The sequence below is a fragment of the Phyllobates terribilis genome, unplaced genomic scaffold (genome assembly GCF_046119375.1).
Source record: "Phyllobates terribilis strain yellow unplaced genomic scaffold, ASM4611937v1 Scaffold_2__4_contigs__length_985480577, whole genome shotgun sequence".
In the NCBI taxonomy this organism is placed as follows: domain Eukaryota; kingdom Metazoa; phylum Chordata; class Amphibia; order Anura; family Dendrobatidae; genus Phyllobates; species Phyllobates terribilis.
Window position 1 is genome coordinate 1,330,124 of NW_027362762.1, and position 60,948 is coordinate 1,391,071.

General features: G+C 50.8%; 1 pseudogene; it reads right to left on the bottom strand.

The window, feature by feature from the left end:
- Window positions 1-18,036: 18,036 nt before the first annotated feature.
- Window positions 18,037-59,300, bottom strand: LOC141242533 (sialidase-3-like; annotated as a pseudogene).
- Window positions 59,301-60,948: the final 1,648 nt, after the last annotated feature.

The following is a 60,948-nucleotide window of genomic DNA, read 5'->3' on the forward strand; positions in this document are numbered from 1 at the left end:
TGTACTGTGCACCCCCCCCCTGTACTGGACCAGACCTCAACCTGTACTGTGCAACTGTAGCACCCTGAGGATTCGGCTGCTACAGGAGTATTGCACCTCAACCCAGAGGTGTGATATTCCACTCCCGGGTAAGGAAGGAGTGTGGAACTGAGCTCAGATAGACTGCATGCACTACATACATCCCATTCCAGAGGAGCAGGCCGACGGCACTCCCACTTAGAAATGTGCAGGTGCGACCGAGCCTGTTCCTGGCTGGAGTGGGAGGGGGGAGGAACATCCCATGTAGTGTAGGGGCAGATAGGGGGAGCAGTCTGGGTAGTGTTAGGAGCTCATTGGGTGCTGGTCACCTGAGCTCACACATAGAGGGTGTATATAAGGTGGGCACCATCAAAGATCAGGGTCAGACGCAGAGGACAAGTCAGATGCAGAGAGTCAGAAGGAGAGAACAAGTCTTCTGCAGAGGAAGTCAGCCTGCAGCAAGGGAGCAGAGCAGACCTGAGCCTGAAGAGTGAGAGAGTGGAGTACAGAAAGACCCAGAGGGGGACAAAGAAGGGACCCAAGAACCCAAATCAGATCACCGGGTGAGGAGTCAGCAGAAGGGTACCGGAACCCAAGCTGGTGGGGGTAAAGACATTCCCCAGCCAGAGACCGGAGACCGTGGGCAGTGTCTGTCACGGTCACCCACTACATTCACCCTGAAGGCACACCACACGGAGGGTCAGGGAACCTGAGGCCAAAGGTTGCCCAACAGAAGGCCCGAGGGAGCTGGATTTAGGTGAATCACTGGTGGGGACGGCTGAAGAGAGGACAGAGAGAGAGAGCTCAGGGCCACGCTCCGGACTTGTTTGGGGGTTGGCCGGATCCAGGACCTGGTGGTCGCAGCACGGCTCGGGTGGTCACTTGGAGCTAGAGTGACCCGTATAACAACTGCAGTAAGTAAAGACCCTTAACTGCACAACCCGAGTCTGTCATCATTACCGGCTGCACCGCACCACCACAACCCCCATCCTCTGCGCCTGTCCCCTCTGAGGCTATACCCTTCCCGTTGGGGGTTATCCCACCAAGCTGCGCACCCACCATCAGCCTCAGCGGACCCAGCAGCAGCGGCGGCCACAGTGACCGCATCACAACGGGTGGCGTAGTCGACAAAACGAACTTTAATAACATCAGTAAAGACTGCCACATAACACTGAGCTTGACGCCCTGGGCACGGGGCCGGGTCACAGCCGCTCGGAGACTACAACCCCCCATCTGATCCGGTGCCGGGTATTCCCCTCAAAAAGGAATATGTCCCAGGGGGCGCGTCAACTTTGGCGTAGTCGGCAGGATTACGTGCCCGCAACACCCGGGTACTGCGTGCCTGAAGAAAAGTGCAAGTTTACCTCAGAAAGAAGTCTCCCGCCGGTTCCGGAGGGTCCACGCCATCGGACTCCATCACCAGTCGTTTCCCGCCGATTGTCCGCCATTTCCAGCTTGTTCCCGCCATCTGCCGAGTTTCCCGCCACTGGGAAGCGATTCCCGCCAAAACCGCAGATTTCCCGCCTTGGAAGAGCAGCGGACGCCATTATGGGCGTGCCAAAGGAGAGCAAGAGGCAACCTCCCATCGTGGGCCGGGACAGAAAATGGCGCCAAAAGTGGAAACCGCCCCCACCAACAGAGACTGTGATGCTGGAGGTGTCTGTCAGCGTGAAAGAACTCCCCCTGGAGCTGACAGTCACCGAGTTGCCCCGGGACCGCCCTCGAAGTGGGAGGAGACGAAAGAAAGGAGAGAAGATGGGTGTCGCCTGGAGCAGTGTAGAACGAGCGCACCCGGAGGCAAGAGGTCTAATGAGGAGTAGCGGAGAAGCTCACCCGGAGTTGAGGAGAGAAAGAGTGGACCCGGGAATGGAGCGGCAGCAGAGCAGCACCGGCCCGCTGGCCAGGAGCCTGCTGGAGGAAGAAGGAGGAGAGCAGAGCAGCACCGGCCCGCTGGCCAGGAGCCTGCCGGAAGCAGAGCAGAGCAGCACCGACCCGATGGTCAGGAGCCTGCTGGAGTCAACAACCCCGCTAGGCTTAGCGGAGATCCTGGCGCAGCTTCCCCGAGATCGGGAGTGCGCGCGGAGTGCCCTGGAGGGCCTCGCGGGAAGGATGGCCCGAGTGCAGAGGGAGATCCTGGCGGAGTGGGGCCGGGAGATGGCCCAGCAAGCTGGAACCTGTCCACCTAATCCGCTCCCTTGGAAGAAGACATCGACTGCCTCTGCGGATGACGCGGGAGGACCCAAGGCCGGAGACGGCGCAGAAGAGGGAGCGAGACGCATGGCAGCAGGTAAGGGGGATGCCTATACCCCATACCGGAAGACCGCTTACCTGCCCCAGCTCCCCGTCGCAGAGCCCGAAGGTCCCCCGGCCGTACCCGAGACCGCCATGACACCGCCACCGACTAGGCCCCGACCGGAAGCCGCCGTCGCGACCCCGATGACGTCACGCATCGTGACCCGGAGCGTGGCGCCGGAAGAGGAGCCTCCGGCCTGGTCACAGGGCCTAGCATTTCCGGGCGCCGCATCCAAAGCAGAGCCATCTACCTCCGCGGAGCCTCCGGCCTGGTCGCAAGGCCAGGTAACCCAGGGCGCCGCCGTCCTAACGGTGCCCTTCACCTTCCAGGTGCCCCAGGCCTGGCCGCAAGGCCTGGGCAACCCGGGCGCCACCACCACCGCGCCCGCGCCCGTAATACCTAGGGTGCCACATCTGGGAGAGGACCCCTTCAGCCAGCTAACGTGGCCGGACGGTCGGCCTTTCATCTGGCCCGAAGGATTCTTGGAGCTGGAGCGGCAGAAGCAACTAGGTCCCCTGTGTGAGCCCCTAATCCCGGCTCCGAAGCCCGTGACTCGGGTCTCGCCTCCACTCGAGGAAGCCCAGTTCGTGTGGGACCCCACGGGAGAAGATTTGATGGGGTTCACCGGAGAGACTCGGGCAGCTGCAGCAGCGCGCACAGAGTGTTGCCGTCAACAGCTGGCAGAGTTCAAGAGAGAGCGGGAGGAGAGGCAGGCCAAAGAGCAATGGGCCCAGACCCGCAGCGCGGAGCAAAAGAGTCGGACCAGAAGGGACCCCCGTGCAGCAGATCGTCCCCGTACCATCGGGACGGTAATAAAGTTTAATGCGCAGCATGGGTGGGGCTTCATAAGGGACCGGAACACCATGGGTGACGTCTTCGTTACACGACGGGACGTCGAGTCCCACCTGCCAGAGGGTCACAAAGGCCGTGACCTCTACGTCGGTGACGAGGTAACGTTCACCCGGCACAAGTGTGCCAAGGGACCTTACGCCCTCCACGTGCATCGCTTGACGGAGGAGGAGTTGCGGTGCGAGGAGGAGGAGCAAGAGGACCCGGACGGGTCTGAAGAAACCACCAGCCGTAAGATAAGAGCAGGAGGCAGACGCCGTTGAGTGCGGCAGAGCAGGAGACTGTATATAGTTGCCTGTCGGGGCACAGTGAATCGGAACTGAAACTGAAACTGGAACTGTTGTTGCTGCTAAAATAGTCCCCGTTGGGACCAGCGAACTGTTACCTGTAACCCTTTCCATACCAGGCTGAGGACTGTGAGCAGCCATCCCTTTCCCTTTACCTGGCCGGGGACTGAGAACGGCCAAAATTCCCCTGTACATAGTTGCGCTTGCTAAAGCGCCCCCTACCGGTTTTATTTGGGAAACTGTTTTACAAAAGACTGTCGCACTCTACCTGGTCACGAGTTGCACGGTGACCAGAGGAACAGAAGAGAGAAAGAGACGACGAGAATGTTGTTTACCTGAAAAAGTTTATATATATATTTATATAGTATTTCGTATAATATTTAATATGTTTTACATGTTTATAAAAATGTTGTATGTTTTGGTGTTTTTTTGTCTTTGCAGCCCGAGGACGTGCTGTGATTTACCAGGGGGGAATGTAGCACCCTGAGGATTCGGCTGCTACAGGAGTATTGCACCTCAACCCAGAGGTGTGATATTCCACTCCCGGGTAAGGAAGGAGTGTGGAACTGAGCTCAGATAGACTGCATGCACTACATACATCCCATTCCAGAGGAGCAGGCCGACGGCACTCCCACTTAGAAATGTGCAGGTGCGACCGAGCCTGTTCCTGGCTGGAGTGGGAGGGGGGAGGAACATCCCATGTAGTGTAGGGGCAGATAGGGGGAGCAGTCTGGGTAGTGTTAGGAGCTCATTGGGTGCTGGTCACCTGAGCTCACACATAGAGGGTGTATATAAGGTGGGCACCATCAAAGATCAGGGTCAGACGCAGAGGACAAGTCAGATGCAGAGAGTCAGAAGGAGAGAACAAGTCTTCTGCAGAGGAAGTCAGCCTGCAGCAAGGGAGCAGAGCAGACCTGAGCCTGAAGAGTGAGAGAGTGGAGTACAGAAAGACCCAGAGGGGGACAAAGAAGGGACCCAAGAACCCAAATCAGATCACCGGGTGAGGAGTCAGCAGAAGGGTACCGGAACCCAAGCTGGTGGGGGTAAAGACATTCCCCAGCCAGAGACCGGAGACCGTGGGCAGTGTCTGTCACGGTCACCCACTACATTCACCCTGAAGGCACACCACACGGAGGGTCAGGGAACCTGAGGCCAAAGGTTGCCCAACAGAAGGCCCGAGGGAGCTGGATTTAGGTGAATCACTGGTGGGGACGGCTGAAGAGAGGACAGAGAGAGAGAGCTCAGGGCCACGCTCCGGACTTGTTTGGGGGTTGGCCGGATCCAGGACCTGGTGGTCGCAGCACGGCTCGGGTGGTCACTTGGAGCTAGAGTGACCCGTATAACAACTGCAGTAAGTAAAGACCCTTAACTGCACAACCCGAGTCTGTCATCATTACCGGCTGCACCGCACCACCACAACCCCCATCCTCTGCGCCTGTCCCCTCTGAGGCTATACCCTTCCCGTTGGGGGTTATCCCACCAAGCTGCGCACCCACCATCAGCCTCAGCGGACCCAGCAGCAGCGGCGGCCACAGTGACCGCATCACAACGGGTGGCGTAGTCGACAAAACGAACTTTAATAACATCAGTAAAGACTGCCACATAACACTGAGCTTGACGCCCTGGGCACGGGGCCGGGTCACAGCCGCTCGGAGACTACAACCCCCCATCTGATCCGGTGCCGGGTATTCCCCTCAAAAAGGAATATGTCCCAGGGGGCGCGTCACAACACCCCCCCCCTGTACTGGACCAGACCTCCCCCTGTACTGTGCACCCCCCCCCCTGTACTGGACAAGACCTCCCCCTGTTCTGTGCACCCTCCCCCCTCCCTGTACTGGACCAGACCTCCCCCTGTACTGTGCACCCCCCTGTACTGGACCAGACCTCCCCCTGTACTGTGCACCCCCCCCCCTGTACTGGACCAGACCTCCCCCTGTACTGTGCACCCCCCTGACCCCCCTGTACTGTGCACCCCCCTGTACTGGACCAGACCTCCTCCTGTACTGTGCACCCCCTGTACTGGACAAGACCTCCCCCTATACTGTGCACCCCCCCCCCTGTACTGGACCAGACCTCCCCCTGTACTGTGCACCCCCCCCCCTGTACTGGACCAGACCTCCCCCTGTACTGTGCACCCCCCCCCCCTCCCCTGTACTGTACCAGACCTCCCCCTGTACTGTGCACCCCCCCCTCCCTGTACTGGACCAGACCTCCCCCTGTACTGTGCACCCCCCCCCTGTACTGGACCAGACCTCCCCCTGTACTGTGCAACACCCCCCCCCCTGTACTGGACCAGACCTCCCCCTGTACTGTGCATTCCCCCCCCTGTACTGGACCAGACCTCCTCCTGTACTGTGCACCACCCTGTACTGTGAACAGACCTCCTCCTGTACTGTGCACCCCCCTGTACTGGACAAGACCCCCCCCTGTACTGTGCACCCCCCCCCCCCCCCATACTGGACCAGACCTCCCCCTGCACTGTGCACCCCACCCCTGTACTGGACCAGACCTCCCACACCTCCCCCTGTACTGGACCAGACCTCCTCCTGTACTGGACCAGACCTCCCTCTGTACTGTGCTCCCCCCTGTACTGTGAACAGACCTCCCCCTGTACTGGACCAGTCATCCTCCTGTTCTGTTCACCCCCCTGTACTGGACCAGACCTCCTCCTGTACTGTGCACCCCCCCTGTACTGTGAACACACCTCCCCCTGTACTGTGCACCCCCCTGTACTGGACCAGACCTCCTCCTGTACTGTGAAACCCCCCTGTACTGTGAACACACCTCCCCCTGTACTGGACCAGACCTCCTCCTGTACTGTGCACCCCCCTGTACTGGACCAGCCCTCCCCCTGTACTGTGCACTCCCCTGACTCCCCTGTACTGTGCACCCCCCTGTACTGGACCAGACCTCCTCCTGTACTGTACACCCCCCTGTACTGGACAAGACCTCCACCTGTACTGTGCACTCCCCCCCCCCTGTACTGGACCAGACCTCCCCCTGTACTGTGCACCCCCCTGTACTGGACAAGACCTCCCCCTGTACTGTTCACCCCCCTGTACTGGGCCAGACCTCCTCCTGTACTGTGCACCCCCCTGTACTGGACAAGACCTCCCCCTGTACTGTGCACCCCCCCCCTGTACTGGACCAGACCTCCCCCTGTACTGTGCACCCCCCTGTACTAGACAAGACCTCCCCCTGTACTGTGCACCCCCCCCCTGTACTGGACCAGACCTCCCCCTGTACTGTGCACCCCCCCCCCTGTACTGGACCACACCTCCCCCTGTACTGTGCACCCCCCCCCTGTACTGGACCAGACCTCCCCCTGTACTGTGCAACACCCCCCCCCTGTACTGGACCAGACCTCCCCCTGTACTGTGCACCCCCCCCCTGTACTGGACAAGACCTCCCCCTGTTCTGTGCACCCTCCCCCCTCCCTGTACTGGACCAGACCTCCCCCTGTACTGTGCACCCCCCTGTACTGGACCAGACCTCCCCCTGTACTGTGCACCCCCCCCTGTACTGGACCAGACCTCCCCCTGTACTGTGCACCCCCCTGACCCCCCTGTACTGTGCACCCCCCTGTACTGGACCAGACCTCCTCCTGTACTGTGCACCCCCTGTACTGGACAAGACCTCCCCCTATACTGTGCACCCCCCCCCCTGTACTGGACCAGACCTCCCCCTGTACTGTGCACCCCCCCCCCTGTACTGGACCAGACCTCCCCCTGTACTGTGCACCCCCCCCCCTCCCCTGTACTGTACCAGACCTCCCCCTGTACTGTGCACCCCCCCCTCCCTGTACTGGACCAGACCTCCCCCTGTACTGTGCACCCCCCCCCCCTGTACTGGACCAGACCTCCCCCTGTACTGTGCAACACCCCCCCCCCCTGTACTGGACCAGACCTCCCCCTGTACTGTGCATTCCCCCCCCTGTACTGGACCAGACCTCCTCCTGTACTGTGCACCACCCTGTACTGTGAACAGACCTCCTCCTGTACTGTGCACCCCCCTGTACTGGACAAGACCCCCCCCTGTACTGTGCACCCCCCCCCCCCCATACTGGACCAGACCTCCCCCTGCACTGTGCACCCCACCCCTGTACTGGACCAGACCTCCCACACCTCCCCCTGTACTGGACCAGACCTCCTCCTGTACTGGACCAGACCTCCCTCTGTACTGTGCTCCCCCCTGTACTGTGAACAGACCTCCCCCTGTACTGGACCAGTCATCCTCCTGTTCTGTTCACCCCCCTGTACTGGACCAGACCTCCTCCTGTACTGTGCACCCCCCCTGTACTGTGAACACACCTCCCCCTGTACTGTGCACCCCCCTGTACTGGACCAGACCTCCTCCTGTACTGTGAAACCCCCCTGTACTGTGAACACACCCCCCCCTGTACTGGACCAGACCTCCTCCCGTATTGTGCAACCCCCCTCTACTGTGAACACACCTCCCCCTGTACTGGACCAGACCTCCTCCTGTACTGGACCAGACCTCCTCCTGTACTGTGCACCCCCCTGTACGGGACAAGACCTCCCCCTGTACTGTGCACCCCCCCCTGTACTGGATCAGACCTCCCCCTGTACTGTGCACCCCCCCCCCCCCCTGTACTGTACCAGACCTCCCCCTGTACTGTGCACCCCCCCCTGTACTGGACCAGACCTCCCTCTGTACTGTGAACAGACCTCCTCCTGTACTGTGCACCCCCCTGTACTGTGAACAGACCTCCTCCTGTACTGTGCACCCGACTGTACTGGACAAGACCCCCCCCCCCGTACTGGACCAGACCTCCCCCTGCACTGTGCACCCCACCCCTGTACTGGACCAGACCTCCCACACCTCCCCCTGTACTGCAAAAGACCTCCTCCTGTACTGGACCAGACCTCCCTCTGTACTGTGCACCCCCCTGTACTGGACCAGACCTCCCCCTGTTCTGTGCACCCCCCTGTACTGGACCAGACCTCCTCCTGTACTGTGCACCCCCCCCTGTACTGGACCAGACCTCCCCATGTACTGTGCACCCCCCTGTACTGGACCAGACCTCCCTCTGTACTGTGCACCCCCTGTACTGTGAACAGACCTCCCCCTGTACTGGACCAGTCATCCTCCTGTTCTGTGCACCCCCCTGTACTGGACCAGACCTCCTCCTGTACTGTGCACCCCCCCTGTACTGTGAACACACCTCCCCCTTTACTGTGCACCCCCCTGTACTGGACCAGACCTCCTCCTGTACTGTGCAACCCCCCTGTACTGTGAACACACCTCCCCCTGTACTGGACCAGACCTCCTCCTGTACTGTGCAACCCCCCTCTACTGTGAACACACCTCCCCCTGTACTGGACCAGACCTCCTCCTGTACTGGACCAGACCTCCCCCTGTACTGTGCACCCCCCTGTACTGGACCAGACCTCCTCCTGTACTGTGCACCCCCCTGTACTGGACCAGACCTCCCCCTGTACTGGACAAGACCTCCCCCTGTACTGTGCACCCCCCCCCCCCTGTACTGGACCAGACCTCCCTCTGTTCTGTGCACCCCCCTGTACTGGACCAGACCTCCTCCTGTACTGGACCAGACCACCTCCTGTTCTGTGCACCCCCTGTACTGGACCAGACCTCCTCCTGTACTGGACCTGACCTCCCCCTGTACTGTGCACCCCCCTAATCACTGGAATTCTAACACAAAGTAGAAGTCATTGTACTTTACATTGTCTCAGCTTTATTAGCTCCCTGGTTCATCCTTTTAACAGTCACTGCAGTGATTTAAAGGGGCAGCACATTGTAGATAAAGGAAAAGTTTCATCATTTACAAAAATCTGTAGACTGTGCGGTGTCACATGCACTGAGGTAATGGAAACATAGGGCACTGAAGGGAACAGAAAAGTCTGGAGGAGGACAGAGGAGTCTGGAGGAGGACAAAGAAGTCTGAAAGCGACAGGAGAGTCTAAAGGAGAACAGTGGGGTCTGGAGAGGAATAGAAGAGTTTGGAGGGGAACATAAGAGTGTGGAGGGGAACAGAGGAGTGTGGAGGGGAACAGAGGAGTCTGGAGGGGAACAGTGGGGTCTGGAGAAGAAGAGGGGGGTCTTGAGAGGAACAGAGGAGTCTGGAGGGGAACAGAGGGGTATGGAGAAGAACACAAGTGTATGGAGGAGAACAGAGGAGTCTGGAGAGGACATAGGAGTCTGGAGGAGAAAGAGGAGTCTAGAGGAGACAGAGGAGTCTGAAGGGGATAGAGGAGTCTGGAGAGGAGCAGAGGAGTCTGGAGGACAGCAGAGGAGTCTGGAGAGCACAGGAGTCTGGAGGGGACAGAGGAGTCTGGAGGAGAACAGAAGAGTCTGGAGGAGAACAGAGGGGTCTGGAGGAGAACAGAAGAGTCTGGAGGGGAACAGAAGAGTATGGAGGGGAACAGAGGGGTCTGGAGAGGAACAGAGGAGTCTGGAGGGGACACAGGAGTCTGGAGGGGACACAGGAGTCTGGAGGGGAAGAGAGAAGTTTGGAGAAGAACAGAGGAGTCTGGAGGAGAAGAGAGGAGTCTGGAGGAGAAGACAGGAGTCTGGAGGAGAAGAGAGGAGTCTGGAGGAGAAGAGAGGAGTCTGGAGGGGAACAGAGCAGTCTGGAGGGGAACAGAAGTGTCTGGAGGGGAACAGAAGAGTCTGGAGGGGAACAGAAGAGTCTGGAGGGGAACAGAAGAGTCTGGAGGGCGACAGAGGAGTCTGGAGGAGGACAGAGAAGTTTGGAGGGGAAGAGAGAAGTTTGGAGGGGAACAGAGGAGTCTGGAGTGCAACAGAGGAGTCTGGAAAGCAACAGAGGAGTCTGGAGGGCAACAGAGGAGTCTGGAGAAGACAGGAGTCTGGAGAAGACAGAGGAGTCTGGAGGAGAAGAGAGGCGTCTGGAGAGGAACAGAGGAGTCTGGAGGGCAACAGAGGAGTCTGGAGGGCAACAGAGAAGTCTGGAGGAAGACATAGGAGTCTGAAGGAGAACAGTTGAGCCTGGAGAGGAACAGAGGAGTCTGGAGAGGAACAGAGGAGTCTGGAGAGGAAAAGAGGAGTCTGGAGAGGAAGAAAAGGGTCTGGAGAGGAACAGAAGAGTCTGGAGAGGAACAGAAGAGTCTGGAGGGGAATAGAAGAGTATGGAGGGGAACAGAGGGGTCTGGAGAGGAGCAGAGTAGTCTGGAGGAGAACAGAGGAGGCTGGAGGGGACACAGGAGTCTGGAGGGGACACAGGAGTCTGGAGGGGAACAAAAGAGTATGGAGAAGAACAGAGGAGTCTGGAGGAGAAGAGAGGAGTCTGGAGGAGAAGACAGGAGTCTGGAGGAGAAGAGAGGAGTCTGGAGGAGAAGAGAGGAGTCTGGAGGGGAACAGAGCAGTCTGGAGGGGAACAGAGCAGTCTGGAGGGGAACAGAGCAGTCTGGAGGGGAACAGAAGTGTCTGGAGGGGAACAGAAGAGTCTGGAGGGGAACAAAAGAGTCTGGAGGGGAACAGATGAGTCTGGAGGGCGACAGAGGAGTCTGTAGGGGGACAGAGAAGTTTGGAGGGGAAGAGAGAAGTTTGGAGGGGAACAGAGGAGTCTGGAGGGCAACAGAGGAGTCTGGAAAGCAACAGAGGAGTCTGGAGAAGACAGGAGTCTTGAGATTTGGAGAAGACAGAGGAGTCTGGAGGAGAAGAGAGGCGTCTGGAGAGGAACAGAGGAGTCTGGAGGGCAACAGAGGAGTCTGGATGGCAACAGAGAAGTCTGGAGGAAGACATAGGAGTCTGAAGGAGAACAGTTGGGTCTGGAGAGTCACAGAGGAGTCTGGAGAGGAACAGAGGAATCTGGAGAGGAAAAGAGGAGTCTGGAGAGGAAGAAAAGGGTCTGGAGAGGAACAGAGGAGTCTGGAGAGGAACAGAAGAGTCTGGAGAGGAACAGAAGAGTATGGAAAGGAACAGAGGAATCTGGAGGGGAATAGGGGTGTATGGAGGGGAACAGAGGAGTATGGTGGGGAACAGAGGAGTCTGGAAGAGATTATGGAGTCTGGAGGGGACTGCGGAGTCTGGAGAGGAACAGAGGGGTCTGGAGGAAACAGAGGAGACAGAGGAGTCTGGAGGGGAACAGAGGAATCTGGAGAGCACAGAGGAGTCTGGAGGGGACAGAGGAGTCTGAAGGAGAACAGAGGCATCTGAAGGAGAACAGAAAGGTCTGGATGGGAACAAAAAGGTCTGGATGGGAACAGAAGAATATGGAGGAGAACAGGGGAGTATGGAGGGGAACAGGGGAGTATGGAGGGGAACAGAGGAGTCTGGAGGGGAACAGAAGAGTCTGGAGGGGAACAGTAGAGTCTGGGGGGGGATTAAGGAGTCTGGAGGGGATTAAGGAGTCTGGAGGGGACAGAGGAGTCTGGAGGGGATTAACGAATCTGGAGGGGACAGAAGAGTCTGGAGGAGACAGAGGAATGTGGAGGGGAATAGAGGAGTCTGTAGGGGAAAAGAGGAGTCTGAAGAGGACAGTGGAGTCTGGCGAGGAACAGTGGAGTCTGGAGGAGACAGAGGAGTCTATAGGGGACAGAGGAGTTTGGAGGGTAACAGAAGAGTTTGGAGGGGAACAGAGGAGTCTGGAGGGGAACAGAGGAGTCTGGAGGGGAACAGAAGAGTATAGAGGGAAACAGAGGAGTCTGTAGGGGACAGAGGAGTCTGGAGGGAAATGGAAGAGTCCGGAGGGAAACAGAAGAGTCTTGAGGGAAATAGAAGAGTCCGGAGGGAAACAGAAGAGTCTGGAGGGGAACAGAGGAGTCTGGAGGGGAACAGAGGAGTCTGGAGGGGAACAGAGGAGTCTGGAGGGAAACAGAAGAGTCTGGAGGGAAACAGAAGAGTCTGGAGGGGACAGAGAAGTCTGGAGGGGAACATAGGAGTCTGGAGGGGAACAGAGGAGTCTGGAGGGGAACAGAGGAGTCTGGAGGGAAACAGAAGAGTCTGGAGGGGAACAGAGGTGTCTGGAGGAGAAGAGAGACGTCTTGTGGAGTAGAGAGACGTCTGGAGAAGGATAGAGGAGTCTAGAGGAGCACAGGGGAGTGTGGAGGAGGACAGAAGAGTCTGGAGGAGGACAGAAGAGTCTGGAGGAGGACATAAGAGTCTGGAGGAGATAGAGGAGTCTGGAGGGTACAGAGGAGTCTGCAGGGGACAGAGGAGTCTGGATACGACCACGGCTGTATTCTCCGAGTAGAGGTCGTTCTTGCTCATTACTGCTACACTAACAGACAATATTTAGGATGGTCTGAACTATTTTGGATAACCCGGATGAGCTGCAGAAAGTAATCACAAAACAATTACTACTCGGAAGAAAGAGATTTACAGAAGAGAAATGTCATAAAAAAATGTATCAACAAACAAATCAAAAGATAAGAAGAAACAGATGAAAAACACATAAAAAGCAGAATGGAGGCAGCTGCACGGCCCGGAGGGTGAGGAGGTGCAGGGCAGAGATGGCTCCGGAGGGTGAGGAGGTGCAGGGCAGAGACGGCTCCGTATGGTGAGGAGGTGCAGGGCAGAGACGGCTCCGGATGGTGAATAGGAGCAGGGCAGTCAGAATTGGGAGGGTGAGGAAGTGCAGGGCAGTGGCGGCTTCGGAGGGTGAGGAGGTGCAGGACAGAGACAGCTCCGGAGGGTGAGGAGGTGAAGGACAGAGACGGCTCCGGAGGATGAGGAGGTCCAGGGCAGAGACGGCTCCGGAGGGTGAGGAGGTGCAGGGCAGAGACGACTCCGGAGGGTGAGGAGGTGCAGGGCAGTGACAACTCCGGAGGGTGAGGAGGTGCAGGACAGAGATGGCTTCAGAGGGTGAGGAGGTGCAGGGCAGAGACGACTCCGGAGGGTGAGGAGGTGCAGGACAGAGACGGCTTCAGAGAATGAGATGGTGCTGGGCAGAGACGGCTCCGGAGGGTGAGGAGGTGCTGGGCAGAGACGGCTCCGGAGGGTGAGGTGGTGCTGGGCAGAGACGGCTCCGGAGGGTGAGGTGGTGCTGGGCAGAGACGGCTCCGGAGGGTGAGGAGGTGCTGGACAGAGACGGCTCCGAAGGGTGAGGAGGTTCAGGGCAGAGTCGACTCTGGAGGGTGAGGAGGTGACGGACAGGGACGGCTCCGGAGGGTGAGGAGGTGCTGGGCAGAGACGACTTTGAAGGGTGAGGTGGTGCTGGGCAGAGACGGCTTCGGAGGTGCAGGGCAGAGATGACTTCGGAGGGTGAGGAGGTGAAGGGCAGAGTTGGCTCCGGATGGTGAAGAGGTCCAGGGCAGAGAAGGCTCCAGATGGTGAATAGGAGCAGGGTAGAGACGGCATTGGAGGGTGAGGAGGTGCAGGGCAGAGACGGCTCTGGATGGTGAAGAGGTGCAGGGCAGAGACAGCTCCGGAAGGTGAATAGCACGGCAGAGTCAGAATTGGAGGGTAAGGAAGTGCAGGGCAGAGACGGCTTCGGAGGTTGAGCAGGTGCAAGGCAGAGACGGCTCCGGAGGGTGAGGAGGTGAAGGGCAGAGACGACTCCGGAGGGTGAGGAGGTGAAGGGCAGAGAAGGCTCCGGATGGTGAAGAGGTGCAGGGTAGAGAAGGCTGCAGATGGTGAATAGGAGCAGGGTAGAGACGGCATTGGAGGGTGAGGAGGTGCAGGACAGAGACGGCTCTGGATGGTGTAGAGGTGCAGGGCAGAGACGGCTGCGGACGGTGAGGAGGTGTAGGGCAGAGAAGGCTCCGGATGGTGAAGAGGTGCAGGGTAGAGAAGGCTGCAGATGGTGAATAGGAGCAGGGTAGAGACGACATTGGAGGGTGAGGAGGTGCAGGACAGAGACGGCTCTGGATGGTGTAGACGTGCAGGGCAGGGACGGCTGCGGACGGTGAATAGGAGCACGGCTGAGTCGGAATTGGAGGATGAGGAAGTGTAGGGCAGAGACGGCTTCGGAGGGTGAGGAGGTGCAGGGCTGAGGCAGCTTCGGAGGTTGAGCAGGTGCAGGGCAGAGACGGCTTCGGAGGGTGAGGAGGTGAAGGGCAGATACGGCTCTGGAGAATGAGGAGGTGCAGGGCAGAGACGGCTCCGGAGAGTGAAGAGGTGCAGGGCAGAGATGGCTCCGGAGGGTGAGGAGGTGCACGGGAGAGACGACTCCAGAGGGTGAGGAGGTGCAGGGCAGAGAGGGCTTCAGAGGGTGAGGAGGTGCAGGGCAGAGACGACTCCGGAGGGTGAGGAGGTGCAGGGCAGAGACGGCTTCAGAGGGTGAGGAGGTGCTGGGCAGAGACGGCTCCGGAGGGTGAGGTGGTGCTGGGCAGAAACAACTCCGGAGGGTGAGGAGGTGCAGGTCAGAGGCAGCTTCAGAGGTTGAGCAGGTGCAGGGCAGAGACGGCTCCGGAGGATAAGGAGGTGCAGAGCAGAGATGGCTCCGGAGAGTGAAGAGGTGCTGGGCAGAGATGGCTCTGGAGGGTGAGGAGGTGCAGGGCTGAGGCAGCTTCGGAGGTTGAGCAGGTGCAGGGCAGAGACGGCTTCGGAGGGTGAGGAGGTGAAGGGCAGATACGGCTCTGGAGAATGAGGAGGTGCAGGGCAGAGACGGCTCCGGAGAGTGAAGAGGTGCAGGGCAGAGATGGCTCCGGAGGGTGAGGAGGTGCACGGGAGAGACGACTCCAGAGGGTGAGGAGGTGCAAGGCAGAGAGGGCTTCAGAGGGTGAGGAGGTGCAGGGCAGAGACGACTCCGGAGGGTGAGGAGGTGCAGGGCAGAGACGGCTTCAGAGGGTGAGGAGGTGCTGGGCAGAGACGGCTCCGGGGGGTGAGGTGGTGCTGGGCAGAAACAACTCCGGAGGGTGAGGAGGTGCAGGTCAGAGGCAGCTTCAGAGGTTGAGCAGGTGCAGGGCAGAGACGGCTCCGGAGGATAAGGAGGTGCAGAGCAGAGATGGCTCCGGAGAGTGAAGAGGTGCTGGGCAGAGATGGCTCTGGAGGGTGAGGAGGTGCAGGGCAGAGACGACGCCGGAGGGTGAGGAGGTGCAGGGCAGAGAAGGCTCCGGATGGTGAAGAGGTGCAGAGCAGAGAAGGCTCCGGATGGTGAATAGGAGCAGGGTAGAGACGGCATTGGAGGGTGAGGAGGTGCAGGACAGAGACGGCTCTGGATGGTGTAGAGGTGCAGGGCAGAGAAGGCTCCGGACGGTGAATAGGAGCACGGCAGAGTCGGAAATGGAGGATGAGGAAGTGCAGGGCAGAGACGGCTTTGGAGGGTGAGGAGATGCATGGCAGAGGCAGCTTCGAAAGTTGAGCAGGTGCAGGGCACAGACGGCTTTGGAGGGTGAGGAGGTGAAGGGCAGATACGGCTCCGGAGGATGAGGAGGTGCAGGGCAGAGACGGCTCCGGAGAGTGAAGAGGTGCATGGCAGAGATGGCTCCGGAGGGTGAGGAGGTGCAGGGCAGAGACAACTCCAGAGGGTGAGGAGGTGCAGGGCAGAGACGGCTTCAGAGGGTGAGGAGGTGCAGGACAGAGACGGCTCTGGATGGTGTAGAGGTGCACGGCAGAGACGGCTCCGGACGGTGAATAGGAGGACGGCAGAGTCGGAATTGGAGGATGAGGAAGTGCAGGGCAGAGACGGCTTTGGAGGGTGAGGAGGTGCATGGCAGAGGCAGCTTCGGAGGTTGAGCAGGTGCAGGGCACAGACGGCTTTGGAGGGTGAGGAGGTGAAGGGCAGATACGGCTCCGGAGGATGAGGAGGTGCAGGGCAGAGACGGCTCCGGAGAGTGAAGAGGTGCATGGTAGAGATGGATCCGGAGGGTGAGGAGGTGCAGGGCAGAGACAACTCCAGAGGGTGAGGAGGTGCAGGGCAGAGACGGCTTCAGAGGGTGAGGAGGTGCAGGACAGAGACGGCTTCAGAGGGTGAGGAGGTGCTGGGCAGAGACGGCTCTGGGGGGTGAGGAGGGGCTGGGCAGAGACGGCTCCGGAGGGTGAGGTGGTGCTGGGCAGAAACAAGCCCGGAGGGTGAGGAGGTGCAAGACAGAGACGGCTCCAGAGGGTGAGGAGGTGAAGGACAGAGATGGCTCCGGAGGGTGAGGAGGTGCAGAGCAGATACGATGCCGGAGGGTGAGGAGGTGCTGGGCAGAGACGGCTCTGAAGGGTGAGGTGGTGCTGGGCAGAGACAACTCCGGAGGGTGAGGAGGTGCAGGACACAGACGGCTCCGGAGGGTGAGGAGGTTAAGGACAGGGACGACTCCGAAGGGTGAGATGGTTCAGGGCAGAGACGGCTCCGGAGGGTGAGGAGGTGCAGAGCAGAGACGTCTACGGAGGGAGAGGTGCTGGGCAGAGACGGCTCTGAAGGGTGAGGAGGTGCAGGACAGAGACGGCTCCGGAGTGTGAGGAGGTGCAGGACAGAGATGGCTCCGGAGGGTGAGGAGGTGCAGGACAGAGACAGCTCCGGAGGGTGAGGAGTTGCAGAACAGAGACGGCTCCGGAGGATGAGGAGGTTCAGGGCAGAGACGGCTCCGGAGGGTGAGGAAGTGCAGGACAGAGACGGCTACGGAGTGTGAAGAGGTTCACGGCAGAGACGGCTCCGGAGGGTGAGGAGGTGCAGGGCAGAGACGACTCCGGAGGGTGAGGAGTTGCTGGGCAGAGACGGCTCCAGAGGGTGAGGTGGTGGTGGGCAGAGACGGCTCCGGAGGGTGAGGTGGTGGTGGGCAGAGACAGCTCCGGAGGGTGAAGAGGTTCAGGGCAGAGACGGCTCCGGAGGGTGAGGAGGTGCAGAGCAGAGACGGCTCCGGAGGGTGAGGAGGTGCTGGGCAGAGACGGCTCTGAAGGGTGAGGTGGTGCTGGGCAGATACGGCTCGGTAGGGTGAGGAGGTGAAGGGCAGAGACGGCTCCGGAGGGTGAGGAGGTGAAGGGCAGAGACGGCTCCAGAGGGTGAGGAGGTGCAGAGCAGAGACGACTCCGGAGGGTGAGGAGGTGAAGGGCAGAAACGACTCCGGAGGGTGAGGAGTTGCTGGGCAGAGACGGCTCCGGAGGGTGAGGAGGTGAAGGGCAGAAAAGACTCCGGAGGGTGAGGAGGTGCAGGGCAGAGAGGGCTCCGAAGGGTGAGGAAGTTCAGGGCAGAGACGACTCCGGAGGGTGAGGAGGTGAAGGGCAGAGACGACTTCGGAGGGTGAGGAGGTGCAGGACAGAGACGGCTCCAGAGGGTGAGGAGGTGCTGGGCAGAGACGGCTCCGGAGGGTGAGGAGGTGAAGGGCAGAGACGACTTCGGAGGGTGAGGAGGTGCAGGACAGAGACGGCTCCAGAGGGTGAGGAGGTGCTGGGCAGAGACGGCTCCGGAGGGTGAGGAGTTGCTGGGCAGAGACGGCTCCAGAGGGTGAGGTGGTGCTGGGCAGAGACGGCATCAGACACGTGAATAGGGATGATATAGTTCATGGAAAGATCCCTTTAAGGTGTCCATGATAGAGAGGAGTGGATAGAACCTGTTAGTTATAGGGGGGGGGGATCAGACACCATCTAATGAGCAGTATGAGAGTGTGTATCAGGGGTCAGGAGAGGGGTGGATGGCACCATCTTGTGGCCCCTCAGTGTATTCCTATACTGGGTTACTTTTGGCACCCGGAGACTTGGCGGAGGCCCCGACACTCGTGATTAGGGCTTAGAGGAATTGTTCAGCAGCTCGTCCATCGTGAACCTCCGGAAGACGATCTTTTCGCACACCGCGTCCTTTCCGCATTCAAACAAGCAGGCGAAGGAGTGAGTGTCCTGGCACACCGCCAGGTCCGAGTAACCGCTGGGACCCTCGTTGATGACCCACGGTGGGGTCCAGGTGGACGGCACAAGGGGTGATTTATTCAAGTAGACTCCTAAGTCCACGCGGCCCCGGCTGCTGGTGGGATGGGAGTAGAGGAGCCAGGACGTGACGCTATGCTGAAGGGGCGACTCTTCCCCGCCGTCCGCCTCGTCCTGAGTTGCCTCCGGAGGCCTGTAGCTCACCACACTGCCCTGGCAGCCATGAGGCGGCTCACACAGGCTTTTATTGTAGTGGGCATCTGTGAACTCCATGGACTGGGGGCTGCTGGTCGCCTCCACCCGGTAGCGTTGACCGGTCCTGGCGCTGCAGTACAGGAGGTCGTTGCCGCTGCTGCAGGTCACCTCGGCCACCTCGCACTCCCCTGTCTTCTGCCGCCACAGCCCGCTGCCCTTGTGCCAGTTCTCTCCGCGGTCGTCGCTGTAGAAGATGAATGAGTGGGGCTTGGTCTTCCAGGGGACGGGCAGGCCGCAGACGCGGGAGTGGATGTAGTACAGGTACGCGGGCACGATCAGCCTGCCCGACGGAGAGCAGACGCCGTGACCGGGGCCAACCGCCAAGGTGGCGCAGCTCTTCAGGACCTCACCCAGGACCTCCTCCGTCACGTCTTTCGGTAGGCTCCACGATTGGCCGTGGTCGCGGCTGGTGACGTAGCAGAGCCGGGCGGCATTTCGGCCGGTTATGATTTGCCGGAACTCGGAGATTTCGCTTTTTACACAGACGAAGAAGAGGAAGACGGTGTCGGTGGCAGGATGGTACAGCGGGCAGGGGTTCATGGTCCGGTGCCCCGGTAACTTGGCGTGGCTCACCGGCATTGCGTCTTCCCACTAAGGAGGCAAAACAGATGGAGACGTTGGAAAGTCACAAGATCAGACGCGGAGAGAGGTGACATGAGGAGCCGGTACCTGCACCTCCCCGCGCTGCACCCGACCGCGCCGCACCACCAGGTACAGGGCGTCCTGATCATCGGGGGACGAGCGCTTCTCCGCCAAGGCCAAGAAGATGGAGGGAAGAAGAGCAGAGCCGGGATACGATACGTCACACCGCCAGGATCCTGCTGGAACAGGGTCACCGAGTCCAGAGAGCGCCCCCGACATGTCTGTACCCGAACCTGCAGGACAGCGGATACACGAGACTGACAGCCGAGAGCAACCTGTATCTAATCCTGTGTGATACTGAAATGTGTATCTAATCCTATCCTGTGATACTGAGCCGTGTATCTAATCCTATCCTCTGTGATACTGAGCCGTGTATCTAATCTTATCCTGTGTGATACTGAGCTGTGTATCTAATCCTATCCTCTGTGATACTGAGCCATGTATCTAATCCTATCCTGTGTGATACAGAGCCGTGTATCTAATCCTATCCTGTGTGATACAAAACCGTGTATCTAATCCTATCCTGTGATACGGAGCCGTGTATATAATCCTATCCTGTGATACTGAGCCATGTATCTAATCCTATCCTGTGTGATACTGAGCCGTGTATCTAATCCTATCCTGTGTGATACAAAGCCGTGTATCTAATCCTATCCTGTGATACTGAGCCGTGTATCTAATCCTATCCTGTGTGATACAAAGCCGTGTATCTAATCCTATCCTGTGATACTGAGCCGTGTATCTAATCCTATCCTGTGTGATACAAAGCCGTGTATCTAATCCTATCCTGTGATACTGAGCCGTGTATCTAATCTTATCCTGTGTGATACAAAGCAGTGTATCTAATCCTATCCTGTGATACTGAGCCATGAATCTAATCCTATCCTATGACACGGAGGCATGTATCTAATCATATCCTGTGTGATACTGAGCCGTGTATCTAATCCTATCCTGTGATACTGAGCCGTGTATCTAATCCTATCCTGTCATACTGAGCCGTGTATCTAATCCGATCCTGTGTGATACTGAGCCGTGTATCTAATCCTATCCTGTGTGACACGGAGCCATGTATCTAATCCTATCCTGTGACACGGAGCTGTGTATCTAATCCTATTCTCAGACACGGAGCCGTGTATCTAATCCTATCCTGTGTGATGCTGAAATGTGTATCTAATCCTATCCTGTGTGATACTGTCTGCTGAGCTGTGTATCTAATCCTCTCCTGTGTGATACTGTCTGCTGAGCCGTGTATCTAATCCTCTCCTGTGTGATACTGTCTGCTGAGCTGTGTATCTAATCCTCTCCTGTGTGATACTGTCTGCTGAGCCGTGTATCTAATCCTATCCTGTGTGATACTGTCTGCTGAGCCGTGTATCTAATCCTATCCTGTGTGATACTGTCTGCTGAGCCGTGTATCTAATCCTATCCTGTGTGATACTCTCTGCTGAGCCGTGTATCTAATCCTATCCTGTGTGATACTGTCTGCTGAGCCGTGTATCTAATCCTATCCTGTGTGATACTGTCTGCTGAGCCGTGTATCTAATCCTATCCTGTGTGATACTGTCTGCTGAGCCGTGTATCTAATCCTATCCTGTGTGATACTCTCTGCTGAGCCGTGTATCTAATCCTATCCTGTGTGATACTGTCTGCTGAGCCGTGTATCTAATCCTATCCTGTGTGATGCTGTCTGCTGAGCCGTGTATCTAATCCTATCCTGTGTGATACTATCTGCTGAGCTGTGTATCTAATCCTCTCCTGTGTGATACTGTCTGCTGAGCCGTGTATCTAATCCTATCCTGTGTGATACTGTCTGCTGAGCCGTGTATCTAATCCTATCCTGTGTGATACTGTCTGCTGAGCCGTGTATCTAATCCTATCCTGTGTGATACTATCTGCTGAGCTGTGTATCTAATCCTATCCTGTGTGATACCGTCTGCTGAGCCGTGTATCTAATCCTCTCCTGTGTGATACTGTCTGCTGAGCTGTGTATTTAATCCTCTCCTGTGTGATACCGTCTGCTGAGCCGTGTATCTAATCCTCTCCTGTGTGATACTGTCTGCTGAGCCGTGTATCTAATCCTAACCTGTGTGATACCGTCTGCTGAGCCGTGTATCTAATCCACTCCTGTGTGATACTGTCTGCTGAGCCGTGTATCTAATCCTCTCCTGTGTGATACTGGCTGCTGAGCTGTGTATTTAATCCTCTCCTGTGTGATACTATCTGCTGAGCCGTGTATCTAATCCTCTCCTGTGTGATACTGTCTGCTGAGCCGTGTATCTAATCCTAACCTGTGTGATACCGTCTGCTGAGCCGTGTATCTAATCCTCTCCTGTGTGATACTGTCTGCTGAACCGTGTATCTAATCCTATCCTGTGTGATACTGTCTGCTGAGCTGTGTATCTAATCCCATCCTGTGTGATACTGTCTGCTGAGGGATGTATCTAATCCTATCCTGTGTGATACCGTCTGCTGAGCTGTGTATCTAATCCTCTCCTGTGTGATACTGTCTGCTGAGCTGTGGATCTAATCCTATCCTGTGTGATACTGTCTTCTGAGCCATGTATCTAATCCTGTCCTGTGTGATACCGTCTGCTGAGCCGTGTATCTAATCCTATCCTGTGTGATACTGTCTGCTGAGCCGTGTATCTAATCCTATCCTGTGTGATACCGTCTGCTGAGCCGTGTATCTAATCCTATCCTGTGTGATACTGTCTGCTGAGCCGTGTATCTAATCCTATCCTGTGTGATACTGTCTGCTGAGCCGTGTATCTAATCCTATCCAGTGTGATACCGTCTGCTGAGCCGTGTATCTAATCCTATCCTGTGTGATACTGTCTGCTGAGCCATGTATCTAATCATATCCTGTGTGATACCGTTTACTGAGCCGTGTATCTAATTCTATCCTGTGTGATACTGTCTGCTGAGCCGTGTATCTAATCCTATCCTGTGTGATACTGTCTGCTGAGCCGTGTATCTAATCCTCTCCTGTGTGATACTGTCTGCTGAGCCGTGTATCTAATCCTATCCTGTGTGATACTGTCTGCTGAGCCGTGTATCTAATCCTATCCTGTGTGACACTGTCTGCTGAGCTGTGTATCTATTCCTCTCCTGTGTGATACTGTCTGCTGAGCTGTGTATCTAATCCTATCCTGTGTGATACTGTCTGTTGAGAAGTGTATCTAATCCTATACTGTGTGATGCTGTGTGCTGAGCCGTGTATCTAATCCTATACTGTGTGATACTGTCTGCTGAGCCGTGTTTCTAATCCTATCCTGTGTGATACTGTGTGCTGAGCTGTGTATCTAATCCTCTCCTGTGTGATACTGTCTGCTGAGCCATGTATCTAATCCTATGCTGTGTGATACTGTCTGCTGAGCCGTGTATCTAATCCTATGCTGTGTGATACTATCTGCTGAGTCGTGTATCTAATCCTATCCTGTGTGATACTGTCTGCTGAGCCGTGTATCTAATCCTCTCCTGTGTGATACTGTCTGCTGAGCCGTGTATCTAATCCTATCCTGTGTGATACCGTCTGCTGAGCCATGTATCTAATCCTATCCTGTCTGATACTGTCTGCTGAGCCGTGTATCTAATCCTATCCTGTGTGATACCGTCTGCTGACCCGTGTATCTAATCCTATCCTGTGTGATACTGTCTGCTGAGCCGTGTATCTAATCCTATCCTGTGTGATACTGTCTGCTGAGCCGTGTATCTAATCCTATCCTGTGTGATACCGTCTGCTGAGCCATGTATCTAATCCTATCCTGTGTGATACTGTCTGCTGAGCCGTGTATCTAATCCTATCCTGTGTGATACTATCTGCTGAGCCGTGTATCTAATCCTCTCCTGTATGATACTGTCTGCTGAGTTGTGTATCTAATCCTCTCCTGTGTGATACTGTCTGCTGAGCCGTGTATCTAATCCTCTCCTGTGTGATACTGTGTGCTGAGCTGTGTATCTAATCCTCTCCTGTGTGATACTATCTGCTGAGCTGTGTATCTAATCCTCTCCTGTGTGATACTGTCTGCTGAGCTGTGTATCTAATCCTCTCCTGTGTGATACTGTCTGCTGAGCCGTGTATCTAATCCTATCCTGTGTGATACTGTCTGCTGAGCCGTGTATCTAATCCTATCCTGTGTGATACCGTCTGCTGAGCTGTGTATCTAATCCTATCCTGTGTGCTACTGTCTGCTGAGCCGTGTATCTAATCCTATCCTGTGTGATACTGTCTCCTGATCCGTGTATCTAATCCTATCCTGTGCGATACCGTCTGCTGAGCCGTGTATCTAATCCTATCCTGTGTGATACTGTCTGCTGAGCCGTGTATCTAATCCTATCCTGTGTGATACTGTCTGCTGAGCCGTGTATCTAATCCTATCCTGTGTGATACCGTCTGCTGAGCCGTGTATCTAATCCTATCCTGTGTGATACTGTGTGCTGAGCCGTGTATCTAATCCTATCCTGTGTGATACCATCTGGTGATCCGTGTATCTAATCCTATCCTGTGTGATACTGTCTGCTGAGCGGTATCTAATCCTATCCTGTGTGATACTGTCTGCTGAGCCATGTATCTAATCCTATCCTTTGTGATACTGTTTGCTGAGCCGTGTATCTAATCCTATCCTGTGTGATACTGTCTGCTGAGCGGTATCTAATCCTATCCTGTGTGATACTGTCTGCTGAGCTGTGTATCTAATCCTATCCTGTGTGATACTGTCTGCTGAGCCGTGTATCTAACCCTCTCCTGTGTGATACTGTCTGCTGAGCCGTGTATCTAACCCTCTCCTGTGTGATACTGTCTGCTGAGCCGTGTATCTAATCTTATCCTGTGTGATACTGTCTGCTGAGCCGTGTATCTAATCCTGTCCTATGTGATACTGTCTGCTGAGCCGTGTATCTAATCCTATCCTGTGTGATACTGTGTGCTGAGCTGTGTATCTAATCCTCTCCTGTGTGATACTATCTGCTGAGCTGTGTATCTAATCCTCTCCTGTGTGATACTGTCTGCTGAGCTGTGTATCTAATCCTCTCCTGTGTGATACTGTCTGCTGAGCCGTGTATCTAATCCTGTCCTATGTGATACTGTCTGCTGAGCCGTGTATCTAATCCTATCCTGTGTGATACTGTGTGCTGAGCTGTGTATCTAATCCTCTCCTGTGTGATACTATCTGCTGAGCCGTGTATCTAATCCTATCCTGTGTGATACTGTCTGCTGAGCCGTGTATCTAATCCTATCCTGTGTGATACCGTCTGCTGAGCTGTGTATCTAATCCTATCCTGTGTGCTACTGTCTGCTGAGCCATGTATCTAATCCTATCCTGTGTGATACTGTCTGCTGAGCCGTGTATCTAATCCTATCCTGTGTGATACTGTCTCCTGATCCGTGTATCTAATCCTATCCTGTGCGATACCGTCTGCTGAGCCGTGTATCTAATCCTATCCTGTGTGATACTGTCTGCTGAGCCGTGTATCTAATCCTATCCTGTGTGATACTGTCTGCTGAGCCGTGTATCTAATCCTATCCTGTGTGATACCGTCTGCTGAGCCGTGTATCTAATCCAATCCTGTGTGATACTGTGTGCTGAGCCGTGTATCTAATCCTATCCTGTGTGATACCATCTGGTGATCCGTGTATCTAATCCTATCCTGTGTGATACTCTCTGCTGAGCTGTGTATCTAATCCTATCCTGTGTGATACTGTCTGCTGAGCGGTATCTAATCCTATCCTGTGTGATACTGTCTGCTGAGCCATGTATCTAATCCTATCCTTTGTGATACTGTTTGCTGAGCCGTGTATCTAATCTTATCCTGTGTGATACTGTCTGCTGAGCCGTGTATCTAATCCTGTCCTATGTGATACTGTCTGCTGAGCCGTGTATCTAATCCTATCCTGTGTGATACTGTCTACTGAGCCGTGTATCTAATCCTATCCTGTGTGATACTGTCTGCTGAGCCGTGTATCTAATCCTATCCTGTGTGATACTGTCTGCTGAGCAGTGTATCTAATCATATCCTGTGTGATACCGTCTGCTGAGCCGTGTATCTAATCCTATTCTGTGGGATACTGTCTGATGAGCCGTGTATCTAATCCTCTCCTGTATGATACTGTCTGCTGAGCCGTGTATCTAATCCTATACTGTGTGATACTGTGTGCTGAGCCGTGTATCTAATCCTATACTGTGTGATACTGTGTGCTGAGCAGTGTATCTAATCCTATCCTGTGTGATACCGTCTGCTGAGCCGTGTATCTAATCCTATCCTGTGTGATACTGTCTGCTGAGCCGTGTATCTAATCCTATACTGTGTGACACTGTGTGCTGAGCCGTGTATCTAATCCTATACTGTGTGATACTGTGTGCTGAGCCGGGTATCTAACCCTCTCCTGTGTGATACTGTCTGCTGAGCCGTGTATCTAATCCTATCCTGTGTGATACCCTATGCTGAGCTGTGTATCTAATCCTATCCTGTGTGATACTGTCTGCTGAGCCGTGTATCTAATCCTATCCTGTGTGATACCGTCTGCTGAGCCGTGTATCTAATCCTATTCTGTGTGATACTGTCTGCTGAGCCGTGTATCTAATCCTATCCTGTGTGATACTGTCTGCTGAGCCGTGTATCTAATCCTATGCTGTGTGATACTGTCTGCTGAGCCATGTATCTAATCCTATCCTGTGTGATACTGTCTGCTGAGCCGTGTATCTAATCCTATCCTGTGTGATACTGTCTGCCGAGCCGTGTATCTAATCCTATCCTGTGTGATACCGTCTGCTGAACCGTGTATCTAATCCTATCCTGTGTGATACTGTGTGCTGAGCCGTGTATCTAATTCTATCCTGTGTGATACCGTCTGCTGAGCAGTGTATCTAATTCTATTCTTTGTGATACTGTCTGCAGAGCCATGTATCTAATCCTATCCTGTGTGATACTATCTGCTGGGCCGTACATCTAATCCTATCCTGTGTGATACTCTCTGCTGAGCCATGTATCTAATCCTCTCCTGTGTGATACTGTCTGCTGAGCCGTGTATCTAATCCTATCCTGTGTGATACCGTCTGCTGAGCCGTGTATCTAATCCTATCCTGTGTGATACTGTCTGCTGAGCCGTGTATCTAATCCTATCCTGTGTGATACTGTCTGCTGAGCCGTGTATCTAATCCTCTCCTGTGTGATACTGTCTGCTGAGCTGTTTATCTAATCCTATCCTGTGTGATACCGTCTGCTGACCCGTGTATCTAATCCTATCCTGTGTGATACTGTCTGCTGAGCTGTGTATCTAATCCTATCCTGTGTGATACCGTCTGCTGAGCCGTGTATTTAATCCTATCCTGTGTGATACTGTCTGCTGAGCCATGTATCTAATCCTATCCTGTGTGATACCGTCTGCTGACCCGTGTATCTAATCTTATCCTGTGTGATACTGTCTGCTGAGCCGTGTATCTAATCCTGTCCTGTGTGATACTGTCTGCTGAGCCGTGTATCTAATCCTATCCTGTGTGATACTGTCTGCTGAGCCGTGTATCTAATCCTATCCTGTGTGATACTGTCTGCTGAGCCGTGTATCTAATCCTCTCCTGTGTGATACTGTCTGCTGAGCCGTGTATCTAATCCTCTCCTGTATGATACTGTCTGCTGAGCCGTGTATCTAATCCTATACTGTGTGATACTGTGTGCTGAGCCGTGTATCTAATACTATACTGTGTGATACTGTCTGCCGAGTCGTGTATCTAATCCTATCCTGTGTGATACCGTCTGCTGAACCGTGTATCTAATCTTATCCTGTGTGATACTGTCTGCTGAGCCGTGTATCTAATCCTCTCCTGTGTGATACTGTCTGCTGAGCCGTGTATCTAATCCTCTCCTGTATGATACTGTCTGCTGAGCCGTGTATCTAATCCTATACTGTGTGATACTGTGTGCTGAGCCGTGTATCTAATACTATACTGTGTGATACTGTCTGCCGAGTCGTGTATCTAATCCTATCCTGTGTGATACCGTCTGCTGAACCGTGTATCTAATCCTATCCTGTGTGATACTGTGTGCTGAGCCGTGTATCTAATTCTATCCTGTGTGATACCGTCTGCTGAGCAGTGTATCTAATTCTATTCTTTGTGATACTGTCTGCAGAGCTGTGTATCTAATCCTATCCTGTGTGATACTATCTGCAGGGCCGTGCATCTAATCCTATCCTGTGTGATACTCTCTGCTGAGCCGTGTATCTAATCCTATCCTGTGCGATAACGTCTGCTGAGCCATGTATCTAATCCTCTCCTGTGTGATACTGTCTGCTGAGCCGTGTATCTAATCCTATCCTGTGTGATACCGTCTGCTGAGCCGTGTATCTAATCCTATCCTGTGTGATACTGTCTGCTAAGCCGTGTATCTAATCCTATCCTGTGTGATACTGTCTGCTGAGCTGTGAATCTAATCCTCTCCTGTGTGATACTGTCTGCTGAGCTGTGTATCTAATCCTATCCTGTGTGATACTGTCTGCTGAGCTGTGTATCTAATCCTATCCTGTGTGATACTGTCTGCTAAGCCGTGTATCTAATCCTATCCTATGTGATACTGTCTGCTGAGCCGTGTATCTAATCCTCTCCTGTGTGATACTGTCTGCTGAGCTGTGAATCTAATCCTCTCCTGTGTGATACTGTCTGCTGAGCTGTGTATCTAATCCTATCCTGTGTGATACTGTCTGCTGAGCTGTGTATCTAATCCTATCCTGTGTGATACTGTCTGCTAAGCCGTGTATCTAATCCTATCCTATGTGATACCGTCTGCTGAGCCGTGTATCTAATCCTATCCTGTGTGATACTGTCTGCTAAGCCGTGTATCTAATCCTATCCTATGTGATACTGTCTGCTGAGCCGTGTATCTAATCCTCTCCTGTGTGATACTGTCTGCTGAGCTGTGTATCTAATCCTATCCTGTGTGATACTGTCTGCTGAGCTGTGTATCTAATCCTATCCTGTGTGATACTGTCTGCTGAGCCATGTATCTAATCCTATCCTGTGTGATACCGTCTGCTGACCCGTGTATCTAATCCTATCCTGTGTGATACCGTCTGCTGACCGCTGTATCTAATCCTGTCCTGTGTGATACTGTCTGCTGAGCTGTGTATCTAATCGTATCCTGTGTGATACTGTATGCTGAGCTGTGTATCTAATCCCATCCTGTGTGATACTGTCTGCTGAGCCGTGTATCTAATCCTATCCTGTGTGATACTGTGTGCTGAGCCGTGTATCTAATCCTATGCTGTGTGATACTGTCTGCTGAGCCGTGTATCTAATACTCTCCTGTGTGATACTGTATGCTGAGCTGTGTATCTAATCCCATCCTGTGTGATACTGTCTGCTGAGCCGTGTATCTAATCCTATCCTGTGTGATACTGTGTGCTGAGCCGTGTATCTAATCCTATCCTGTGTGATTCTGTGTGCTGAGCCGTGTATCTAATGCTCTCCTGTGTGATACTGTCTGCTGAGCCGTGTATCTAATCCTCTCCTGTGTGATAGTGTCTGCTGATCCATGTATCTAATCCTCTCCTGTGTGATACTGTTTGCTGAGCCGTGTATCTAATCGTCTCCTGTGTGATACTGTCTGCTGAGCCGTGTATCTAATCCTCTCCTGTGTGATACTGTCTGCTGAGCCGTGTATCTGATCCTGCCCTGTGTCATACTGTCTGCTGAGCCGTGTATCTAATCCTTTTCCTGTGTGAAACTGTCTGCTGAGCCGTGTATCTAATCCTGTCCTGTGTGATGCTGTCTGCTGAGCCATGTATCTAATCCTATTTTGTGTGATAATGTCTGCTGAGCCGTGTATCTAATCCTCTCCTGTGTGACACTATCTGCTGAGCTGTGTATCTAATCCTATGCTGTGTGATATCGTCTGCTGAGCTGTGTATCTAATCCTATGCTGTGCGATACTGTCTGCTGAGCCGTGTATCTAATCCTATCCTGTGCGATACTGTCTGCTGAGCTGTGTATCTAATCCTCTCCTGTGTGATACTATCTGCTGAGCTGTGTATCTAATCCTATGCTGTGTGATACCGTCTGCTGAGCTGTGTATCTAATCCTATGCTGTGCGATACTGTCTGCTGAGCCGTGTATCTAATCCTATCCTGTGCGATACTGTCTGCTGAGCCGTGTATCTAATCCTATCCTGTGTGATACTCTCTGCTGAGCCGTGTATCTAATCCTATCCTGTGTGATACTGTCTGCTGAGCCATGTATCTAATCCTCTCCTGTGTGATACCGTCTCCTGAGCCGTGAATCTAATCCTATCCTGTGTGATACTGTCTGCTGAGCCGTGTATCTAATCCTATCCTGTGTGATACTGTCTGCTGAGCCGTGTATCTAATCCTTTCCTGTGTGATACTGTCTGCTGAGCCATGTATCTAATCCTATCCTGTGTGATACCGTCTGCTGACCCGTGTATCTAATCCTATCCTGTGTGATACTGTCTGCTGAGCTGTGTATCTAATCCTATCCTGTGTGATACCGTCTGCTGAGCCGTGTATCTAATCCTATCCTGTGTGATACTGTCTGCTGAGCCGTGTATCTAATCCTATCCTGTGTGATACTGTCTGCTGAGCCGTGTATCTAATCCTATCCTGTGTGATACCGTCTGCTGAGCCGTGTATCTAATCCTATCCTGTGTGATACTGTGTGCTGAGCCGTGTATCTAATCCTATCCTGTTTGATACTGTCTGCTGAGACATGTATCTAATCCTATCCTGTGTGATACCGTCTACTGACCCGTGTATCTAATCTTATCCTGTGTGATACTGTCTGCTGAGCCGTGTATCTAATCCTGTCCTGTGTGATACTGTCTGCTGAGCCGTGTATCTAATCCTATCCTGTGTGATTCTGTCTGCTGAGCCATGTATCTATTCCTATCCTGTGTGATACTGTCTGCTGAGCAGTGTATCTAATCAAATCCTGTGTGATACCGTCTGCTGAGCCGTGTATCTAATCTTATCCTGTGTGATACTGTCTGCTGAGCCGTGTATCTAATCCTCTCCTGTATGATACTGTCTGCTGAGCCGTGTATCTAATCCTATACTGTGTGATACTGTGTGCTGAGCCGTGTATCTAATCCTATACTGTGTGATACTGTGTGCTGAGCAGTGTATCTAATCCTCTCCTGTGTGATACCGTCTTCTGAGCCGTGTATCTAATCCTTTCCTGTGTGAAACTGTCTGCTGAGCCGTGTATCTAATCCTCTCCTGTGTGATACTATCTGCTGAGCTGTGTATCTAATCCTATCCTGTGTGATACTGTCTGCTGAGCCCTGTATCTAATCCTATTTTGTGTGATAATGTCTGCTGAGCCGTGTATCTAATCCTCTCCTGTGTGATACTATCTGCTGAGCCGTGTATCTAATCCTCTCCTGTGTGATACTATCTGCTGAGCCGTGTATCTAATCCTATGCTGTGTGATATCGTCTGCTGAGCTGTGTATCTAATCCTATGCTGTGCGATACTGTCTGCTGAGCCGTGTATCTAATCCTATCCTGTGCGATACTGTCTGCTGAGCTGTGTATCTAATCCTCTCCTGTGTGATATTATCTGCTGAGCTGTGTATCTAATCCTATGCTGTGTGATACCGTCTGCTGAGCTGTGTATCTAATCCTATGCTGTGCGATACTGTCTGCTGAGCCGTGTATCTAATCCTATCCTGTGCGATACTGTCTGCTGAGCCGTGTATCTAATCCTATGCTGTGTGATACTGTCTGCTGAGCCGTGTATCTAATCCTATGCTGTGTGATACTGTCTGCTGAGCCGTGTATCTAATCCTATCCTGTGTGATATTATCTGCTGAGCTGTGTATCTAATCCTATGCTGTGTGATACCGTCTGCTGAGCTGTGTATCTAATCCTATGCTGTGTGATACTGTCTGCTGAGCCGTGTACCTAATCCTATCCTGTGTGATACTGTCTGCTGAGCCGTGTATCTAATCCTATCCTGTGTGATACTGTCTACTGAGCCATGTATCTAATCCTATCCTGTGTGATACCATCTGCTGACCCGTGTATCTAATTCTATCCTGTGTGATACTGTCTGCTGAGCTGTGTATCTAATCCTATCCTGTGTGATACCGTCTGCTGAGCCTTGCATCTAATCTTATCCTGTGTGATACTGTCTGCTGAGCCGTGTATCTAATCCTATCCTGTGTGATACTGTCTGCTGAGCCGTGTATCTAATCCTATCCTGTGTGATACCGTCTGCTGAGCCGTGTATCTAATCCTATCCTGTGTGATACTGTGTGCTGAGCCGTGTATCTAATCCTATCCTGTGTGATACTGTCTGCTGAGCCATGTATCTAATCCTATCCTGTGTGATACCGTCTGCTGACCCGTGTATCTAATCTTATCCTATGTGATACTGTCTGCTGAGCCATGTATCTAATCCTGTCCTGTGTGATACTGTCTGCTGAGCCGTGTATCTAATCCTATCCTGTGTGATACTGTCTGCTGAGCCGTGTATCTAATCCTATCCTGTGTGATACTGTCTGCTGAGCCGTGTATCTAATCCTCTCCTGTGTGATACCATCTGCTGAGCCGTGTATCTAATCCTATCCTGTGTGATACTGTCTGCTGAGCAGTGTATCTAATCCTATCCTGTGTGATACCGTCTGCTGAGCCGTGTATCTAATCCTATCCTGTGTGATACTGTCTGCTGAGCCGTGTATCTAATCCTCTCCTGTATGATACTGTCTGCTGAGCCGTGTATCTAATCCTATACTGTGTGATACTGTGTGCTGAGCCGTGTATCTAATCCTATACTGTGTGATACTGTCTACTGAGCCGTGTATCTAATCCTCTCCTGTGTGATAGTGTCTGCTGATCCATGTATCTAATCCTCTCCTGTGTGATACTGTCTGCTGAGCTGTGTATCTAATCCTCTCCTGTGTGATACTGTCTGGTGAGCCGTGTATCTAATCCTATGCTGTGCGATACTGTCTGCTGAGCCATGTATCTAATCCTATCCTGTGTGATACTGTCTGCTGAGCCATGTATCTAATCCTATCCTGTGTGATACTGTCTGCTGAACCGTGTATCTAATCCTATCCTGTGGGATACTGTCTGCTGAGCCGTGTATCTAACCATCTCCTGTGTGATACTATCTGCTGAGCCGTGTATCTAATCCTATCCTGTGTGATACTATCTGCTGAGCCGTGTATCTAATCCTATCCTGTGTGATACTGTCTGCTGAACCGTGTATCTAATCCTATCCTGTGTGATCCTGTCTGCTGAGCCGTGTATCTAACCCTCTCCTGTGTGATACTGTCTGCTGAGCCGTGTATCTAACCCTCTCCTGTGTGATACTGTCTGCTGAGCCATGTATCTAATCCTATCCTGTGTGATACTGTCTGCTGAGCCGTGTATCTATTCCTATGCTGTGTGATAATGTCTGCTGAGCCGTGTATCTAATCCTATCCTGTGTGATACCGTCTGCTGAGCCGTGTATCTAATCCTATCCTCTGTGATACCGTCTGCTGAGCCGTGTATCTAATCCTATCCTGTGTGTTACCGTCTGCTGAGCCGTGTATCTAACCCTCTCCTGTGTGATACCGTCTGCTGAGCTGTGTATCTAATCCTCTCCTGTGTGATACTATCTGCTGAGCTGTGTATCTAATCCTCTCCTGTTTGATACTGTCTGCTGAGCTGTGTATCTAACCCTTTCCTGTGTGATACTGTCTGCTGAGCCGTGTATCTAATCCTATCCTGTGTGATACCGTCTGCTGAGCCGTGTATCTAATCCTATCCTGTGTGATACTGTCTGCTGAGCCGTGTATCTAATCTTATCCTGTGTGATACTGTCTGCTGAGCCGTGTATCTAATCCTATCCTGTGTGATACTGTCTGCTGAGCTGTGTATCTAACCCTCTCCTGTGTGATACTGTCTGCTGAGCCGTGTATCTAATCCTGTCCTTTGTGATACCGTCTTCTGAGCCGTGTATCTAATCCTATCCTGTGTGATACTGTCTGCTGAGCCGTGTATCTAATCCTATCCTGTGTGATACTGTCTGCTGAGCTGTGTATCTAACCCTTTCCTGTGTGATACTGTCTGCTGAGCCGTGTATCTAATCCTCTCCTGTGTGATACTGTCTGCTGAGCTGTGTATCTAACCCTTTCCTGTGTGATACTGTCTGCTGAGCCGTGTATCTAATCCTATCCTGTGTGATACTGTCTGCTGAGCTGTGTATCTAACCCTCTCCTGTGTGATACTGTCTGCTGAGCCGTGTATCTAATCCTGTCCTTTGTGATACCGTCTTCTGAGCCGTGTATCTAATCCTATCCTGTGTGATACTGTCTGCTGAGCCGTGTTTCTAATCCTATCCTGTGTGATACTGTCTGCTGAGCCGTGTATCTAATCCTATCCTGTGTGATACCGTCTGCTGAGCCGTGTATCTAATCCTATCCTGTGTGATACTGTCTGCTGAGCCGTGTATCTAATCCTATTCTGTGTGATACTGTCTGCTGAGACGTGTATCTAATCCCATCCTGTGTGATACTGTCTGCTGAGCGCGTATCTAATCCCATCCTGTATGATACTGTCTGCTGAGCCGTGCATCTAATCCCATCCTGTGTGATACTGTCTTCTGAGCGCGTATCTAATCCTCTCCTGTTTGATACTGTCTGCTGAGCCGTGTATCTAATCCTATCCTGTGTGATACCGTCTGCTGAGCCGTGTATCTAAGCCCATCCTGTGTGATAATATCTGCTGAGCCATGTATCTAATCCTCTCCTGTTTGATACTGTCTGCTGAGACGTGTATCTAATCCCATCCTGTGTGATACTGTCTGCTGAGCCGTGTATCTAATCCTCTCCTGTGTGATACTGTCTGCTGTGCCGTGTATCTAATCCTGTCCTGTGTGATACTGTCTGCTGAGCCGTGCATCTAATCCTCTCCTGTGTGATACTGTCTGCTGTGCCGTGTATCTAATCCTGTCCTGTGTGATACTGTCTGATGAGCCGTGTATCTAATCCTCTCCTGTGTGATACTATCTGCTGAGCCGTGTATCTAATCGCTTCCTGTGTGATACTGTCTGCTGAGCCGTGTATCTAATCGTTTCCTGTGTGATACTGTCTGCTGAGCCGTGTATCTAATCCCTTCCTGTGTGATACTGTCTGCTGATCCTTGTATCTAATCCCTTCCTGTGTGATACTGTCTGCTGATCCTTGTATCTAATCCCTTCCTGTGTGATACTGTCTGCTGAGCCTTGTATCTAATCCCTTCCTGTGTGATACTGTCTGCTGATCCTAGTATCTAATCCCTTCCTGTGTGATACTGTCTGCTGAGCCTTGTATCTAATCGCTTCCTGTGTGATACTGTCTGCTGAGCCGTGTATCTAATCCCATCCTGTTTGATACTGTATGCTGAGCCGTGTATCTAATCCCTTCCTGTGCGATACTGTCTGCTGAGCCGTGTATCTAATCCCTTCCTGTGTGATACTATCTGCTGAGCCTTGTATCTAATCGCTTCCTGTGTGATACTGTCTGCTGAGCCGTGTATCTAATCCCATCCTGTTTGATACTGTATGCTGAGCCGTGTATCTAATCCCTTCCTGTGCGATACTGTCTGCTGAGCCGTGTATCTAATCCCTTCCTGTGTGATACTATCTGCTGAGCAGTGTATCTAATCGCTTCCTGTGTGATACTGTCTGCTGAGCCGTGTATCTAATCCCTTCCTGTGTGATACTGTCTGCTGAGCCGTGTATCTAATCCCTTCCTGTGTGATACTGTCTGCTGAGCCGTGTATCTAATCCCTTCCTGTGTGATACTGTCTGCTGAGCTGTGTATCTAATCCTATCCTGTGTGATACTGTCTGCTGATCCTTGTATCTAATCCCTTCCTGTGTGATACTGTCTGCTGAGCCTTGTATCTAATCGCTTCCTGTGTGATACTGTCTGCTGAGCCGTGTATCTAATCCCATCCTGTTTGATACTGTATGCTGAGCCGTGTATCTAATCCTCTTCGGTGTGATACGGTCTGCTGAGCTGTGTATCTAATCCTCTCCTGTGTGACACTATCTGCTGAGCCGTGTATCTAATCCTATCCTGTGTGATACTGTCTGCTGAGCCGTGTATCTAATCCTCTCCTGTGTTATACTGTATGCTGAGCCGTGTATCTAATCCTCTCCTGTGTGATACTGTCTGCTGAACCGTGTATCTAATCCTCTCCTGTGTGACACTGTCTGCTGAGCCGTGTATCTAATCCTCTCCTGTGTGATACTGTCTGCTGAGACGTGTATCAAATCCTATCCTGTGTGATACTGTCTGCTGATCCATGTATCTAATCCTCTCCTGTGTGATACTGTCTGCTGATCCATGTATCTAATCCTCTCCTGTGTGATACTGTCTGCTGAGCTGTGTATCTAATCCTCTCCTGTGTGACACTGTCTGCTGAGCCGTGTATCTAACCCTCTCCTGTGTGATACTGTCTGCTGAGCCGTGTATCTAACCCTCTCCTGTGTGATACTGTCTGCTGAGCCATGTATCTAATCCTATCCTGTGTGATACTGTCTGCTGAGCCGTGTATCTAATCCTATCCTTTGTGATACCGTCTGCTGAGCCGTGTATCTAACCCTAACCTGTGTGATACTGTCTGCTGAGCCGTGTATCTAATCCTATCCTGTGTGATCCTGTCTGCTGAGCCGTGTATCTAATCCTATCCTGTGTGATAATGTCTGCTGAGCTGTATCTAATCCTATCCTGTGTGATACTGTCTGCTGAGCCGTGTATCTAATCCTCTCCTGTGTGATACTGTCTGCTGAGCCGTGTATCTAATCCTCTCCTGTGTGATACTGTCTGCTGAGCCGTGTATCTAATCCTATCCTGTGTGATACTGTCTGCTGAGCCGTGTATCTAATCCTATCCTGTGTGATACTGTCTGCTGAGCCGTGTATCTAATCCTCTCCTGTGTGATACTGTCTGCTGAGCCATGTATCTAATCCTATCCTGTGTGATACTGTCTGCTGAACCGTGTATCTAATCCTATCCTGTGTGATCCTGTCTGCTGAGCCGTGTATCTAATCCTCTCCTGTGTGATACTGTCTGCTGAGCCATGTATCTAATCCTATCCTGTGTGATACTGTCTGCTGAGCCGTGTATCTAACCCTCTCCTGTGTGATACTGTCTGCTGAGCCGTGTATCTAACCCTCTCCTGTGTGATACTGTCTGCTGAGCTATGTATCTAATCCTATCCTGTGTGATACTGTCTGCTGAGCCGTGTATCTAATCCTATCCTGTGTGATACCGTCTGCTGAGCCGTGTATCTAATCCTATCCTCTGTGATACCGTCTGCTGAGCCGTGTATCTAATCCTATCCTGTGTGTTACCGTCTGCTGAGCCGTGTATCTAATCCTCTCCTGTGTGATACCGTCTGCTGAGCCGTGTATCTAACCCTCTCCTGTGTGATACCGTCTGCTGAGCTGTGTATCTAATCCTCTCCTGTGTGATACTATCTGCTGAGCTGTGTATGTAATCCTCTCCTGTGTGATACTGTCTGCTGAGCTGTGTATCTAACCCTTTCCTGTGTGATACTGTCTGCTGAGCCGTGTATCTAATCCTATCCTGTGTGACACTGTCTGATGAGCCGTGTATCTAATCCTATCCTTTGTGATACCGTCTGCTGAGCCGTGTATCTAATCCTATCCTGTGTGATACTGTCTGCTGAGCCGTGTATCTAATCCTATCCTGTGTGATACTGTCTGCTGAGCCGTGTATCTAACCCTCTCCTGTGTGATACTGTCTGCTGAGCCGTGTATCTAATCCTGTCCTTTGTGATACCGTCTTCTTAGCCGTGTATCTAATCCTATCCTGTGTGATACTGTCTGCTGAGCCATGTATCTAATCCTATCCTGTGTGATACTGTCTGCTGAGCCGTGTATCTAATCCTATCCTGTGTGATACCGTCTGCTGAGCCGTGTATCTAATCCTATCCTGTGTGATACTGTCTGCTGAGCCGTGTATCTAATCCTATTCTGTGTGATACTGTCTGCTGAGACGTGTATCTAATCCCATCCTGTGTGATACTGTCTGCTGAGCCGTGCATCTAATCCTCTCCTGTGTGATACTGTCTGCTGAGACGTGTATCTAATCCCATCCTGTGTGATACTGTCTTCTGAGCCATGTATCTAATCCTCTCCTGTTTGATACTGTCTGATGAGCTGTGTATCTAAGCCCATCCTGTGTGATAATATCTGCTGAGCCATGTATCTAATCCTCTCCTGTTTGATACTGTCTGCTGAGCCGTGTATCTAATCCTCTCCTGTGTGATACTGTCTGCTGAGCCGTGTATCTAATCCTATCCTGTGTGATACTGTCTGCTGTGCCGTGTATCTAATCCTGTCCTGTGTGATACTGTCTGATGAGCCGTGTATCTAATCCTCTCCTGTGTGATACTATCTGCTGAGCCGTGTATCTAATCGCTTCCTGTGTGATACTGTCTGCTGAGCCGTGTATCTAATCGTTTCCTGTGTGATACTGTCTGCTGATCCTTGTATCTAATCCCTTCCTGTGTGATACTGTCTGATGAGCCGTGTATCTAATCCTCTCCTGTGTGATACTATCTGCTGAGCCGTGTATCTAATCGCTTCCTGTGTGATACTGTCTGCTGAGCCGTGTATCTAATCCTATCCTGTGTGATACTGTCTGCTGATCCTTGTATCTAATCCCTTCCTGTGTGATACTGTCTGCTGAGCCGTGTATCTAATCCCATCCTGTTTGATACTGTATGCTGAGCCGTGTATCTAATCCCTTCCTGTGCGATACTGTCTGCTGAGCCGTGTATCTAATCCCTTCCTGTGTGATACTATCTGCTGAGCAGTGTATCTAATCGCTTCCTGTGTGATACTGTCTGCTGAGCCGTGTATCTAATCCCTTCCTGTGTGATACTGTCTGCTGAGCCGTGTATCTAATCCCTTCCTGTGTGATACTGTCTGCTGATCCTTGTATCTAATCCCTTCCTGTGTGATACTGTCTGCTGAGCCTTGTATCTAATCGCTTCCTGTGTGATACTGTCTGCTGAGCCGTGTATCTAATCCTCTTCGGTGTGATACGGTCTGCTGAGCTGTGTATCTAATCCTCTTCTGTGTGATACTGTATGCTGAGCCGTGTATCTAATCCTATCCTGTGTGATACTGTCTGCTGAGCCGTGTATCTAATCCTATCCTGTGTGATACTGTGTGCTGAGCCGTGTATCAAATCCTATCCTGTGTGATACTGTGTGCTGAGCCGTGTATCAAATCCTATCCTGTGTGATACTGTCTGCTGAGCTGTGTATCTAATCCTTTCCTGTGTGATACTGTCTGCTGAGCCGTGTATCTAATCCTATCCTGTGTGATACTGTCTGCTGAGCCGTGTATCTAATCCTATCCTGTGTGATACTGTCTGCTGAGCCGTGTATCTAATCCTATCCTGTGTGATACCGTCTGCTGAGCTGTGTGTCTAATCCTCTTCTGTGTGATACTGTCTGCTGAGCCGTGTATCTAACCCTCTCCTGTGTGATACTGTCTACTGAGCCGTGTATCTAATCCTATCCTGTGTGATACTGTTTGCTGAGCCGTGTATCTAATCCTATCCTGTGTGATACCGTCTGCTGAGCTGTGTATCTAATCCTATCCTGTGTGATACCGTCTGCTGAGCCGTGTATCTAATCCTATCCTGTGTGATACTGTCTCCTGATCCGTGTATCTAATCCTATCCTGTGCGTTACCGTCTGCTGAGCCGTGTATCTAATCCTATCCTGTGTGATACTGTCTGCTGAGCCGTGTATCTAATCCTATCCTGTGTGATACCGTCTGCTGAGCCGTGTATCTAATCCTATCCTGTGTGATACTGTGTGCTGAGCCGTGTATCTAATCCTATCCTGTGTGATACCATCTGGTGAGCGTGTATCTAATCCTATCCTGTGTGATACTCTCTGCTGAGCTGTGTATCTAATCCTATCCTGTGTGATACTGTCTGCTGAGCGGTATCTAATCCTATCCTGTGTGATACTGGCTGCTGAGCCGTGTATCTAATCCTATCCTGTGTGATACTGACTGCTGAACCGTGTATCTAACCCTCTCCTGTGTGATACTGTCTGCTGAGCCGTGTATCTAACCCTCTCCTGTGTGATACTGTCTGCTGAGCCGTGTATCTAATCCTGTCCTGTGTGATACTGTCTGCTGAGCCGTGTATCTAATCCTGTCCTGTGTGATACTGTCTGCTGAGCCGTGTATCTAATCCTGTCCTGTGTGATACTGTCTGCTGAGCCGTGTATCTAATCCTGTCCTGTGTGATACTGTCTGCTGAGCCATGTATCTAATCCTGTCCTGTGTGATACTGTCTGCTGAGCCGTGTATCTAATCCTATCCTGTGTGATACTGTCTGCTGAGCCGTGTATCTAATCCTATCCTGTGTGATACTGTCTGCTGAGCCATGTATCTAATCCTATCCTGTGTGATACTGTCTGCTGAGCAGTGTATCTAATCCTATCCTGTGTGATACCGTCTGCTGAGCCGTGTATCTAATCCTATCCTGTGTGATACTGTCTGCTGAGCCGTGTATCTAATCCTCTCCTGTATGACACTGTCTGCTGAGCCGTGTATCTAATCCTATACTGTGTGATACTGTGTGCTGAGCCGTGTATCTAATCCTCTCCTGTGTGATACTGTGTGCTGAGCAGTGTATCTAATCCTATACTGTGTGATACTGTCTGCTGAGCCGTGTTTCTAATCCTATCCTGTGTGATACTGTCTGCTGTGCCGTGTATCTAACCCTCTCCTGTGTGATACTGTCTGCTGAGCCGTGTATCTAATCCTATCCTGTGTGATACTGTCTGCTGAGCTGTGTTTCTAATCCTATCCTGTGTGATACTGTCTGCTGAGCCGTGTATCTAATCCTATCCTGTGTGATACTGTCTGCTGAGCTGTGTATCTAATCCTATCCTGTGTGATACTGTCTGCTGAGCCGTGTATCTAGTCCTATCCTGTGTGATACTGTCTGCTGAGCCATGTATCTAATCCTATCCTGTGTGATACCGTCTGCTGACCCGTGTATCTAATCCTATCCTGTGTGATACTGTCTGCTGAGCTGTGTATCTAATCGTATCCTGTGTGATACTGTATGCTGAGCTGTGTATCTAATCCCATCCTGTGTGATACTGTCTGCTGAGCCGTGTATCTAATCCTATCCTGTGTGATACTGTCTGCTGAGCCGTGTATCTAATCCTGTCCTGTGTGATACTGTATGCTGAGCCGTGTATCTAATCCCATCCTGTGTGATACTGTCTGCTGAGCCGTGTATCTAATCCTATCCTGTGTGATACTGTCTGCTGAGCCGTGTATCTAATCCTCTCACGTGTGATACTGTCTTCTGAACTATGTATCTAATCCTATCCTGTGTGATACTGTCTGCTGAGCCGTGTATCTAATCCTCTCATGTGTGATACTGTCTTCTGAACTATGTATCTAATCCCATCCTGTGTGATACTGTCTGCTGAGCCGTGTATCTAATCCTATCCTGTGTGATACCGTCTGCTGAGCCGTGTATCTAATCCTATCCTGTGTGATACTGTGTGCTGAGCCGTGTATCTAATCCTATGCTGTATGATACTGTGTGCTGAGCCGTGTATCTAATCCTATCCTGTGTGATACTGTCTACTGAGCCGTGTATCTAATCCTCTCCTGTGTGATACTGTCTGCTGATCCATGTATCTAATCCTCTCCTGTGTGATACTGTCTTCTGAGCCATGTATCTAATCCTATCCTGTGTGATACTGTCTGCTGAGCCGTGTATCTAATCCTCTCCTGTGTGACACTGTCTGCTGAGCCGTGTATCTAATCCTATCCTGTGTGATACTGTCTGCTGAGCCATGTATCTAATCCTATCCTGTGTGATACTGTCTGCTGAGCCGTGTATCTAACCCTCTCCTGTGTGATACTATCTGCTGAGCCGTGTATCTAATCCTATCCTGTGTGATAATGTCTGCTGAGCTGTATCTAATCCTCTCCTGTGTGATACTGTCTGCTGAGCCGTGTATCTAACCCTCTCCTGTGTGATACTATCTGCTGAGCCGTGTATCTAATCCTATCCTGTGTGATACTGTCTGCTGAGCTGTGAATCTAATCCTCTCCTGTGTGATACTGTCTGCTGAACCGTGTATCTAACCCTCTCCTGTGTGATACTGTCTGCTGAGCCGTGTATCTAACCCTCTCCTGTGTGATACTGTCTGCTGAGCCGTGTATCTAATCCTATCCTGTGTGATACTGTCTGCTGAGCCGTGTATGTAATCCTATCCTGTGTGATACTGTCTGCTGAGACGTGTATCTAACCCTATGCTGTGTGATACTGTCTGCTGAGCCGTGTATCTAATCCTATCCTGTGTGATACCATCTGCTGAGCCGTGTATCTAATCCTATCCTCTGTAATACCGTCTGCTGAGCTGTGTATCTAATCCTATCCTGTGTCATACTGTGTGCTGAGCCGTGTATCTAATCCTATCCTGTGTGATACTGTCTGCTGAGCCGTGTATCTAATCCTATCCTGTGTGATACTGTCTGCTGAGCCGTGTATCTAATCCTATCCTGTGTGATACCGTCTGCTGAGCCGTGTATCTAATCCTATCCTGTGTGATACTGTCTGCTGAGCCGTGTATCTAATCCTATCCTGTGTGATACTGTCTGCTGAGCTGTGTATCTAATCCTCTCCTGTGTGATACTATCTGCTGAGCTGTGTATCTAATCCTCTCCTGTGTGATACTGTCTGCTGAGCCATGTATCTAATCCTATCCTGTGTGACACTGTCTGCTGAGCCGTGTATCTAATCCTATCCTTTGTGATACCGTCTGCTGAGCCGTGTATCTAATCCTATCCTGTGTGATACTGTCTGCTGAGCCGTGTATCTAATCCTATCCTGTGTGATACTGTCTGCTGAGCTGTGTATCTAACCCTCTCCTGTGTGATACTGTCTGCTGAGCCGTGTATCTAATCCTATCCTGTGTGATACCGTCTGCTGAGCCGTGTATCTAATCCTATCCTGTGTGATACTGTCTGCTGAGCCGTATATCTAATCCTATCCTGTGTGATACTGTCTGCTGAGCTGTGTATCTAATCCTATCCTGTGTGACACTGTCTGCTGAGCCGTGTATCTAATCCTATCCTTTGTGATACCGTCTGCTGAGCCGTGTATCTAATCCTATCCTGTGTGATACTGTCTGCTGAGCCGTGTATCTAATCCTATACTGTGTGATACTGTCTGCTGAGCTGTGTATCTAACCCTCTCCTGTGTGATACTGTCTGCTGAGCCGTGTATCTAATCCTATCCTGTGTGATACTGTGTGCTGAGCCGTATATCTAATCCTATCCTGTGTGATACTGTCTGCTGAGCCGTGTATCTAATCCTATTCTGTGTGATACTGTCTGCTGAGCCGTGTATCTAATCCTCTCCTGTGTGATACTGTCTGCTGAGACGTGTATCTAATCCCATCCTGTGTGATACTGTCTTCTGAGCCGCGTATCTAATCGCTTCCTGTGTGATACTGTGTGCTGAGCCTTGTATCTAATCGCTTCCTATGTGATACTGTCTGCTGAGCCGTGTATCTAATCCCATCCTGTTTGATACTGTATGCTGAGCTGTGTATCTAATCCTATCCTGTGTGATACCGCCTGCTGAGCTGTGTATCTAATCCTCTTCTGTGTGATACTGTCTGCTGAGCCGTGTATCTAATCCTCTCCTGTGTTATACTGTATGCTGAGCCGTGTATCTAATCCTATCCTGTGTGATACCGTCTGCTGAGCCATATATCTAATCCTGTCCTGTGTGATACTGTCTGCTGAGCTGTGTATCTAATCCTATCCTGTGTGATACTGTCTGCTGAGCTGTGTATCTAATCCTATCCTGTGTGATACTGTCTGCTGAGCCAAGTATCTAATCCTATCCTGTGTGATACTGTCTGCTGAGCTGTGTATCTAATCCTATCCTGTGTGATACTGTCTGCTGAGCCGTGTATCTAATTCTATCCTGTGTGATACTGTCTGCTGAGCCGTGTATCTAATCCTATCCTGTGTGATACTGTCTGCTGAGCCGTGTATCTAATCTTATCCTGTGTGATACTGTCTGCTGAGCCGGGTATCTAATCCTATCCTGTGTGATACTGTTTGCTGAGCCGTGTATCTAATCGTCTCCTGTGTGATACTGTCTGCTGAGCCGTGTATCTGATCCTGCCCTGTGTCATACTGTCTGCTGAGCCGTGTATCTAATCCATTCCTGTGTGAAACTGTCTGCTGAGCCGTGTATCTAATCCTATCCTGTGTGATACTGTCTGCTGAGCCGTGTATCTAATCCTATTTTGTGTGATAATGTCTGCTGAGCCGTGTATCTAATCCTCTCCTGTGTGATACTATCTGCTGAGCTGTGTATCTAATCCTATCCTGTGCGATACTGTCTGTTGAGCTGTGTATCTAATCCTCTCCTGTGTGATACTATCTGCTGAGCTGTGTATCTAATCCTATGCTGTGTGATACCGTCTGCTGAGCTGTGTATCTAATCCTATGCTGTGCGATACTGTCTGCTGAGCCGTGTATCTAATCCTATCCTGTGCGATACTGTCTGCAGAGCCGTGTATCTAATCCTATGCTGTGTGATACTGTCTGCTGAGCCGTGTATCTAATCCTATCCTGTGTGATACTATCTGCTGGGCCGTGTACCTAATCCTATCCTGTGTGATACTCTCTGCTGAGCCGTGTATCTAATCCTATCCTGTGTGATAACGTCTGCTGAGCCGTGTATCTAATCCTATCCTGTATGATACTATCTGCTGCTCAGTGTATCTAATCCTCTCCTGTGTGATACCGTCTCCTGAGCCGTGAATCTAATCCTATCCTGTGTGATACTGTGTGCTGAGCCGTGTATCTAATCCTATCCTGTGTGATACTGTCTGCTGAGCCGTGTATCTAATCCTATTCTGTGTGATACTGTCTGCTGAGCCGTGCATCTAATCCTCTCCTGTGTGATACTGTCTGCTGAGCTGTGTATCTAATCCCATCCTGTGTGATACTGTCTGCTGAGACGTGTATCTAATCCCATCCTGTGTGATACTGTCTGCTGAGCCGTGCATCTAATCCTCTCCTGTGTGATACTGTCTGCTGTGCCGTGTATCTAATCCTGTCCTGTGTGATACTGTCTGCTGAGCCGTGTATCTAATCCTCTCCTGTGTGATACTATCTGCTGAGCCGTGTATCTAATCGCTTCCTGTGTGATACTGTCTGCTGAGCCGTGTATCTAATCGTTTCCTGTGTGATACTGTCTGCTGAGCCGTGTATCTAATCCCTTCCTGTGTGATACTGTCTGCTGATCCTTGTATCTAATCCCTTCCTGTGTGATACTATCTGCTGAGCCGTGTATCTAATCGCTTCCTGTGTGATACTGTCTGCTGAGCCGTGTATCTAATCCTCTCCTGTGTGATACTGTCTGCTGAGCCGTGTATCTAATCCTGTCCTGTGTGATACTGTCTGCTGAGCCATGTATCTAATCCTATCCTGTGTGATACTGTCTGCTGAGCCGTGTATCTAATCCTATCCTGTGTGATACTGTCTGCTGAGCCGTGTATCTAATCCTATCCTATGTGATACTGTCTGCTGAGCTGTGTATCTAATCCTATCTTGTGTGATACTGTCTGCTGAGCTGTGTATCTAATCCTATCCTATGTGATACTGTCTGCTGAGCCGTGTATCTAATCCTATCCTGTGTGATACTGTCTGCTGAGCCATGTATCTAATCCTGTCCTGTGTGATACTGTCTGCTGAGCTGTGTATCTAATCCTATCCTATGTGATACTGTCTGCTGAGCCATGTATCTAATCCTGTCCTGTGTGATACTGTCTGCTGAGCCATGTATCTAATCCTGTCCTGTGTGATACTGTCTGCTGAGCTGTGTATCTAATCCTGTCCTGTGTGATACTGTCTGCTGAGCCGTGTATCTAATCCTATCCTGTGTGATACTGTCTGCTGAGCCATGTATCTAATCCTGTCCTGTGTGATACTGTCTGCTGAGCCGTGTATCTAATCCTGTCCTGTGTGATACTGTCTGCTGAGCTGTGTATCTAATCCTATCCTATGTGATACTGTCTGCTGAGCCGTGTATCTAATCCTGTCCTGTGTGATACTGTCTGCTCAGCCGTGTATCTAATCCTATCCTGTGTGATACTGTCTGCTGAGCTGTGTATCTAATCCTCTCCTGTGTGATACTGTCTGCTGAGCTGTGTATCTAATCCTGTCCTGTGTGATACTGTCTGCTGAGCTGTGTATCTAATCCTGTCCTGTGTGATACTGTCTGCTGAGCCGTGTATCTAATCCTCTCCTGTGTGATACTGTCTGCTGAGCTGTTTATCTAATCCTATCCTGTGTGATACTGTCTGCTGAGCTGTGTATCTAATCCTCTCCTGTGTGATACTGTCTGCTGAGCTGTTTATCTAATCCTGTCCTGTGTGATACTGTCTGCTGAGCTGTGTATCTAATCCTCTCCTGTGTGATACTGTCTGCTGAGCTGTGTATCTAATCCTGTCCTGTGTGATACTGTCTGCTGAGCTGTGTATCTAATCCTGTCCTGTGTGATACTGTCTGCTGAGCCGTGTATCTAATCCTATCCTGTGTGATACTGTCTGCTGAGCTGTGTATCTAATCCTCTCCTCTGTGATACTGTCTGCTGAGCTGTGTATCTAATCCTGTCCTGTGTGATACTGTCTGCTGAGTCGTGTATCTAATCCTATCCTGTGTGACACTGTCTACTGAGCCGTGTATCTAATCCTCTCCTGTGTGATACTGTCTACTGAGCCGTGTATCTAATCCTATCCTGTGTGATACTGTCTGCTGAGCTGTGTATCTAATCCTATCCTGTGTGATACTGTCTGCTGAGCTGTGTATCTAATCCTATCCTGTGTGATACTGTCTGCTGAGCTGTGTATCTAATCCTTTCCTGTGTGATACTGTCTGCTGAGCTGTGTATCTAATCCTATCCTGTGTGATACTTTCTGCTGAGCTGTGTATCTAATCCTGTCCTGTGTCATACTGTCTGCTGAGCCGGGTATCTAATCCTATCTTGTGTGATACTGTCTGCTGAGCCGTGTATCTAATCCTATCCTGTGTGATACTGTCTGCTGAGTCATGTATCTAATCCTCTCCTGTGTGATACTTTCTGCTGAGCTGTGTATCTAATCCTGTCCTGTGTCATACTGTCTGCTGAGCCGTGTATCTAATCCTATCTTGTGTAATACTGTCTGCTGAGCCGTGTATCTAATCCTATCCTGTGTGATACTGTCTGCTGAGCCGTGTATCTAATCCTATCCTGTGTGATACTGTCTGCTGAGTCATGTATCTAATCCTCTCCTGTGTGATACTATCTGCTGAGCTGTGTATCTAATCCTATGCTGTGTGATACTGTCTGCTGAGCCGTGTATCTAATCCTATGCTGTGTGATACTGTCTGCTGAGCTGTGTATCTAATCCTCTCCTGTGCGATCCTGTCTGCTGAGCTGTGTATCTAATTCTGTCCTTTGTGATACTGTCTGCTGAGCCGTGTATCTAATCCTCTCCTGTGTGATACTGTCTGCTGAGCCGTGTATCTAATCCTCTTCTGTGTGATACTGTCTGCTTAGCTGTGTATCTAATCCTCTTCTGTGTGATACCGTCTGCTGAGCGGTGTATCTAATCCTATCCTGTGTGATACCGTCTGCTGAGCAGTGTATCTAATCCTATCCTGTGTGATACTGTCTGCTGAGCCGTGTATCTAATCCTATCCTGTGATACTGTCTGCTGAGCCGTGTATCTAATCCTATCCTGTGTGATACCGTCTGCTGAGCCGTGTATCTAACCCTCTCCTGTGTGATACTGTCTGCTGAGCCGTGTATCTAATCCTCTCCTGTGTGATACTGTCTAGTGAGCCGTGTATCTAATCCTATCCTGTGTGATACTGTCTGCTGAGCCGTGTATCTAATCCTATCCTGTGTGAAACTAACTGCTGAGCCGTGTATCTAATCCTGTCCTGTGTGATACTGTCTGCTGAGCCGTGTATCTAATCCTATCCTGTGTGATACTGTCTACTGAGCCGTGTATATAACCCTCTCCTGTGTGATACTGTCTGCTGAGCCGTGTATCTAATCCTATCCTGTGTGAAACTAACTGCTGAGCTGTGTATCTAATCCTATCCTGTGTGATACTGTCTGCTGAGCCGTGTATCTAACCCTCTCATGTGTTATATCGTCTGCTGAGCCGTGTATCTAATCCTATCCTGTGTGATACCGTCTGCTGAGCCATGTATCTAATCCTATGCTGTCTGATACTGTCTGCTGAGCCGTGTATCTAATCCTATCCTGTGTGATACTAACTGCTGAGACGTGTATCTAATCCTCTCCTATGTGATACCGTCTGCTGAGCCGTGTATCTAATCCCATCCCGTGTGATACTGTCTGCTGAGCTGTGTATCTAATCCTATCCTGTGTGATACTGTCTGCTGAGCTGTGTATCTAATCCTATGCTGTGTGATACTGTCTGCTGAGCCGTGTATCTAATCCTCTCCTGTGTGATACAGTCTGCTGAGCCGTGTATCTAATCCTCTCCTGTGTGATACTAACTGCTGAGCCGTGTATCTAATCCTCTCCTGTGTGATACTAACTGCTGAGCCGTGTATCTAATCCTCTCCTATGTGATACCGTCTGCTGAGCCGTGTATCTAATCCTCTCCTATGTGATACCGTCTGTTGAGCCGTGTATCTAATCCTATCCTGTGTGATACTATCTGCTGAGCCGTGTATCTAATCCTATCCTGTGTGATACTGTATGCTGAGCCATGTATCTAATCATATCCTATGTGATACTAACTGCTTAGCCGTGTATCTAATCCCTTCCTGTGTGATACTGTCTGGTGAGCCGTGTATCTAATCCTATCCTGTGTGATACTGTCTGCTGAGCCTTGTATCTAATCCCTTCCTGTGTGATACTGTCTGCTGAGCTGTGTATCTAATCCTCTTCTGTGTGATACTGTCTGCTGAGCCATGTATCTAATCCTGTCCTGTGTGATACTGTCTGCTGAGCCGTGTATCTAATCCTTTCCTGTGTGATACTGTCTGCTGAGCCGGGTATCTAATCCTATCCTGTGTGATACTGTCTGCTGAGCCGTGTATCTAATCCTCTCCTGTGTGATACTATCTGCTGAGCTGTGTATCTAATCCTATCCTGTGTGATACTGTCTGCTGAGCCGTGTATCTAATCCTATGCTGTGCGATACTGTCTGCTGAGCCGTGTATCTAATCCTATGCTGTGTGATACTGTCTGCTGAGCCGTGTATCTAATCCTATGCTGTGCGATACTATCTGCTGAGCTGTGTATCTAATCCTATCCTGTGTGATACTGTCTGCTGAGCAGTGTATCTAATCCTATCCTGTGTGATACTGTCTGCTGAGCCGTGTATCTAATCCTATGCTGTGCGATACTATCTGCTGAGCTGTGTATCTAATCCTATCCTGTGTGATACTGTCTGCTGAGCCGTGTATCTAATCCTATGCTGTGTGATACTGTCTGCTGAGCTGTGTATCTAATCCTCTTCTGTGTGATACTGTCTGCTGAGCCGTGTATCTAATCCTATGCTTTGTGACACCGTCTGCTGAGCTGTGTATCTAATCCTGTCCTGTGTGATACTGTCTGCTGAGCCGTGTATCTAATCCTATCGTGTGTGATACTGTCTGCTGAGCCGTGTATCTAATCCTATCCTGTGTGATACTGTCTGCTGAGCCGTGTATCTAATCCTATCCTATGTGATACTGTCTGCTGAGCTGTGTATCTAATCCTATCTTGTGTGATACTGTCTGCTGAGCTGTGTATCTAATCCTATCCTATGTGATACTGTCTGCTGAGCCGTGTATCTAATCCTATCCTGTGTGATACTGTCTGCTGAGCCATGTATCTAATCCTGTCCTGTGTGATACTGTCTGCTGAGCCGTGTATCTAATCCTATCCTGTGTGATAATGTCTGCTGAGCCATGTATCTAATCCTGTCCTGTGTGATACTGTCTGCTGAGCTGTGTATCTAATCCTATCCTATGTGATACTGTCTGCTGAGCCATGTATCTAATCCTGTCCTGTGTGATACTGTCTGCTGAGCCGTGTATCTAATCCTATCCTGTGTGATAATGTCTGCTGAGCCGTGTATCTAACCCTCTCCTGTGTGATACTATCTGCTGAGCTGTGTATCTAATCCTATGCTGTGTGATACCGTCTGCTGAGCCGTGTATCTAATCCTATGCTGTGCGATACTGTCTGCTGAGCCGTGTATCTAATCCTATTCTGTGTGATACTGTCTGCTGAGCCGTGTATCTAATCCTATGCTTTGTGACACCGTCTGCTGAGCTGTGTATCTAATCCTGTCCTGTGTGATACTGTCTGCTGAGCCGTGTATCTAATCCTCTCCTGTGTGATACTGTCTGCTGAGCCGTGTATCTAATCCTATCCTATGTGATACTGTCTGCTGAGCTGTGTATCTAATCCTATCTTGTGTGATACTGTCTGCTGAGCTGTGTATCTAATCCTATCCTATGTGATACTGTCTGCTGAGCCGTGTATCTAATCCTATCCTGTGTGATACTGTCTGCTGAGCCATGTATCTAATCCTGTCCTGTGTGATACTGTCTGCTGAGCCGTGTATCTAATCCTATCCTGTGTGATACTGTGTGCTGAGCCGGGTATCTAATCCTATCCTGTGTGATACTGTCTGCTGAGCCGTGTATCTAATCCTATCCTATGTGATACTGTCTGCTGAGCTGTGTATCTAATCCTATCTTGTGTGATACTGTCTGCTGAGCTGTGTATCTAATCCTATCCTATGTGATACTGTCTGCTGAGCCGTGTATCTAATCCTATCCTGTGTGATACTGTCTGCTGAGCCATGTATCTAATCCTGTCCTGTGTGATACTGTCTGCTGAGCCGTGTATCTAATCCTATCCTGTGTGATAATGTCTGCTGAGCCGTGTATCTAATCCTGTCCTGTGTGATACTGTCTGCTGAGCTGTGTATCTAATCCTATCCTGTGTGATACTGTCTGCTGAGCCATGTATCTAATCCTGTCCTGTGTGATACTGTCTGCTGAGCCGTGTATCTAATCCTATCCTGTGTGATAATGTCTGCTGAGCCATGTATCTAATCCTGTCCTGTGTGATACTGTCTGCTGAGCAGTGTATCTAATCCTATCCTGTGTGATACTGTCTGCTGAGCTGTGTATCTAATCCTCTCCTGTGTGATACTGTCTGCTGAGCCGTGTATCTAATCCTGTCCTGTGTGATACTGTCTGCTGAGCTGTGTATCTAATCCTGTCCTGTGTGATACTGTCTGCTGAGCCGTGTATCTAATCCTCTCCTGTGTGATACCGTCTGCTGAGCCGTGTATCTAATCCTCTCCTGTGTGATACTGTCTGCTGAGCTGTGTATCTAATCCTGTCCTGTGTGATACTGTCTGCTGAGCTGTGTATCTAATCCTGTCCTGTGTGATACTGTCTGCTGAGCTGTGTATCTAATCCTGTCCTGTGTGATACTGTCTGCTGAGCCGTGTATCTAATCCTATCCTGTGTGATACTGTCTGCTGAGCCATGTATCTAATCCTGTCCTGTGTGATACTGTCTGCTGAGCCGTGTATCTAATCCTATCCTGTGTGACACTGTCTACTGAGCCGTGTATCTAATCCTCTCCTGTGTGATACTGTCTGCTGAGCTGTGTATCTAATCCTGTCCTGTGTGATACTGTCTGCTGAGCTGTGTATCTAATCCTGTCCTGTGTGATACTGTCTGCTGAGCCGGGTATCTAATCCTATCTTGTGTGATACTGTCTGCTGAGCTGTGTATCTAATCCTGTCCTGTGTGATACTGTCTGCTGAGCTGTGTATCTAATCCTGTCCTGTGTGATACTGTCTGCTGAGCTGTGTATCTAATCCTGTCCTGTGTGATACTGTCTGCTGAGCCGTGTATCTAATCCTATCCTGTGTGATACTGTCTGCTGAGCTGTGTATCTAATCCTGTCCTGTGTGATACTGTCTGCTGAGCCGTGTATCTAATCCTATCCTGTGTGACACTGTCTACTGAGCCGTGTATCTAATCCTCTCCTGTGTGATACTGTCTGCTGAGCTGTGTATCTAATCCTGTCCTGTGTGATACTGTCTGCTGAGCTGTGTATCTAATCCTGTCCTGTGTGATACTGTCTGCTGAGCTGTGTATCTAATCCTATCCTGTGTGACACTGTCTACTGAGCCGTGTATCTAATCCTCTCCTGTGTGATACTGTCTGCTGAGCTGTGTATCTAATCCTATCCTGTGTGATACTTTCTGCTGAGCTGTGTATCTAATCCTGTCCTGTGTGATACTGTCTGCTGAGCCGGGTATCTAATCCTATCTTGTGTGATACTGTCTGCTGAGCCGTGTATCTAATCACATCCTGTGTGATACTGTCTGCTGAGCCGTGTATCTAATCCTATCCTGTGTTATACTGTCTGCTGAGCCGTGTATCTAATCCTATCCTGTGTGATACTATCTGCTGAGCTGTGTATCTAATCCTATGCTGTGTGATACCGTCTGCTGAGCTGTGTATCTAATCATATGCTGTGTGATACTGTCTGCTGAGCCTTGTATCTAATCCTCTCCTGTCTGATACTGTCTGCTGAGCCGTGTATCTAACCCTATCCTGTGTGATACAGTCTGCTGAGCCGTGTATCTAATCCTCTCCTGTGTGATACTAACTGCTGAGCCGTGTATCTAATCCTCTCCTATGTGATACTGTCTGCTGAGCCGTGTATCTAATCCTCTCCTGTGTGATACTGTCTGCTGAGCCGTGTATCTAATCCTATCCTGTATGATACTGTCTGCTGAGCTGTGTATCTAATATTATCCTGTGTGATACTTACTGCTTAGCCTTGTATCTAATCCCTTCCTGTGTGATACTGTCTGCTGAGCCATGTATCTAATCCTATCCTGTGTGATACTTACTGCTTAGCCTTGTATCTAATCCCTTCCTGTGTGATACTGTCTGGTGAGCCGTGTATCTAATCCTATCCTGTGTGATACTGTCTGCTGAGCCGTGTATCTAATCCTATGCTATGTGATACTGTCTGCTGAGCCGTGTATCTAATCCTATCCTGTGTGATACTGTCTGCTGAGCCGTGTATCTAATCCTATCCTGTGTGATACTTACTGCTTAGCCTTGTATCTAATCCCTTCCTGTGTGATACTGTCTGGTGAGCCATGTATCTAATCCTATCCTGTGTGATACTGTCTGCTGAGCCGTGTATCTAATCCTCTCCTGTCTGATATTGTCTGCTGAGCCGTGTATCTAATCCTATCCTGTGTGATACAGTCTGCTGAGCCGTGTATCTAATCCTCTCCTGTGTGATACTAACTGCTGAGCCGTGTATCTAATCCTCTCTTGTGTGATACCGTTTGCTGAGCCGTGTATCTAATCCTATGCTGTGAGATACTGTCTGCTGAGCCGTGTATCTAATCCTCTCCTATGTGATACTGTCTGCTGAGCCATGTATCTAATCCTCTCCTGTGTGATACAGTCTGCTGAGCCGTGTATCTAATCCTCTCCTATGTGATACTGTCTGCTGAGCCATGTATCTAATCCTATCCTGTGTGATACTATCTGCTGAGCCGTGTATCTAATCCTATCCTGTGTGATACTGTATGCTGAGCCATGTATCTAATCATATCCTGTGTGATACTAACTGCTTAGCCGTGTATCTAATCCTCTCCTGTGTGATACTGTCTGCTGAGCTTTGTATCTAATCCCTTCCTGTGTGATACTGTTTGCTGAGCCGTGTATCTAATCCTCTTCGGTGTGATACGGTCTGCTGAGCTGTGTATCTAATCCTCTTCTGTGTGATACTGTCTGCTGAGCCATGTATCTAATCCTGTCCTGTGTGATACTGTCTGCTGAGCCGGGTATCTAATCCTATCCTGTGTGATACTGTCTGCTGAGCCATGTATCTAATCCTGTCCTGTGTGATACTGTCTGCTGAGCCGTGTATCTAATCCTCTTCTGTGTGATACTAACTGCTGAGCCGTGTATCTAATCCTCTCCTATGTGATACTGTCTGCTGAGCCGTGTATCTAATCCTATCCTGTGTGATACTGTCTGCTGAGCTGTGTATCTAATCCTATCCTGTGTGATACTGTATGCTGAGCCATGTATCTAATCCTATCCTGTGTGATACTATCTGCTGAGCCGTGTATCTAATCCTGCCCTGTGTGATACTGTATGCTGAGCCGTGTATCTAATCCTGTCCTGTGTGATATTGTATGTTGAGGCGTGTTTCTAATCTTATTCTGTGTGATACTGTCTGCTGAGCCGTGTATCTAACCCTTTCATGTGTGATACTGTCTGCTGAGCCGTGTATCTAACCCTATCCTGTGTGATACTGTCTGCTGAGCCGTGTATCTAACCCTCTCCTGTGTGATACTGTCTGCTGAGCCGTGTATCTAATCCTATCCTGTGTGATACTGTCTGCTGAGCCGTGTATCTAATCCTATGCTGTGTGATACTGTCTGCTGAGCCGTGTATCTAATCCTGTCCTGTGTGATACTGTCTGCTGAGCCGTGTATCTAATCCTATCCTGTGTGATACTGTCTGCTGAGCCGTGTATCTAATCCTATGCTGTGTGATACTGTCTGCTGAGCCGTGTATCTAATCCTCTTCTGTGTGATACTAACTGCTGAGCCGTGTATCTAATCCTCTCCTATGTGATACTGTCTGCTGAGCCGTGTATCTAATCCTATCCTGTGTGATACTGTCTGCTGAGCTGTGTATCTAATCCTATCCTGTGTGATACTGTCTGCTGAGCCGTGTATCTAATCATATGCTGTGATACTATCTGCTGAGCCGTGTATCTAATCCTATGCTGTGTGATACTGTCTGCTGAGCTGTGTATCTAATCATATGCTGTGATACTATCTGCTGAGCTGTGTATCTAATCCTATGCTGTGTGATACTGTCTGCTGAGCCATGTATCTAATCCTATGCTGTGATACTATCTGCTGAGCCATGTATCTAATCCTATGCTGTGTGATACTGTCTGCTGAGCCGTGTATCTAATCATATGCTGTGATACTATCTGCTGAGCTGTGTATCTAATCCTATGCTGTGTGATACTGTCTGCTGAGCTTTGTATCTAATCCAATGCTGTGATACTATCTGCTAAGCCGTGTATCTAATCATATGCTGTGATACTATCTGCTGAGCCGTGTATCTAATCCTATGCTGTGATACTGTCTGCTGAGCCGTGTATCTAACCATATGCTGTGATACTATCTGCTGAGCCGTGTATCTAATCCTATGCTGTGATACTGTCTGCTGAGCCGTGTATCTAATCCTATGCTGTGTGATACCATCTGCTGAGCCGTGTATCTAATCCTATGCTGTGATACTGTCTGCTGAGCCGTGTATCTAATCCTATGCTGTGATACTGTCTGCTGAGCGGTGTATCTAATCCTATGCTGTGTGATACTGTCTGCTGAGCTGTGTATCTAATCCTATGCTGTGTGATACCATCTGCTGAGCTGTATCTAATCCTATCCTGTGTGATACTGTCTGCTGAGCCGTGTATCTAATCCTATCCTGTGTGATACTGTCTGCTGAGCTGTGTATCTAATCCTATCCTGTGTGATACCATCTGCTGAGCCGTGTATCTAATCCTATGCTGTGTGATACCATATGATAATTCCTGTTAATTATGAGTTGTCATTTATATATTATTCAGTGTTTTTTGTAGGAGGTGAGAAATCTTACAATCATCTTTATGATACAGAAATATTCTCCACAATTTCAATGTCTTTTTGTTATTTTATTGTGGTTATATCTTCTTTTTACCCTCGATAATATTTTTACTTTATTTTATTAATTCTTTTTATATTTTTTATGTTTATTTTATTGTGGTGTTTTTGTGATTTTTTTTTTTTTTTACAGAAATAGAGAAACACATCTCGTCTGATAAAATGATCACAGGACCCCAGAGTTTTGCTCCTTAGATTTATTGACTGATGTCTCCGGCCGCATTATGTTGGATTCACTATGGTTTTCGTCCATCTGAAAGCGTTGAGGGGCTTGAGTAGTGGCGTGGATGCGGGGGGACATCGTCTTCACTCCTTGCGTCCTCTGACTTTACACTGCATGCCGGCGACGTCTGCGTCTGTGACCTGAGAGGAGAATAAGGTGAGCACACGACTGTCCGCGCCTCTGCCTTGTCGCGAATACATACTATTACCTGTCCTGCGGCCGGAATGGTGTTTCAGGGGGCTCACTTTACACTGCATGCCGGCGACGTCTGTGACCTGAGAGGAGAATAAGGTGAGCACACGACTGTCCACGCCTCTGCCTTATCGTGAATACATACTATTACCTGTCCTGCGGCCGGCATGGTGTTTCAGGGGGCTCACTTTACACTGCATGCAGGCGACGTCTGCGTCTGTGGCCTGAGAGGAGAATAAGGTGAGCACACGACTGTCCGCGCCTCTGCCTTATCGTGAATACATACTATTACCTGTCCTGCGGCCGGCATGGTGTTTCAGGGGGCTCACTTTACACTGCATGCAGGCGACGTCTGCGTCTGTGGCCTGAGAGGAGAATAAGGTGAGCACACGACTGTCCGTGCCTCTGCCTTATCGTGAATACATACTATTACCTGTCCTGAGGCCGGCATGGTGTTTCAGGGGGCTCACTTTACACTGCATACAGGCGACGTCTGCGTCTGTGGCCTGAGAGGAGAATAAGGTGAGCACACGACTGTCCGCGCCTCTGTCTTATCGTGAATACATACTATTACCTGTCCTGCGGCCGGCATGGTGTTTCAGGGGGCTCACTTAACGCTGCATGCCGGCGACGTCTGCGTCTGTGACCTCAGAGGAGAATAAGGTGAGCACACGACTGTCCGCGCCTCTGTCTTATCGTGAATACATACTATTACCTGTCCTGCGGCCGGCATGGTGTTTCAGGGGGCTCACTTTACACTGCATGCCGGCGACGTCTGCGTCTGTGACCTGAGAGGAGAAGAAGGTGAGCACACGACTGTCCGCGCCTCTGTCTTATCATGAATACATACTATTACCTGTCCTGCGGCCGGCATGGTGTTTCAGGGGGCTCACTTTACACTGCATGCCGGCGACGTCTGCGTCTGTGACCTGAGAGGAGAATAAGGTGAGCACACGACTGTCCGCGCCTCTGTCTTATCGCGAATACATACTATTACCTGTCCTGCAGCCGGCATGGTGTTTCAGGGGGCTCACTTTACACTGCATGCCGGCGACGTCTGCGTCTGTGACCTAGGAGGAGAATAAGGTGAGCTCACGACTGTCCGCGCCTCTGCCTTATCGTGAATACATACTATTACCTGTCCTGCGGCCGGCATGGTGTTTCAGGGGGCTCACTTTACACTGCATGCCGGCGACGTTTGCGTCTGTGACCTGAGAGGAGAATAAGGTGAGCACACGACTGTCCGCGCCTCTGTCTTATCGCGAATACATACTATTACCTGTCCTGCGGCCGGCATGGTGTTTCAGGGGGCTCACTTTACACTGCATGCCGGCGACGTCTGCGTCTGTGACCTAGGAGGAGAATAAGGTGAGCTCACGACTGTCCGCGCCTCTGCCTTATCGTGAATACATACTATTACCTGTCCTGCGGCCGGCATGGTGTTTCAGGGGGCTCACTTTACACTGCATGCCGGCGACGTCTGCGTCTGTGACCTGAGAGGAGAATAAGGTGAGCACACGACTGTCCGCGCCTCTGCCTTATCGTGAATACATACTATTACCTGTCCTGCGGCCGGCATAGTGTTTCAGGGGGCTCACTTTACACTGCATGCCGGCGACGTCTGCGTCTGTGACCTGAGAGGAGAATAAGGTGAGCACACGACTGTCCGCGCCTCTGCCTTATCGTGAATACATACTATTACCTGTCCTGCGGCCGGCATGGTGTTTCAGGGGGATCACTTTACACTGCATGCAGGCGACGTCTGCGTCTGTGACCTGAGAGGAGAATAAGGTGAGCACACGACTATCCGCGCCTCTGCCTTATCGTGAGTATACTATTACCTGCCCTGAGGCCGGCATGGTGTTTCAGGGGGCTCACTTTACTCTGCATGCCGGCGACGTCTGGGCCTGTGACCTGAGAGTAGAATAAGGTGACCACACGACTGTCCGCGCCTCTGCCTTATCGTGAATACATACTATTACCTGTCCTGAGGCTGGCATGGTGTTTCAGGGGGCTCACTTTACACTGCATGCCAGCGACGTCTGCGTCTGTGACCTGAGAAGAGAATAAGTTGAGCACACGACTGTCCACGCCTCTGCCTTATCGTGAATACATACTATTACCTGTCCTGCGGCCGGCATGGTGTTTCAGGGGGCTCACTTTACACTGCATTCCGGCGACGTCTGCGTCTGTGACCTGAGAGGAGAATAAGGTGAGCACACGACTGTCCGCGCCTCTGCCTTATCGTGAATACATACTATTACCTGTCCTGCGGCCGACATGGTGTTTCAGGGGGCTCACTTTACACTGCATGCCGGCGACGTCTGCGTCTGTCACCTGGGAGGAGAATAAGGTGAGCACACGACTGTCCGCGCCTCTGCCTTATCATGAATACATACTATTACCTGTACTGCGGCCGGCATGGTGTTTCAGGGGGCTCACTTTACTCTGCATGACGGCGACGTCTGCGTCTGTGACCTGAGAGGAGAATAAGGTGAGCACACGACTGTCCGCGCCTCTGCCTTATCGTGAATACATACTATTACCAGTCCTGAGGCCGGCATGGTGCTTCAGGGGGCTCACTTTACACTGTATGCCGGCGACGTCTGAGTCTGTGACCTGAGAGGAGAATAAGGTGAGCACATAACTGTCCGCGCCTCTGCCTTATCTTGAATACATACTATTACCTGTCCTGCGGCCGGCATGGTGTTTCAGGGGACTCACTTTACACTGCATTCCGGCGACGTCTGCGTCTGTGACCTGGGAGGAGAATAAGGTGAGCACACGACTGTCCGCGCCTCTGCCTTATCGTGAAAACATACTATTACCTGTCCTGCGGCCGACATGGTGTTTCAGGGGGCTCACTTTACACTGCATGCCAGCGACGTCTGCGTCTGTGACCTGGGAGGAGAATAAGGAGAGTACACGACTGTCCGCGCTTCTGCCTTATCGTGAATACATACTATTACCTGTCCTGCGGCCGGCATGGTGTTTCAGGGGGCTCAATTTACACTGCATGCCGGCGACATCTGCGTCTGTGACCTGAGAGGAGAATAAGGTGAGCACACGACTGTCCGCGCCTCTGCCTTATCGTGAATACATACTATTACATGTCCTGCGGCCGGCATGGTGTTTCAGGGGGCTCACTTTACACTGCATGCCAGCAACGTCTGCGTCTGTGACCTGGGAGGAGAATAAGGTGAGCACACGACTGTCCGCGCCTCTGCCTTATCGCGAATACATATTATTACCTGTCCTGCGGCCGGCATGGTGTTTCAGGGGGCTCACTTTACACTGCATGCCGGCGACATCTGCGTCTGTGACCTGGGAGGAGAATAAGGTGAGCACACGACTGTCCGCGCCTCTGCCTTATCGCGAATACATACTATTACCTGTGCTGCGACCGGCATGGTGTTTCAGGGGGCTCACTTTACACTACACGCCGGCGACGTCTGCGTCTGTGACCTGAGAGGAGAATAAGGTGAGCACACGACTGTCCGTGCCTCTGACTTATCGTGAGTACATACTATTACCTGTCCTGAGGCCGGCATGGTGTTTCAGGGCGCTCACTTTACTCTGCATGCCGGCAATGTCTGCGTCTGTGACCTGAGAGGAGAATAAGGTGAGCACACGACTGTCCGCGCCTCTGCCTTATCGCGAATACATACTATTACCTGTCCTGCGGCCGGCATGGTGTTTCAGGGGGCTCACTTTACTCTGCATGCCGGCAACGTCTGCGTCTGTGACCTGAGAGGAGAATAAGGTGAGCTCACGACTGTCCGCACCTCTGCCTTACCGTGAATACATACTATTACCTGTCCTGTGGCCGGCATGGTGTTTCAGGGGGCTCACTTTACTCTGCATGCCGGCGACGTCTGTGTCTGTGACCTGAGAGGAGAATAAGGTGAGCACACGACTGTCCGCGCCTCTGCCTTATCGTGAATACATACTATTACCTGTTCTGCGGCTGGCATGGTGTTTCAGGGGGCTCACTTTACACTGCATGCCGGTGACGTCTGCGTCTGTGACCTGAGAGGAGAATAAGGTGAGTACATGACTGTCCGCGCCTCTGCCTTATCGCGAATACATACTATTACCTGTCCTGCGGCCGTCATGGTGTTTCAGGGGGCTCACTTTACACTGCATGCCGGCGAAGTCTGCGTCTGTGACCTGAGAGGAGAATAAGTTGAGCAGACGACTGTCCGCGGCTCTACCTTATCGCGAATACATACTATTACCTGTCCTGCGGCCGGCATGGTGTTTCAGGGGGCTCCTCCTTGTTCTGCGTCGCCTCCTACAGTACAGACCAAAAGTTTGGACACACCTTCTCATTTAAAGATTTTTCTGTAATAACATGACTATGAAAATTGTACATTCACACTGAAGGCATCAAAACTATGAATTACCACATGTGGAATTATATACTTAACAAAAAAGTGCGAAACAACTGAAAATATGTGTTATATTCTAGGTTCTTCAAAGTAGCCACCTTTTGCTTTGATGACTGCTTTGCACACTCTTGGCATTCTCTTGATGAGCTTCAAGAGGTAGTCACCGGAAATGGTTTTCACTTCACAGGTGTGCCCTGTCAGGTTTAATAAGTGGGATTTCTTGCCTTATAAATGGGGTTGGGACAATCAGTTGTGTTGTGCAAAAGTCAGGTGGATACACAGCTTATAGTCCTACTGAATAGACTGTTAGAATTTGGATTATGGCAAGAAAAAAAGCAGCTAAGTAAAGAAAAATGAGTGGTCATCATTACTTTAAGAAATTAAGGTCAGTCAGTCCGAAAAATTGGGAAAATGTTGAAAGTGTCCCCAAGTGCAGTTGCAAAAACCATCAAGCGCTACAAAGAAACTGGCTCACATGAGGACCGCCCCAGGAAAGGAAGACCAAGAGTCACCTCTGCTTCTGAGGAAAAGTTTATCCGAGTCACCAGCCTCAGAAATCGCAGGTCAACAGCAGCTCAGATTAGAGACCAGGTCAATGCCACACAGAGTTCTAGTAGCAGACACATCTCTACAACAACTGTTAAGAGGAGACTTTGTGCCGCAGGCCTTCATGGTAAAATAGCTGCTAGGAAACCACTGCTAAGGACAGGCAACAAGCAGAAGAGACTTGTTTGGGCTAAAGAACACAAGGAATGGACATTAGACCAGTGGAAATCTGTGCTTTGGTCTGATGAGTCCAAATTTGAGATCTTTGGTTCCAACCACCGTGTCTTTGTGCGACGCAGAAAAGGTGAACGGATGGACTCTACATGCCTGGTTCCCACCGTGAAGCATGGAGGAGGAGGTGTGATGGTGTGGGGGTGCTTTGCTGGTGACACTTTTGGGGGATTTATTCAAAATTGAAGTCATACTGAACCAGCATGGCTACCACAGCATCTTGCAGCGGCATGCTATTCCATCCGGTTTGCGTTTAGTTGGACCATCATTTATTTTTCAACAGGACAATGACCCCAAACTCACCTCCAGGCTGTGTAAGGGCTATTTGACCAATGAGGAGAGTGATGGGGGGCTACGCCAGATGACCTGGCCTCCACAGTCACCAGACCTGAACCCAATCGAGATGGTTTGGGGTGAGCTGGACCGCAGAGTGAAGGCAAAAGGGCCAACAAGT